Raw genomic sequence first — 72,089 nt, forward strand, 5'->3', positions numbered from 1 at the left:
TAAAGTCGGAACTTAATAAGCTCTTAAAAGCTAAGATTATCTTCCCTGTCCGACACTCAAACTGGGTCTCCAATATGGTACCAGTCAGGAAGAAAAACGGCGACATCCGAATCTGTATTGATTTTAGAAACTTGAATAAGGCAAGCTTGAAAGATAACTTCCCTCTGCCTACCATGGAGCAAATCCTTCAATCGGTAGCAGGATCTGAATTGATGTCTTTTCTTGATGGTTTCTCAGGATATAATCAAGTGTTGGTTCATCCTGATGACCAATTAAAAACTACATTCAGAACAAAATGGGGAACTTACGCATACCAAAAGATGCCTTTTGGACTCATAAATGCAGGAGCAACATTCCAAAGAGCTATGGATACAGCCTTTAGAGGGTTAATTAACCGGACAGTAGTCGTCTACCTCGATGATATTACTGTGTATTCTAAAAAGAGATGTAACCACTTGCATGATTTAAATCAGATTTTTCAACGATGCAAAACATATGGTATCTCTCTTAACCCGAAAAAGTCTTTCTTCGCCCTTAATCAAGGTAAGCTCTTAGGGTTTATTGTTTCTAAAGATGGCATTTATGTAGATCCTGATCGAATTAAAGAAATTTCTGAGATTCCTTTTCCACATAACAAAAAATCGATGCAGTCGTTTTTAGGACAAATTAATTTTGTTAAACGATTTGTTCCAGATTTTTCACAGATTGTATTACCACTGCAAACGATGATTAAAAAGAATTCAACCTTCAGATGGGGATTAGAAGAAAAGCAAGCTTTTCATGATATTAAGCAATCCATAATCAATGTCCCAGCTATGAATACTCCAAATCTTTCTAATCATTTTACATTATATACTATTGCATCCGACTTATCTTACGCAGCAGTACTCACTCAGTTGAATGATGATAATTTGGAAGCGCCCATTTCGTTCTTCAGTTCAAACTTTCAAGGCGCCGAATTGAATTATTCCGAAATTGAGAAACAAGCTTTTGCTGTCTTTAAAGCAGTCAAACATTATCGACCCTTTCTTCTGAAAACCCATACTAAAGTAATAGTTCCTTTCTCAGCAGTTAGGCAATTATTAATCCAAAAGGAATTGGGAGAAAAGAGGGCAAACTGGGTCGCAGCCCTCCAAGAATATGATCTAGAAATAAAGCCAGCAAAGTTTGTTAAAGGTCAAGGTTTTTGCAGGACATTAGCAGGAGCATCAAACATTCCTGAATCAAGTGATACAGAGCAAACCCAAGAAGTTAATCAGCTAAGTATATCGGATTCCGAATCTCAATATTCAGATCTGATCTTTTATTTAATGAATGGTTATGCACCTACCAATTTGTCCTACAAGAACAAAAGAGCCATTAGGTTGAAAGCTAAGAGTTTTTCCTTAATTAATGATGTGCTCTTCAGGAGAAACTATGATTCTGTTCTATTAAGATGCCTTGAGAAACCTGAAGCTCAAAAGGTTTTGCAGGAGCTACACGATGGATCGGCAGGAGGACATTTTGGGGCTAATACAACAGCTCATAAAGTCATCCATGCTGGATACTATTGGCCTACTTTGTTTAAGGACGCTCATGAATATGTTAGGAAATGCATCAAATGCCAAACCGCCAGTGGAAGACAACAAAAGCCAGCTTTCCCTTTGCAACCAATCAACATTGAACAACCTTTTGAACAATGGGGATTGGACATCATTGGAGAAATAAATCCTTCTTCTTCCAAGCAACACAAGTATATCCTTACAGCTACCGATTACTTTACAAAGTGGGTAGAAGCAGTTCCATTAAAGACAACAAACTCTGAGGCTATCATCGAATTTATAGATCAGTTCATCATTACCAGGTTTGGTGTTCCAAACGCTCTTGTCTTTGATAATGCTTCTTATTTCTCAGGCAATGCAATGATTGATTTCGCTATCAAAAGAGGGTTTAAATTAAAGTATTCTGCTAACTACTACCCTCAGGGCAATGGTCTAGCAGAATCAACTAATCAAAATCTAATCAAAATCATTAAGCGAACAATTGAAGAGAATCATAAGAACTGGCATAAATCCTTGGTATTTGCATTATGGGCCGACAGGATAACACAGAAAGCTTCCATAGGGACCTCTCCGTTTAATCTTGTCTACGGAAAAGAAGCAGTCGTACCAACCAATCTTCTTCTTCCATCTCTAGCCTTAGTGCAATTTATCGATGAAACTCCTTCTTCTTCTATACAGTTTAGATATGATCAAATTCTCAAACTTGAAGAAGAAAGGGATAAAGCCAAGGTTACACATGCGAAACATCAACAAGTCATTAAAGCAGCTTTTGATCTAGCCTCATCCAGCCCTAGACAATTTCAAGTCGGAGATCTAGTCCTGAAATGGGACAAAGCCCATGAAGACAAAGGTAAACATTCCAAATTCCAAAAACTGTGGCTAGGACCATTTCAGATCTGTGAAAAAGTAGGCCATTCCACGTTCATACTTCAAAATCTATCAGGGGTGAGAGATTCTCTCCCTGTCAATGGTCTAATCTTGAAGAAATTCTTTAATTGAGGAGGTAACCCCTTCTCTTTGTAGCTTGATAGTTTTTATATAGTTTGTAGGATTTGTAGAAATAAGAATGTGGGACATTTTCCATTGACCTTTCGCTGTAATTAAAAGTTGTCTCGCCATGACAATATTAGTATTTACTTTTGGACAATAGCGTCTTAAACCAAGAGAGATCATTTCTAGGAAATTAGATGTCTTTTTATTCTGAACATCACAGTCTAACCTTTGTAAACTTCACTCTGAACGAAGTTCTATGAGTCATCTTGGGTGTTCGAAATTAGTTCCCAAAGGTTATCTATATGAAAATAGGAGCTAATTCATCTTCAGCATCTTTAACTCTTAAACCTGTCATCCATTTATTCTTAAAAAGATAGTTGTTCATCCCATTCACCAAAAGTTTATGATTACTCAGAGTGTAATTCTAAAATATAAAAGATTAAAGATAAGAGGTCTTATTACAAGCCTGCTTACCATGTTCATAGGAAAATAATTTAACTGACATTACCAAAACTGCATATCAAACAGGGTAATGGCTTGAAAGTTCAAGACAAGGGGTCTCATCACGAGCCAGCTTGTTCAGTTTAAATTACTACCCGTGAATGGCATTGTCATTTATCTGGCCACCAAACCAGGACAATGGCTTTTATCTTAAGCAAAGAAGAAAATGAAATTCAAAAAAAATACGAAGATATTTTTTGAATTCATTCTTTTAGTCACACTCTAAGGTGAATGGAACAATGGACAACAATATGGTTAAAAGGTAACCCTGCCGAGACTATGAATGTTTGCTGGCAGCAGAGGCTCTACCTGTGACAGAGGAGTTTATTTTAAAAGCTGATATGGAAAAGTTTTCTATTTTTACTTTTATAAACCAATAAGGACTTATTTTAATACTCAAAGTGCATTTATAAAAAGAGGAAGTCAAATGAAGAAACCTGTTTTATTCAGAATCAATAGACATCTAGTTATATTAGAAATTTCCTTTCCTTTATAAAGATTCTATTTGAAAAAATGTAAGTATATTTATTAGTCCAGAGATAACTGGTTCTGCCAGCGAATCGCCAATTGTTGTGCCCTACAACAACCCCCCATTTCATAACATTTCTATCACAAACAATTTACATATGAAACGGGTCCCTTTTAAAAATTTTATTGGCATTAATAAACTTGTTCAGATAAGGTGTGATAATCAAATGAATTTGTGCATAAAACCCTTGTTGAACAAATAATGAGCAATTTTTGAGGTTAAGTCCGAAAAAAGCAATCGCAAGGTTGGTTGCCATCTTGGTTTTTCCCGATGCGATATCGCTATCGGCCATCGGCAATAGCCAATGCACACAAAGAAAAAGCACATACCTTTTTCCCGATGCGACACGATATCGGCGATCATCTATCGGCACGGCGCTATGTCTTGTGAAAAGTGTTTTAAAGCTCCGACCCGATGCGATATCGCTATCGGCAGTCGGTAGAATCCTACGTAGTTTCATAAGACGTTTATATCTTTTCCCCGATGCGATATCGCTATCGGCATTCGGTAAATCAATTGGGGATTATGTTCGCGCGCTAATACAATGTCGCAATCGGCGTTCGCTAAAGATCTTTCCCAAATGATAATGTCATTCACACTCCCGATGCGATTCGATGACGCTTAATGATGACCTCAGTTTCCAAAAGGTGATTATTTCAAAGCATTAAAGTTATATTTAAATCCGATTTGACAACAACACATATCTCAAGATACCGTTAAGTAAAGGGATAAGGTAATGCATGCGTACTTAAAGCTTTGCCCCTTCGAATTAACGAGGAATTACGATTAGACCTTTGAAAAAATCTATTGCACGCTTTAAGGGGTCATTCGGTTTAATAACTTAAGTAATTGTCATTTATGGAGCTGCAGGCCGTAAAATCACCATCATTGCATCTACGGTGCCTTCTCAAATCATTAGATCCGCAGCCTCTTTTAGGAATAATCTCGCCACGCTTCAAATCATATATCTATCCCGTTATGGATTGTCATTGTTATTTCTTTGTTACGATTTCTCTTGCACTTGTGTAGAATTCAACTATCGAGAGAAGTCTGAATATGATGGGAAAGAAGTTCAAGAAGGTGGCAGGTTCTACTGCGACACCTGCCTCAGGCCAAGCTGCTACAGTTTCAAGGAAAGGCTTAATCTCAGATACTACATGCACTGGTCTTCCTGGTACTACATGGCAAGGGACATACAATTTGCTAGAAGGAGAACAACCAGAAGCGACAGTAACGAAGGCAAGTGTGGATGAACTAAGAAAGTCTGAGGCAACTCTTAAAGATTTGGCTGACTCCTTTCTGCATAGAATAGTAGCCAGGGAACAAGTCTTGCCTTATACTGATGTGGTACGTTGGGCAATTGAAGAAATTACTCTCACTAATAGAACCTTCCATACTAAGGATGGAAGGATTTTCGGCTCCTTCAAGCCTGACGACTTGAGACGAATGTATAATTTTCCCAATCCCGAGCAAGTCTATAACAGAGCATTTGTGGAGAAATTCGCCAGAGAGAATGAATCACCATCCGAACCTCTCCGAGATTGGAGGAAAAATCCAGCAAAACACAAGCAGGATATGTCGGGTAAGTACTCCAATGCTTCTTTGGCTTCACCTTACTGCTATGCTGGAATTATGATGTGTAGATTGTGGGGATTTCATGATTCTGCAAATATCCATGTTGATATGGTTCCCTTAATGGAAGCGGCCGTCAATAGTATAATTATGGATTGGACCACTATCCTGTTTGATAAGTTGGTCTTAGCTATTCGTGAATTTAGGGCCAAAACCAGAGTCACCGAGAGAAAAATCCCACCTTTCTATTACTCTGCCTACATTATGGATGCCCTTTGTTTTAATTTTGAGTTTCCTGTCCTTGGTTGGAGATGGACAACCCATGACCCAACACCTATTCATTTATATCATCGTAAATTGTGGAAACCCTCTCACAAAGACCATTTGTATCAAATTTGCAATGGCTTTATGGTTCCCGTTCACTATTCTATTTTTGACAGACCTATCCCTAGAATTTCCTATGAAGCCTCTTTTGACCTACCAGCCGTAGCCCATTGGTTCGGCGAAGAATGTTTTTCTTATATCAGAGTCTTTGGAAGCAAGGCCAGGCCACATGTTCTCCCCTTATACATGCTAGACAAATTGTTAGCTCGAGAAATCTCCTATCAGATCATGTCTGAGGGTGTCACACAAACTCTCAAAGAGGAGAAGAAGAGAGGATGGCCATCTTTTCCTTTGAGAATTGGAGTTTATACGCTGCTAAATTATAAGCATGCAGAAAAGGAAGCAGCAAAACTCCAAATGGTATCTCTAGCTTCTATTCCCAACAGACTCTATGACCCGAAAAAGACTGCTTTCATTGCCTTGGAACAGGCTAAGTTGACAAAGGTTGTTCATCAAGAAGACCAGTTTGACGACCTGTTCATGGGTGTTGATTCAATAAGCCAAGTCAAACAACTTGCTGCGATGAGATATGAAGATGTGGAATTAACTGAATTTAATAAACTTAGAAAGCAAAGGTTGCAAACTTTGCCTCTAAATTTATTATCCACAACCCCAACTTCATCCTCAAGCGAGCCTGATCAGCTGGAAATAAATTCACCTCCCGTTACAATTAGAGAACAGGAGGAAAGTCAAAACAAGCTGCAGGCAGAAAGGCATAGAAGAGAACAAATAGAAAGGCAGCAAAAAGCACAAATTGAACAAGAGCAAAGAAGGCAAAGGGAGCAAGAAGAGCAAAGAAGGCAAAGGGAGCTAGAAGAACAGAGTAAAAGAGAGGAAGAAGAAAAAGTAAAGAAAGAACTGGAAGAGAGGCAGAAAAAGGAATTGGAGGAACAGCAACGAAGAGCACAAGAGGAGCAACAGCGGGAGACGTTCGAGGAACAGCAGAGGATTGAAAAAGAGAAAGAACAGAGTAAGAAAATCTTTGTTGATACCGAATTGATTAAAGAATGGAATCAATTCGATTCCATTATAAGTGGTAAGGAAGCCTCCAAGGACTCAGATGCCTTAAAGACTCCCGATACTACTCTTTCTCCGGTTCTTGAAGGAACCAGCGGCCCACCCATGGTACAAAGTGTTGAGGAAATTACTCAAAACCCAGCTGATCAAATTGATCTTCAGGTAGAGGAAATTCCTCCCCTAGACATTTTCTACAGCCCTAAGCATAGAGCCATTGTAAGGCGCTCAAGGAAGAGACGAAGGATTGATCAACCTTCTGTTTCAAATGAGCAAACAGTCACGGGCAATGTCGTCTGGAAGGGAGAATTAGATCCCTCTGAAGATTTGACAAAGCTATCGCAATTTGCGGGAGCTTATTCAGCGGCAACCATTGACAAAGCATCCGAAGTGAGTCTTCTTTTGAAGACTAAAGAGCATGAGGTATACGCATTGCAAGCAAAAGTGATAGAGGCAAGGAATAAGGCAGCACAGGCAGAAGAACAATTGCTGGCCCAACAACAAGAAAATCATTTGTTAACCCAGCAAATTGAAAAACTGAGGATAGACCAAAGTGACATTCAAAAAGCACAAGAATTGTCAGAAGCATTATCCCAGTTGGAGGCAGCGAATGAGCTGTTGTTGAAATCTAAAGAGGAGCAGATAATTCAGCTGTCAGCATAGCTTGAAAGTATCAAAGGTGCCAAGAGTCTTGATGATTTCAGAACAGAGGCAACTCTAATAAACGGCGCATTGATATCTCAGACCAGACTCTTGTGTCAACAACTAGTTGAATCTGAGATACTCTATGACACATCTACAGCAGTATGTGAGCAAATCGAGAAAGCCAAGAGCAACTTGGATCAGGCCGAAGAAGATATAACATAGTATATTGAATGGCAAGACACTCCAGAAGGTAAAGCGTCAAATTTTCCCCGAATCTGTGTAACATATAAAGACATACTTTTCATGGAATGGAACACACAGGTAATGAAGGCGGAAAGGGCAGCATCCAGGTGCAAAACAATTTCCAGAAACATGATCAATCTAGTCAATGATACATTGTATCTGGAAAACATGATTTCACAATGCACACCTGGAAACATAACAACCGCAAATATGCTGGAGCACGGGAATTATCCTGAGCTTGAAAAACAAGGGCGGTTAATTGCTGGAGTGAATACCTTGACCGCCGACACATACTGGCTTTTCCTGATTAAACCGCATTCTCAAAAGTCAGCTCTTAACTGCCTAACCGATGCTCTCCGATACCTGATTGCCGATTTCCAAGATGCCACATACGATGCACAGCTGACTTCACGCCTCAATACTCCACCAGAAGTAGAGCCAATGCTGGCGATATGTCAGCGAAGGGGTAAAGGCAAAGAGACCTCTGCCTGAAGCATCATCGCCGACTGCCGAATCACCCAAATGAACAATGATATTTGTTAATGCCGATTTAGTTGTTTTTCAGTTTTAGATATTTAGATATTTTTAGATTAGTATAGTATTTATAGACCCTTTCATTGTTTTGGAAAGGGTCGTAAAATTTTGTAAAAGACTTAAAGGCTGAAGTTTGCACTATTGTGCTTCAGTCTATATTCTTTTTGAAACTCGACCACTGGTCCTTAATTTTACTTGGAATGCTGTTTTAAGTAAATTGTGCACTATTGTCGTTTGCTTGGGATGCTTTCTGGTTTGAAGGAAGGACCGCGACATAGCGATTAATATATTGGATTGATCAAACAGCTTGCATGGTACTATTATCTGTATCTGTTCTCCTTTCTGTTATATAAATTGCTGTGTTATTACTTTGCTATTATTGATTACATGTATGCGATATAACAACAAATCTGCATTTCATATCACTATTGAATGTTTTGTGATTTGTTATTTCTTTCACTCATGTATGTAACAATGATATAAATGACTGAGTGTAGTAATTCGCTATTATCGCTCTGCATAACTATTTATGCAGAGCAATCTTAAATGGTTTAAACATTTATGCTTACTGTTAGTGACATCTATATGCCTGCCATTAAGCATAGGTTATCAAATGCTGCATTATCTGAATTGATAAGTCCTGGGATTAGCTTATAGTTATTATATTTATTTTATAGTTTAGTTATTAGTTTATTATCACTTCATATCGTAAATCATCCATCCATCCCGTTTACTTATAATCTTTGGGAAACTGGTCCCATTATCCCCAGTCGGAGCCACTATTCCAAACGGAAAAGGAGCTGCACTAAGTTCCGGACCGGGTGGTTTCCCCGATGTTGTTGCAACGAATTTCGGGGCATCAACAGGTTTTCATGCATGGAGTCATGGTATACAGTTGGTATGGTCATGCATGATGGTGTATGTTGTTATGTTTTCATGTTATAACATAGATATGCTTATGATTATACATTTACATGCTAATGTGGATTGATCTTGCAAATGAGATAAGCCTCCTATGAACTTCACTGAAGTATGGATTTGATTTTCAGGTCTATTTGGTTTATTTGACATGGTACACTTACAGGAAGAAGAGAATCTAAGATGAAAAGAAAAATGGTAGACTATAGTTCCTGTGACTCTCCCTATAGATCAATTGTCCAGCAAGGAGAAGAGTATTCTCCTAGTATATAAGATACATTAAAAAGCTTGAAGATAGAGATCAGAAGTTGCAAAGCAAACAATTATAGGTTGGTTGAGGCTCAGGAAAGCCTTGCAAGGGCTTAAGAGAAGAAGGTAGGGGTTAATCCAATGATCCTTTAGAGCTTGCCAGAGTTGTAGAAACATGGATAGATGAGACTCAGTCAAGAGAAGGAAGAGAAAACTAATGGAGCCTATGGTAGCAGATCTCAGTCCAGATACAAGTGGGATAGAAGGGACATAGTTAGAGGTGGAATATCACTAGATACACCTGACAAGAGGAATGTTATGTATGGGAATCATTCTAGTTCCTCATCCAGGAAACATCATCATAGTCATTACCATCATCATCCTTATAGGAGGAGGGAGTATTTACCTAAGGAGTTTAATAAAGTGAAGCCTCCTACATTTTATGGAGAGATAAAGAAGTCAGAAGATGCAAAAACATGGTTAGTTGGAATGAAGAAATTTTTCAGATTGCATAGCTACTCAAAGAACATGAAAGAAAAGATAGCCATATTCAGTCTTGGAAAGCATATATCTGGTCGGAAGATGTGAATAATGTTAAGGGAATTTGGGAGGAAGACTCAATTTGTGATGACTTCGAGAAGATCTTCAAGAAGAAGTACCTATCAAAGAGGTACTATGATGACAAAGCTAAGGAGTTTTATGAGCTAAAGATGGGTTCTATTAAGATGATGAGTATACTTGTAGGTTCTTGGAGTTGTTGAGATATGTGCCATATCTCAAGGAGGAGAAGACTAAGATTCAAAGATAAATGGATTTTTGGTAGCATATAGAGACCAGATTGAGTTTGATGAGCCTAGATCATTAGAGGAAGCCATCCAGAAATTGAAGTATTGTTATGAGTAGTCAAAGCACAAAGTTGAGCCTAAACATGACTTGAAGGGAAATGAGAAAGTTAAAGGGAAGTTGCCACCGAAGCGGGGAAGACCTTAGGATGTAGGTGAGAAATAAAATGTGGTTCCTTACAAGAAGTTCAATACAGTTGAGAAGGGGCATGGGTTGTAGCCTGGAGAGAAGCCACCTAGAGGTGATGGCAGAGTACCGTTGCAGGGGTGGATATGCAGCAAAGATCATTGTAAGAAGGATTGCCCATTGTACCAGGGAGATAGGAATCATATATATAGTGCTCAGGAGGCGTAGGCCATTGGGGATGTTAGTCATAAGATTCCTTCGATTTAAACAACTATGGATAGCAAGCAGGCAGATCACCAGACATTTATTATTGAGATGGACGGTAATCTTTGTGAGCAAGTTATTTCTATTTTGATTATTCATGAATCTCATTATATTTATGTTAATCCTCACTTGTGGATATGTGTGTCTTGAGAAAATAAGTGCATGCAGAGTCTTGGTTGGTGCAGTTGGCTATAGGTACTAAGAAGAGAGTTCATCATTGGGTAAGAGATTTTTCATTTGATTTGAATGGTATGCCTATAGCTGTACATTTGAATGTACTTCCATTGGGATCATATAGTATGATTTTGGGTATGGATTGGCTGTATCTTCATAGGACCAAAGTAGATTACTATGACAAGGATATTAAGTGCCTAGATGATAATGGGGAGAAGAGAATATTGCAGGGAAATAAGAAGCCTACATCAGTGAGGATGGTCACACTTATGCAGTCTAAGTGTAGTTACAGGAAAGGGTGTGTAATGTTTACAGTTCATATATCTAGTGACAAGGGTAAGGATGTTGAGGATGTAGAAATATTCAAGAGGTACCATGTATTGCAGCAATTTCAAGATGTGCTTATAGTAGAGATTCTAGAGTTACCTCCTCACAGGGACGCAAACTTTTCCATTACGTTGGTACTAGGGGTAGCACCAACATCAAAGGCACCTTATAGGATGAGCACACCATAGTTGGTAGAGTTAAAGTTGAAACTGAAGGAAATTCTTAATAAGGGATACATTAGGCCAAGTGTATCACCTTGGGGTGCACCAATATTGTTCATGAAGAAGAAGGATGGTACTATTAGGTTGTGCATTGATTATATGCATCTGAACAAGGTGACGATCAAGAATAGGTACCCATTTCCAAGGATTGATGAATTGTTTGATCATTTGAAGGTAGAAACAATGTTATCAAAGATTGAATTGAGATCAGGATACCATCAAGTACCCATCAAAGAAGAGGACATCTACAAGACTGCCTTTAGGTATGGGCATTATGAGTTTGTTTTAGTTCCATTTGGTTTGAATAATGCTCCATATATTTTTATGTTCTTGATAAATAGTGTGTTTCATCCTTATCTAGACAAGTTTGTCATTATATTCGTTGATTAAATCCTGATATATTCTAAGAATGAGGAAGAGAATGTCAAGCATTTAGCATCAATGTTGAGATTGATAAGAGAGAATTAATTGTATGCTAGGCTTAGCAAGTGCAGTTTATTTCAGACAAAGGTACACTACATGGGACATGTTGTTTCTAAGGATGGCATAGGAGTCGATCCAGAAAAGATAAAATTTATCAAGGAGTGGGCAGCTTCTAGAAATGTGGATGAAGCCAGGTCATTCATGGGGTTGGAAGGTTATTATAGGAGGTTCATCAAGAACTTTTCAAGCATTACTTATCCTATTACATCATTGCAAAGGAAAGGTGAAACATTTGAATGGACATAGGAGTGTGCATCCAGTTTTGAGCAGTTGAAGCAGTTGTTGACAAATGCTCCATTGTTAAAGATTGCAGCTCCAGATAAAGAGTTCATAGTGTGTACAAATTCTTACAAGAGAGGGGTTGGTGGAGTCCTTTTGTAGGAGGGATAGGTGATATGTTATGAGTCCAGGAAACTGAATGAGAACGAGAAGAACTACATGACTCATTATCTTGAGATGGTAGTTATTATTCATGCCTTGAATATGTGGAGACATTATCGTCTTGGAAGGAAGCTTGTGTTGATGAAAAATCACAGTGGGTTGAGATATCTATTTGACCAACAGAATATGAATGTCAGGAAATCTAGATGGTTGGATACCCTTAGTGAGTTTGACATTGAGATCAGATACATTAAGGGAAAGGAGAACATGGTTGCATATGCTCTTAGAAGGAATGTGCACTTCAGCCATGTTGCATTAGTGAGCTCATATGGGATATATTTACAGGATCAGATCTTACAGGCAAGACAACATGATGAAAGGTACAAAGATCTTATGCACATGTTACAATAGGGTAAAGGTGATTAGGATTTGGATTATCATCTCACAGAAGATGGCTTGCTAAGATTAAGGGATAAGATATATGTGTCAGATGACATTGAGCTCAAGAAGCTTATCTTGAGGGAGTTTCATGCCAAACCATATTAAGGTCACCTAGGATATCGGAAGATGTTGATAGCGGTGACGAATTTATACTATTAACTGAATCTGAAGAAGGAAGTGGTAGACTTTATGGCCATATGTTTAGACTGTCAACAGGTGAAAGCATAGTGTAATCATCCAGTTGGGTTGCTTCATCTTATTCCGATTCCAGAATGCAAATGGGAGGCCATTTCCATGGATTTCATTACAGGTCTTCCAAGGACACCAAGGCCGTATGATTCTATCATGGTTGTGGTAGACAGGTTGAGCAAGGTAGCTCACTTCATTCCAGTCAAGACTACTTATTCATCTAGTGAGGTAGCACATGTATTCATCAGGGAGATCGTGAGATTTCATGGGGTTTCGAAGAAGATTGCGTCAGACGGGATGCCAAGTTCACATCCAAGTTTTGGAAGGAGTTATTTGCAATATTGGGGACAAATTTGGCCCTCAACACAACTTATCATCCACAGGCACATGGACAGATAGAGAGGGTCAACAGGATACTAGAGGATGTGTTGAGGGTGTATGTCATGCATCAGCAGAGGAGATGGGAGGAATACCTTCCATTGGTTTGGTTTGCCTATAATAATGGTTATCGGGAGTCACTGAGGATGATTCTGTTTGACACACTCTATGGACGGAGTTGTAACACTCCCATCAACTGGAGTGATCCAGTGAACAAGGTATTTTTGGGGCCAAACATGTTGGCAGACATGGAATAGAAAATGTAGGTAATTAAAATGCAGGAAGATATCATAGCTCATCGTGGTGTATACAATAGTAACCATACATGAATATGTACAAATACCAAAACTCATTTGCCTCCACCCGAAAACAATGAAGGACACATAGCCTACATCTGATTAGCCATCTCCCATGTAGCTTCATCGGGCCAAAGTGCTTCTAATGCACTGTAACCTGCTCAATTGCTCTGTTATGGAGAATGAGATGTTTTTGCTACAATATGCATTGAGGTTCCAACTGGAATTATCCTTCTTGCTCCACCTGCAATACAGACCAATCAATAACATGTTGGGTCCCTATAATACTAGTGAAGCCCACTATTGTTATTGTTACGTAGGCTCTAATTATATTGTGACCTCTTAGACTCCTATATATACAAAGGAGGTCTTGCCATTTGTATCATCCAATAATTTTCATTTATGTAATGTAAAGGATGCTTCCCCCTCGAAGAGGATAATTTTTAAGTCATTTCCCATGTGGAATCTTCAGCGAATAAGTTCTTCCACTTAATGAGATACTCTAAAATTGATTTCTTCTATAGCTGTCAGGTTCTTGTTTATGTGACTGCTTCAAGCTCAAATATGATTTTTCCTTCTTCGTCAAGTGCAACACCTTGTAAGGACCATAGTACTTGGGTGATATTGAAGGATAAATATCAGTATTGGGTTCTAAAATTCCTCCAAAACAAAAGAATTCTACACCCATTAAGTCCTTAGAAAGCTCTAATACCAAATGTTATGCAACCAACTCACAAATAGATAGATCAATGACTTAAAAATTATCCTCTTTGAGGGGGAAACATCCTTTACATTACATAAGTGAAAAATTCTTGGATGATACAAATGAAAAGACCTCCTTTGTATATATAGGAGTCTAAGAGGTCACAATATAATCAGAGCCTACATAACAATAACAATAGTGGACTTCACTAGTATTATAGGGAACCAACATGTTATTGATTGGTTTGTATTGCAGGTGGAGCAAGAAGGATAATTCTATTTGGAACCTCAGTGCATATTGTAGCGGAAACATCTCATGCTCCATAATAGAGAAATTGAGTAGGCTACAGTGCATTGGAAGCACTTTGGGCCCGATGAAGCTACATGGGAGATGGCTGATAAGATGTAGGCTATGTGTCCTTCATTGTTTTCTGGTGGAGGCAAATGAGTTTTGGTATTTGTACATATTTATGTATCATTACTATTGTATACACTAAGATGAGCTATGTTATAAAGCTCAAATAAGCGGTATGGTTGTCATATTGTCATGTTTGTCATGATGGTTTTGCTTTTGAGAAAGATGTTATTGTAAATACTGCAACAAGCTAGGTTATAAAGCTCCATAGGCAGTATGTTTTGTTTTTCAGCGGTTTTGTTGGTTGTAGGTGCCACAAAACATTGAGGATAGTGTTCCCCTAAGGGGGATGGGTTTGTAACAATCTCGGGTTAAAATTTCATGTAACAAAAGTTAATAAAGGAAAAATAAGGCCATGGTTAAGGGACACTTATTCCAAGATGAATGTTGGGAAAAATATCGTAGTGAGCATCACTTGGTGTGTTTATGGATAAGGGGAAATTGACAAAGGAAATAGCTAAGGCTTTGAAAAGGAAACAAGGCATTAATTGGCATTTTATTTATGAAAATAAAGGAAATTAGGAGAAAAGCAAGGCGAAAGGTCACAGGTTGCATGTGAGGAGGAAAATGAAGGAAAATAATGGAAAATTGAAGAAATTAGAGGCCTCATCAATAAAAAGACCTCAGAGCATCAATTGGTATCTTTCTTTCAGTTCATTTTTGGAATTAGTCTCAGAGAGGAGAAGAGCACCAAGAAGAGAAGGAAAGCAAGAAAGCAAAGGAAGGACAAGAAAGGAAAGGAAAGAAAAGGAAAGGAAAGCAAGGATCAAGTGAGGAATTTGAATCAAGCAGCTTCAGTGGGAATACTTGTAGGTAACAGGTTGCATGTATGATTTCCTAGCTGGTTTTGACATGCATGATATGCACAGTTGGTATTTGGTTCTTTTGTTGTCATTGGCATGGATTTTTCCGGGTTTGCAATGGATTTTATCCTAGCCTTGTCTTTTTCAGATAGTCATGGTGTGATGGGTTTGTTCTCGATTTGAGCTTTGGATTACCAGAATATTTTGGATCCAGGTGAGATGGTCTCAGGAAAATTCCCAAAGGCCTAGGAATCCCTTGATCGGTAATGGAGGGATACATCGTAAAGCCTGAGGGTCAAGACGGGAAAATTCCTCAAGGTATTGGAGAAGAAATTATGGGGCATCTAAGCACAATTTGGTTTTGTGATCTCGAAACTATTTTAGGTGAGTTCACATTATGGTGAGGGTGGAGGCGGTTTAACCTCTGGTTTCCATTGGTTGTGTTTGGATTGGTCTATCCCATGAGATCCCACTTTCATGCTTGGAATATGGCATGGGGGTGATTGGCTGAAAGAAAGATTTGGTTCAGCTAATATATGGTCAGGTGGTACGTGGAAGTCTCGAACTTGGTTAGATTTCACCTATGTTTAATTTGAGCTAATTTTCTCTTGATTTTGATATAGAAATGTACTTATTATTATGTGGCTTTATTGGTTGTTCTCTCATTATTATTTATCTGGTTATATGTTGGTTATAAGCATGGTTATATGACAGTTCTCAATCATGGCTCTTTTCATGTTTTATTATTAACTGAATGAATAATGAATGAAAGACCTAATTAGTGTTATGACAACTAATGTGAGAAGGCAATGATCCTTCTTGTTAAACCTCAGATAAGTTTTATGTTCCTTATGTTCAAACTTGCATTCATGACTTGTCAGTTGCATATTTACCAAGCATTTGACGGAATTTTAGTCCCCATTGGGGAACGTCAGGTCAAGTCTTGGTTTCAATTTTTGGTTTACAAGCATTGTTTATTATCATCTCTAGAAGTTTCATTGAGTTCTGGGCAGAGGCCTGAGTCCTGGCCTTGAAAAAGTGGCTCAGAATTCAGACTCACTAGCATAGAAATGAGAAGAAAAGACCATAATCATTGTAAAATAGGCCTATGGGAGCGAATGGAGAACCATTGTCACTTGAAGGCCTTGGAAAAGGAGCGACTAGGGCTCTAGGTCAGGGAAAAGAGAGTTATCTCTGGGGTTGGACACTTGGAGGGGCTCGGTTGCTCCTGGAGGTCTTATGGCACCTGAGGGAAGTTAGTAAGGTCTTAAGTTGTCGACTCCATTTCCTTAAGGTCATATAGGAGGCTGAGTCTTATTTTTTGGTAATTTAATTGATTGTTAAATTACTTACATAAATTGTCAACTAGGGCTAGTATACTAATGAAGTGTATGTGCACTGTATGTACTAGAAGTTCTTATTATTCAAGAAATTCCTAAATTAAATTGAGATGTCGGGATGCACATGTTAACTATGAAAATAAATATGTTATTCTAAAAATCAAAATGATCACACTTGCTTAAAAGAATTAATTGCAAACTAAAATCACCATAAAATTATCACAATTGCTCAAAATACAGATCACATTTTCCACAAATAAATATCGCTCTTGCTAAAAAAAATCACACTTTCTTCATTCTTGTTTGAAATAAATCACACTTGACAATGAAAATAAATTCAAATTGCTAAAAAAAATTAACTCTAAATTAAAATCCTACTCACACAATTATACTACAAATCTATATCAATCTCGCTTCACTCCACAACAAAATGATTAAGCAATCTTAATAAAAAAAATACTAAGAATTCATTCGAAAATCAAAACCAAGCATTTAAACAAACTAATTAAATTTTACAACAAAATAGAGAATTGAAATTGCATCGACAGTTAATGAAAACCTTACAACTCGAGGGGGCCCTCCTCCGAGATGTAGGCAATATCACAACTCCTCTACAAGACTAAATACACATCAATACCATGCATAAAAAAGGAATGGACAAAAACAAAGTCTTTTATTTGCAAGAGTAGAGTTTTTCAAACAATAATCTCCCCCTCATCAAATAGATTACAATGGATTTACATATCTCTAAAGCAACTAGAAATTCATAATTTCATTACATGAATTATACCATGAGATAAAATCAAATATGTTTTAAAGGATTTTAGGATAAAAGATGATCCCAAATATGTTCATAATGATCTTCTTGCCACGAATTTGATAAAGAACAGCTCGTTCTGACATATTTGTTGACCGTGCATTAAATGACAATTTGAAAAATTGTATATCCATGTAATCTGCAAAACAAGGCTCCAAAGATCTTTGAAAATTTCTCAAATCGTAACGAATTTGAGAAACCTATTCATGGGGAACTTAATTGGGCCCATGCTGAACAAAACCCATGTTTTAGTTTTCTAAAATTCGCTTTCATTTGCTCAAAAAACCCGTTTGAAGTTGACTGGTCAAAACTGCTGTGTTTTTTCCCTGATTTAATGTTGGAGGTCCACATGTGCGAGTTGGGTGGTATTTAACCAATAGAAATCCATACTGGAACTTTTAGAGAAAATGTCCATATACCGGATTTATTTCTAGAGTGGTGCTACTACCTCAACCATGGATGTAGCTACAGAAAATTGACAAAACTGCGGAAACTTGAACTTGCTAAACTGTCATTAGTTAAAACCATGCAAAATTCTTCTTAATCTACTAAAAATAAAGGAAAACGATGTTAATTAACCACTTAGACATATAGAGACACATCATGAAATATTATGGTAAATAAGGTGGCAATTGAGAATTTAATTGGCCCCATGCTGAACAAAACCCATGTTTTCGTTTTCTGAAATTCGCTTTCATTTGCTCAGAAAACACGTTTGAAGTTGACTGGTCAAAACTGTTGCGTTTTTCCCTTGATTTGATGTTGGAGTTCCACACGTGCGAGCTGGGTGGTATTTGACCAATAGAAATCCATATTGTAACCTTTAGAAACAATGTCCATGTGCCGAATTTCCTTATATAGTGGTGCTACTACCTCAACCATGGAGGTAGCTACAGAAAATTGACAAAACTGCAGAAACTTGAACTTGATAAAATTTCATTAGTTAAAACCATGCAAAATTCTTCTTAATCTACTAAAAATAAAGGAAAACGATGTTAATTAACCACATAGACATATAGAGGCACATCATGAAGAATTATGGTAAAAATGGTGGCAAGTGAGTGAAATGGTGCAATGGATGGTTGGAAGTAATGGCTTAATGAATGACAAAGACAAGTGAAAATGATGACAAATAAGTGACCCAACATCTCCCCAACACTGATATCTTTGCATGTCCTCATGCAAATTGAGTCCCAAAAATGAACTCATATACCTCTTTTCTTTATCCACATAAGGTTGTCCTATTTCATTCTTGGATAATGCTGCTTTAAAAGATATTGGTTAATCTTATCAATGAATTTATTCTTGTATCACCTATCCTTTCTCCTTGCCAACATCATGAGAGAATGAAACCTTGATAATTACTTGATTTCTTCCATAAAATAACGATATTTTTTAACACTGTATCGATGTACACACCAAGCCTCATCTCCATGGAATAAAGCTAATTTTGAACACCCCCTTCTTTGATGCCTAAATCTAAAAGTTGAATGTTTCAATGGAAAATAAAATATGAATGCACACCATGTAAAATACAACTCCCAAGAAGTAGCTTCTACCAAAATATACTATTTTATATTTTCCTTCTATTGTATTCATCTTAGAATCCATGTCACCCAATTGTGCTGCAATTAGACCATAAAGTGTCCAAGAAATGGAGTTGAACCAATAAAACCATCTCCATCGTACAAGATTTTTCAACCAAAATTAACCCATAGAAGAGATTCTAAGAGGAATAAAATTTTGATGAAATGATTGAAGCAATGTGGTAACTTGGAGTAACAACAACTGACACCATCCCAAAGTAGGTGATCTAGAGGAAAGTGAAAGATATGAATAAGAAGAACCATAAAATTTTCGCAGATATCCACTTAAGAGAAATCATAAAGAAGACTCAAACTGATTTGCATTGATACAAAAGAGTAACAACTTACGATATCCAATGCTTAACTCAATTCTTTGCAATGTGAATCATGTTCATTGCCATACTTTTGGAGGTGTGCCTCAAAGCCTTCCTTATACATGTTGAAATAGGATATTAGTATTGTCTGTCTAATCCTTATTACTGTCCTCTTCTTGGGCCTTGATATCAATGATTTGTGTTGATTATGTAAAGAAAAAGAAACTATTTGTGTTGCTCCTAGTAACTCCTGTTACATCTGCTTTATGATGTCAAAAGAACCTGCTCTCGAATTTCTTCCACTTTTTACTCAAATCTTGTTCTTGTTTGTTGCATATATTCTTGTAAGACAACATCTTTGTGATCTCGTACCCATAGAAGAGAAAAATGTGCAACAATTTATACAAAGGTGCAAAAAACATTATCTTTGATCTTTGGGGATGAACTCATATTTGTTTCTCTCTCTCTCTCTCTCTAGGATACTCCATTTTATAGGCATATTGTTTGTGCATACTTCAAAGTACTTTGAACATCTCTTTTGCTATTAAAAACTTTATGAACTACAATTTCAACACATACCTTACCTAAGTCCATCTCTTGCCTAGTAGAGGAGTCAAAACATATCAGATTTCATTGACCTCTATTTTTTCAACAAATGATCTAAGAAAGGATTGCAAGCATCTATTTTCTTTTTTTAAGAAATAGACAATGGATCAAAACATCACAAAATAAGACATTGAGGTCTATCATTTATGAATAATAAAAGTGATGACCACCAACTAATGCTTTCATTCCTTCACAAACATGTCTTCAATCAACCTTTGCTCCAAACCCTTCAAATTTGTCTTGGACCCAACTCTTAAACACATCATAAGATAGTATATTAACATTTCATCACTGATATCATATTTCAAACTCAGGGAATGTAAGACATTCATGGTGACTTCTACTATGGATCACTACCATGCCAAGCTTTCATACTCATAATATTTGCATGATGACTTTTGAATATATTGCACACTATTTCTTGATGAAAAAACTTGTGGATAAAGCATGAATTTGGTATGAGGCATAGATCAATGATGGAAAAGATGGTTGAGGCTTAAGTCAATGATGAAAAAGATAGTTTGTAAGAATGGTAATTAAAGTGGTTATTTATCACATTTTCCTAAATTTTAAATAAACTAAAAAGCCTTATGCAAGTTTTTACCTCACAGTTACCTTTTGAAGAACTTGAAATTTTGATGTAGGCGTTGTAGATGTTAGAATAAAACCATTCTACCAGTGAATAGATACTTGAATCTTGGGCTTTTGAAAATTCTGAAAATGACTTTTCATGCCACCCAATATTGCACAAAAACATATGACGTGAACTCATTTTAAGGCCAAATTGAGTGCTTCAAAAGGGAAATGGTGTAATTTTACCTTTTTTACCTCCTCATGCCTTCAAAATCCCATTTTGATGAAGAAAATATGTTCATGTGCAAAAATACCAAAATCTAGCCTAATCTGTCCACAATGGTGAAAAATGAAAATTCGCCTTAAAAACCCGCTAAAAAATCCTGGAAAGTTGCACTTTTTGGAATTTTGCCTGCATTTTACTCAATTTACCATATTTTGAGAAAACCCAAAAGCTTAGAATTTTTTATTTCTGCTCCAATCTCTTGAAATATTTGTACCAAAACTGCTTGTGGAACAAGCTGCGACAACAAAAATAGGTTGTTACAACAATAGCTACAGAAACTGCAACCTTCTGTAGCTATTGTAGAAAATGTCAATATTTGCATAAAGTTGTTATCTCCGAGTTTGAATTGCTGATTTGGATTGTGTACTGCATGCTGAAATAGAATCTATGAATCATAATGCATATTGACTGAAATAATGCATATTGACTTAAATAGGCCCAATTTTATAGATTTGCTTTGAAAAGGAAATGAATGAAAAAGAGTTGTAATTGTGCCATCATGTTGCTGTTGAAAAACAAGATGAACATGTTGCTACAAGGAACCAATAAAATGTATTGCTGCAAGTTGTTGTTGATTCCATAAAACCATTAGTCTTCATCAAAACAAAAATTCATGGTACAGTTATTACCATGTGAATGAATGTGCCGAAGCCGAGCATGGAAATAAATCATTGGATTACTGAACACTAATGAAACTCGTTAACCAATGTGAGACAACTCACCGATAATGTAAATGAGTGTCAAGGTACCTGAGTGCATCTTGACAGGGACGAATGAATGTGTTGAATTCGAGTTTCCTGTAAGATCTGACAATCGAGAGACATTGTTGTATTCCCATTGTTTTGAACGAGGAGGCTTGCCATTGATGTATGCAAGTTACAAGGCACTCCAAATAATATCTAATCTTGATCCTAGATAAGGTGTTGAGGTCGATCAGACAAGATTTGTTGGAAAGTGGGCCTTAAGGAATCTCACATCAACCAACTCGAGCATAGAACCAAAAATGATTTGAAGAACCATAATAAAAGATTGAAACAATCATAAAATTGTAGAACTTATTGTGAACTTTGCTCGCCATTTGCCTAGTTTTCAAGAAAAGCTCATGTCCAATTGTGCCAACAAACTGGTTTTCACAATAGGACTTATTTTTCTCTTTACTTTTATTTTTATTTTTTATATGTCCTACTCTACTTGAAAAAGAAATCTTGTTCAAGTATATGAATACTTCCAATGGAACCATGTGTGTAACAAGATGATAGATAAACTCATATGCAGGTTTGAAATATACTCTTTGATATATACTAGTATATGAGAGACCAACTGCCTTGATTGAGATGATGTTAGAAGATACTGAAGAATGGAGTACTAGGCTCCAATGACTGTCTTGAACCATGATTCAATGTAATATTTTCTTCCTTGGCTTCCTGCTATCATGCCATGTAAATATTCAGAGATGTGATCTCCATTCATATAATCTAGTGATAGGCATGCAAGAAACTTTTCAATCTCAGGTTCCAACAACTGCTCTTTATTGACAAGTATCCATGATTCATGGAGCTTATCTGAATATTCTTCTTTTTGTTTTTGTTCTTCAATGGAAGCTAGAGAATCATATTGCAATGCCTCAAAATTGTAAGTGGATTGAGGTGTTTTATTATTGGGGATCTGAAATGGTTGTGCAGGTAGTTGAGTGGGAATGGATCTTTGGGGTGTTTTTATGGGTGGTAATGGGAAAGGTTGAATCGAGGTCAACTGAGGGTGAAACTAATGTTGTGGTGGAGATGAATGGTATGGATAACATTGATGTTGGTATTGAGGATAGTGAGGGAAAGATTGAGGATATGGTGGATTTTCCAATTACTTTGTGATTGTTGTGCATAACGTGAACTAAGATCTTGTATCATAGCGGATTGATGAGTTTGACATGGTCTTCTTGGAGCTACATAATAGGATTGTTCCAATGTTTGATTTGCTCCTTGGTAAACTGCTTTTAACCCTAGTAATGATGGACAATATTTAGTAGTATGTGATCCTACATAGTTTTCACAAATTTTAATGTTATCAAGTGGACATTCATGCAAAGAATGTTTCTTTTTGCATTTAGGGAAAAATATAAATGAAGCAACATTCTCAACTCTTTTGCTTTTTTTGCATTCTTATCATATCAATTTGTTCATTTAAATTACCAAAAATGTCTAGCAAATTGTTAAGTTCAGTTTGACTTACTAATACTAATGTTGACTGACTTACTCTTTCCATAACTAGATCATGAGGGGATCTTCCATTCTTTGTTTTTCCTCTTGATATGTTCTTGCACAGTTCAAAAATATCTTGAAATGACAATTGAGAGACATCTCCTTTTCCCACTAGGTTAAGAAGATCAATCCATTAATCTCTTATAGCATTTAGTATGAGAGTTTTTAATGTGTTTGATCCTAAATTATGCAATTTAGATATTTTGATATAAGTAAATCTCTCCACTAAATCTTCTAGGATTTCATCCTCTTTTTGGTTCATCTTAAAAACTTCATTTCTAAGGTCATGGTGTATGCAATAATCTTTATATTTTTCCAAAAATACTCTTTTCATATCATCCCATGTCCTTATATAATTTGTTCCTAAAGTCATGAACCATCTAAGAGCTCTACCCTTCAATGTTACCAAAAACAAATTCATTTTTTTCATGTGTAATGAGTAGCCATAAGATCTACAAATTATTTGAAATTCAAAAAGAAAGGTTTCTGGGTCTTATGATCTCATACCTTTTAAGTTAGGAAGTACGGATGGAGGTATGTTCTTCATATGAGCATTGACATTAGTTTCTTGAATGGGAAATCCAAAAGGATCTTCCTCATTGTCATCATCTCCCTCCATTTCTTGAACCTGTTTTTTTACCTCTTCTTCTACCTTCAAAAATAAGAATTTATGATGTGGATTTGTGGCTCTTACTGTACCACATGATATAGTGGGGGTGGTAGGTGATTGAAGTTTTTTTTTTTTTTTGGTAATGAAAATAAAAGGACTCCTATATACACTTCCCCAACAACAACGCCAAAATGTTTGGTGATTTAATTGATCTTAAATTACTTACATAAATTGTCAACCAGGGCTAGTATACTGATGAAGTGTATGTGCACTGTATGTGCTAGAAGTTCTTATTATTCAAGAAATTCCTAAATTAAATTGAGATGTTGGGATGCACATGTTAACTATGAAAATAAATATGTTATTCTAGAAATCAAATTGATCACACTTGCTTAAAATAATTAATTGCAAACTAAAATCACCATAAAATTATTACACTGACAAAATAAAGATCACATTTTGCACAAATAAATATCACTCTTGCTCAAAAGAAAATCACACTTTCTTCACTCTTGTTTGAAATAAATCACACTTGAAAATGAAACTAAATTCAAATTGCTTAAAAAATTATTAACTCTAAATTAAAATCCTACTCACACAACTATACTACATATCTATATCAATCTCACTTCACTCTACAGCAAAATGATTAAGCAATCTTAATAAAAAAATCCTAATCATTCATTCGAAAATCAAAACTAAGAATTTAAACAAACTAATGAAATGTTAAAGCAAAACGGAGAATTGAAATGTTATCTACAGTTAATGAAAGCCTTACAACTCGAGGGGGCCCTCATGCGAGATGTAGGCAATAACACAACTCCTCTACATCAACACCATGCAAAAAAAAAGGAATGAAAAAAAAAAGAGTCCTGTATTTGCAAAAACAGAGTCTTTCAAATAATAATCTCTCCCTCATCAAATAGATTACAGTGGTTTTATAGATCTCTTAAGCAACTAGAAATTCAGAATTTGATTGCATGAATTGTGCCATGAGATAAAATCAAATATGTTTTGAAGGATTTTAGGATAAAAGATGATCCAAAATAAGTTCATAATGATCTTCTTGTCATGAATTTTCTGAAGAATAGCTTGTTCTCGCTTATTTTTTGACTGCGCATTAAATGACAATTTGAAAAACCATATATCCACGTAATATGCAAAATAAGGCTCCAAAGATCTTAAAGAATCTCTCAAATGGTAACAAATTTGAGAAAAATACTCATAGAGAACTTAATTGGGCCTGTGCTGAACAAAACCTGTGTTTTCATTTTCCAAAATTCGCTTTCATTTGCTCAGAAAATGCGTTTGAAGTTGACTGGTCAAAACTGCTGCGTTTTCCCCTTGATTTGATGTTGGAGGTCCACACGTGCGAGATGTATGGTATTTGACCAATATAAATCAATATTGGAACCTTTAGAAAAAATTTCCATGTGCCAGATTTCCTTCTAGAGTGGTGCTACTACCTCAACCATGGACGTAGCTATGGAAATTTGACAAAACTGCAGAAACTTGAACTTGCTAAACTGTCATTAGTTAAAACCATGCAAAATTCTTCTTAATCTACTCAAAATAAAGGAAAACGATGTTAATTAACCACTTAGACATATAGAGACACATCATGAAAAAATATGGTAAAAATGGTGGCAAGTGAGTGAAATGGTGCAATGGATAGTTGGAGGTAATGGCTTAATGAATGACAAAGACAAGTGAGAATGATGACAAATTAGTGACCTAACACTTATCATAGTAGCCCCTCAGCTCATGTTTACCTCGGGAAAGCCAGTGAAAGTGGGTATATATGAGAAGAGGTGTGTTACATTAATTCACCTAGTAGATGAGGTTGAATTAGTTGGGGTGGTTTCTTATAGTTGGATGTTCTTCTTAGAGAGGTACATGAAGAAATTCAAAGGTTTTGTTTGACAAAAGGAAAAACCAGAGGGGTCTATGGAAAAGGGGTATATATCATATGAGACTCTCTATTATGTCAGTGAGTACATCAAGAATATCGACAACACACTAGGTGCAATGATTTGGGACGACAATAGGGATGAAAACAAAAAAGAAGCAGAGCTTCTCAAAACGAATGGAAAGATGTGCATGATAAAGAGTAAGTCACTTATCATTTGTCAAAATTTTATGCAGTAACCATTCACACTGAATTTCATATTAATGCATATTTTTATCTCATACATATTATCCTGATCATTTCAAATAAAATAAGCCAATGAAATGCCCTAACAATTGGGTTGTAGATCAAGTCAGAGATAAATATGGTACATCTGGTCATTACTTGCATGATGAAGAGGATGCACCAAACATAGCGATTAGTTGCAACAACTCGGTAATTGTAATCTCTTTCTGTATAGTTTTAACTTCATATTTCACATTTGAATTCTAACATTTGTATATATTTTATATTTTTAATTATGTTTGGGTTATTAGACACATGACACTGTGATTTTTTTCACTTTTTTATAAGTCCATTTGTTCCCATCTATGTGGGCATATGGACATCATTTTTGCATAGAGGATGTTGATGATGGATGCATGACACAACACTGTGTAATGGAATTCGAGTTCAACCAATCTGGTCATGCTAGCCACCATAATCAAATCCTAATGCAAGGGATGTTAGTTTATGTTGGAAAGATATAAGGCATCATTCAAGTGGACTTCTCTTCATTCTAATGTGTTATTTTTAGGTGCAGCTGGTGGTACACCTTTGATCAAAATAATGTAAAGGAATATCTTGCAGTAGTGGGTTGATATCTATCAACTCTAGAAATATGTGGCATGAAGCTAGGGAGCCTTATGCTTTCCAAAAACATTGCAACTAGGTGTTTTTTTACCCAGATGTGTTGTATAGGGATTGGTGGTTTGTATTAAGACATGACCCTAGATCAAAACATATTTTTGAGAACAATAGTGTTATCATGTCAAGCGAGGAAGATAATCATTGTGATGACAATGAGAGTGATATGTACTTGCGTTATTTCATCATTTATACTATTGTTGTATGTTTTTGTTTTCTTTATTTTGCTAATTATTTTAGTTTTTTATTTGTCTTGTTGAATTTTTATAATATAATTGGTAAGATTCATAAACTTTTTTACGCGTTTTTTTTGTAGTGGAAACATTTTTACACTTAAAACTAGGTATTTCCAATTGCGTACAATGTCTATGATAATAAGGATTCAAGGTGACAACCCTTTTCAAATAAGAAAATGATAATTAAATAGTAAATTTAGAAACATTATTGAATATTTAGATACGTATTGGTTTAGTAATCAATTCACATGTTTTTTCTTCTTGTTTAGTTCAAAATCAATATAAAACATCATGTAGTGATAACTCTATGAGGACTTTACCAATGAAAAAATGTGTATTAATATGTAAGATTAAATTCTTGACATGAGAGGTGCAGTCATGTTTACTATATTTAAATTACAGTTCTTGCAACTTTATGCAAACTAAAAGGAGGTCTTATGCATGTATTAAATGTTAATTACATATTTTTATGGACCATAAGAGAAACAAATGGGCTTGCATGGAGGAATGAGAGGTTTTAATTTTTTCTTCATGGATAATGGAACAATTTTTACTTTTCTTTTCAATGGTAATTATAAATAATTTGTTTGAATTTCAAATACACTTGGTGATGCATTTTTCTTTCCTATTTAGATTATGTGAAATAACTATCTATTTTTATGTATTTATAAGTAAATTATTTAAAGTAAACATGTCTTTATCATTGTGAACATGATGTAATATTAGCTAGGAGAAATGTGAAAATATGAATTTTAGTGACTATCTCGTGATAAATATGTGGAAAAAATAATATTTTTTGAGTTGTTCATTAAGAAATAATCAAATATATTATTTGTCAAAAGTTTAAATCTAATATAGTATCATTTTTATATTATTTAACTCATATTTATTATTAAAAGGAATTAAATTTAAACCGGTACAATGGAAAATAGAGAACCAAAATAGCACCAAAATGTTATATCTTTATTACTAGAAAAAAATTCACTTGCCTCTTTAAGGGAGAACTTCCAATAGAACAAATCCCGAACTACAAGTAACTTCACAAGCCTTATTTTACATTTCTTGATTCTCATCTTTAGAGAGAGAAATTTCTACTTTAAACCGGTAAGAGTTACTATAAATATTAAATTTAAATTTCTTGAAAATCTCATAACTTTATTAAAAATTTAATTTTTATAAAAAATAAATTTTTTAGTATATTAAGTCTAGATTAATTATAAAAAATTCGACTTAAGTTTTTTATATTTTACAATAAATTGAATTTAATAAACCACTATTGAATTGGTTAAATTGTATATTTGAATAATTTATTTTTATTATTATTTTATATTAAAATTTAAATCAATTACACATTTTCGTCTTATTAAGAACTAACTAAATTATTTTACTTTTCATTATTTTTTCCTTATGAGTATTGAAATATTTTACTAATTAAGTTAGATTGAATATCATTGAGCTATCTACGCAATAGAAAAATATTTATCGTAAGTTTACAATCATTGTTTCAACCATACTAAACTTTGTAATTTATAAAAATATCTTTGCTTGTTTTTTAAAATTAAGTCATTTTTCATGAAAATTTATATATAAACGTTTGATATAAGTTCACTAATACATAATCTATAATAAATATTATCTCATAAAAATAAACATGATCATGATGATAACCATCTAACAAACATAAACATCATCTAAGATACACATTCAAATTCACTACCATCATCTAATTATATACACCTCTAGCACATATAAATGTCATTAGCTAGCACACAAATCTAATAATCTAACAAAGCATCATCATCGTGATCATATCTAACAAAACACAAACATTGTAATCTAACATCATCACCACGCACATCCTCAAATTAATATACATCTCATGTCAAATAATTGTTATCACATAGACATCTATCTACAAGAACATTAAATGAACATATCTAACATGACCTAACAATATACACATCAACGCCAACATATAAATTAAGTACATAAACATGAAAAAAATGCATCATATATATATATATATATATATATATATATATATATATATACAAGTCATATAATTGCAATTGAATATATAATACAACATACGTAGTAGTGCCAGCGAGGTCTGCAACAAAAGATGATGGATGATAAACCACTGCCTCAACATATGTCGAACTCTAAGGTGGATCGAGAGGAGGTGACTGGTCGGCAGTAGAAGACGATGGATGGTTAACGACTGCCTCAACATTATTGAACCCTGAGATGGAGGAGGAGGTGGCTTATCTACTCTGTCAAGAGAAACATAAGGCACATATTCTAGCTTTGGCATCTGATCATTACGCAACTATGGAGGAGGTGTACTGCCAGAAGGCTCATTAAAATTGTCACCAGGATCTGATTGGGTAGTGCCACCAGAAGCATCATGATCATGATCATCACCCTCATTATCATCATGATCTGACATATCTGCTACTGCATGCCCTACATCCCTCATCGTTGTCAGTAGCCTACTAGCTCTGAAGATATGATGCATAAGAGACATCATCTCGCGCGAACAATCCCTATAAAGATCCGTGAAACTTGGATCTGCATTGATGTCTTGAGCCCTCGTAGGGCAGACTCCCTCCTCAACCAAAACTCTAGACAATTTGTCGCAATAGTCCATCCAAAATCTCAGACTAGCTCTACGGGCCCAGATTTCCACAACCCCTTGACGATGTGCCTCACCGTCTTGGGAATCGCCCATCTCCTCATCTCCTCCATCCGGTGGGGGAGGAGGAATGTCCCCATTGAATGTGTCAATGTCTAGAAAATATATAGTACACAACAATAATTAGGCAAATTTCATTATTAATAAAACAAGTTAAAGAACGCGCTAGAATAAATTTTATTCTAATTAATTAAAAAATAAAATGAAACTATATTAATTTAAAGAAAACACTAATATTATCTCTATCATCTGGAGGCTCAGCTGGTTTGAAGAGGATGTTGGGACACAGCCTCTAATCAATTCCCGCAGAAGGAAATAACAACAAGATAAACACATGGTCAAACTCACTGGCGAGTAGCGCCATTTCCTAGGTGGATATCCTAGTTGAAAATTCCAGTTGGTCCCTCTGAGGCATCATCTAGCCCCACATGCACATCTGAACCTTAGTGATCAGCCTAGGAGGGCCATAGTAAAATGTAGGCCTCCTATCTGGAAACCTCCTAAAAAATAAATAAAAAAGCTTTGAATCGAAAGGGAAGTTTGCCTTCCAATGTATCATTACACAATGTCTATCTAAATCCATACAAAACTGCCTCAAAAAAGTGGCGTGCCATTTGATACAACGTCGTGACTGAATCGAATAATTGACATAATACAAAAGAGGGCAACTAATGAGCTTCCCTCACTACTAAAGTGTGCAATCGTGGTGACTAATAACGGGAGGCACCTAACCTCCTATGGAGCAAAAGAAGAAATTTATAGTTGTCCACCACACACCCAAAAATTTGTTGGACTGACTGCATGAGGTCTAAGATATCTTTGAGAGTAGCAAAGTTGACTCTCTGCTACAACCCCATGGGGAACATCATGGAACTAGGGAAAATCCACTCTCTCTTGGATAGGTCAGTTATAAATTATATGTCTTCCTCAGAGGGTCTATACCACGCCCCAAGACCGACATGGAAACCCTGATCTTGGACACTCCATCCGAAGATCAAATGCGCCAACAAAACAAAGTACGCCTTCAAGGATGTAGTCTCCTCGTATTACTTTACGAGTCCTACATTCCTTAAGATCCCTACATTCCTTAAGATCCCTCCAGTCGTTGCAGTAATAGGGCGAGGGTATAAAACCCTCTCCCTCACTCTAGCCTCCCATGGTTGGACCACATTGTATTGGTTTGCCATTTTCTCCTGCTCATGTTGTTTCTCCCTTTACTAATGTCTCTGCTACATGAATAACATATAAAATTCATCGGCCTCATAAAATACAATTTTTTTTATTAAATGAAAAATGTTATAAATATGGAAACATAAATTTCAGTCAACAAAAAAAAAAAACCCCGGTGCGCCAAAAAGTAGTAATGCATCGGCTCTATTGCACACTGCACTGAGCTTGATGCACAGCTACTTATGACACACCGTTATTGATTCACATATTTAAATTTTCATCGCGGTGCATCACACTTATGTACCGGTGCGCACATATAACCTTTTCGCACCAGTACATAACATTCAAGTTATCGAATGCACCAAGCTATATTTTTAAATATTATTTTTGTGATGTGTTTAGTAAATATAACTGCACCAGGCGTAACCTAAAAATATACGCACCGACGTACAATTTATAGCTTTCTTGGTTTGTTTTCATTTACGAGACGCACCACAACAATATAAGTGTGTTATGTTCACACACCAAATTGCGGCGCACCCTGCAACTTTACAAGTTTCACCACTATCAGCGTGAGCCGAACATATCAAGCACACAACACAGGTTTATTTTTTTCAAAAATAATAGAATTTTTAAGCTAATTTGCAATTTTGATCTACTAAAAAATTAAATCAGAGAGAAACATAGATATTACCTAGACATTTGCTCGTCGGGGAGGCTTTGTTGACATGTAATGGAGAAAAACAAATTTTTCCACAGTCTGAAAAAATTGGAAAGTTAGGCAATGAGCATGGTACAAAAGGATGGTGATCAAGATAAGAATCAACGTCAAGGCGCTTGCATGAGGCATGAGTGGTATTGGTGCTTCAGAGCTCTCTAGCACTATAGATGGTAAAAATGAAATTTACATTCGAGAGTATTTTTTTATTTAACCCTCCTCTAGTGTGTTATTATAATCACATCGGTGTGGAAGATATCAAAGAGTACCATTTTTTTTTTTGTTAATTTAAAAATATATAGCGGTGATTTTGTTAAGATGCCCCAGGGCCTTCTAATACAGGTACCGCACCAGTGCTTTGTTGGACTATAGCACTGCTCTTAAAAAAAAAAAAAAATCACCTTGCGGTGCTCTTTAGAAGACACTTCGATGTGTTTTAATACATTTACAACACTGGTGCATCGTTTGAAAATAACACCACATTTTTTTGAAATTTAAAAACTATAGCGGTGCTCCTTCTTGGTATGCATCGGGGCGTTTTACTGCTAGAAGGGCACCGGTGTTGCTGGTGTATATAAAACTGACAAATTTTAAAAGTTATCCTTTTTCCAGTGCTATTGATTATTCAAGCATCGGTGTGTTGTTTTATTTAGCACACCATGTTTTTTTATTTTATAAAAATAGATTTTCCACAGTGCACCATGTTCTATGTGGCACCTATGCTTATATGGATAGTAAAGCACTAGTGTATTTGTATATTGTATACACATTATGAGAAAATCATTCGCTAAAACATTTGCCCACCCACCTCCACTAGTGACCTCTGCTACAAATGATTTTTTGGGTTATTTTTATAGGGGATTTCACAAAAAAATCTGCTAGGACTTTTTCTTGTAGTGTTTATACATATTTACTTTCCAAGGGGTTGTAGCTATTGGATACAATTCTTTGCCCACTAAGTTTATTTCCTCTTGGGATGAGATGATATTATTCTTTCTTAAAGCCTTCTCCACATCTAAATATAATAAAATTATTTAATTAGATGTGTTAGAAACCTATTTGATGACATAGGTATTTTGAGGGAAAATATTGATGAACATGGAATTCCACATGTTGAACCAAGTCCTTTGGGTAATTTTTCTTGATATGGATTTGATGAGGAAGAGATCTTAACGAAGGAATGGAGAGGGAGTTGGGAATTTCATCCCTAGATTAGGTGGAGTAAGAGGGTTTTATCTTTAGTAGTCTTCTTCTAATATTCACACAGTGTGAAAAAGATGAAGATGATGAAGTGAACATATATATTGGATATTATGTAGGGATCTCAATGTATTATGTGGGATTTATTGGTATGGGTTTGAGTTTAAGACAATATGTTTCAAGAAATATGCAAACATGGTGAATCAATGAGTGGATAACAAAAATGTTATGCATCAACATTCCATAGCTATCACATGAACTAATTTGGTACTTGAAAGTAGTTTTGACTTTGTGTGGTTTCCCAACAATCATCAAATGAGCTATTAACCTAACTTTGTGTGGTTTCCCATGAATCATGACGAGTTATTATCCCATTTTAAGAGACTAGTTGGCATCATGTTTAAAAGAACTACGATTAAGGTTTTACCTAATCAACTTTACATGAATGGTTGCATTGAAACTATATTTAGACATAACTTTTGTATACTTAAGGTAGAAATCTTTGACATTCAATAGACATGCCATTCCTTGTTTCATTGTCATGGTATTAGATTTTGGTTTATTATAAATAAGTTTTATTCTTTTCAAAATTACGTTTAACTGGACTCCTAACCATTTCATGCCCTAAAATAGCTAACTCAAGGATGATATCTAACCCACACAATTGCATCCCCTAAAATTTGGAGCCATCTGATACCCCATTTGGGGCACCCCTCTAAAGAATTTTTGGGAAACTTGCATATAATTTAGGAAGTGGTTGGTTGCAAGTCATCTACTCGTTATGAATGTTTATGACCCTCACAAAAGGTGTTTAAGAATGGTTTAATCTACAATATATTTTTTACAGTGGTTCTTAACTAGTATCTAAATGTAAATTAGAGCTTATGTTGGTTGAATTCGCATTAGATATGAGTCTCTTTGGGGTCACTAAAATTCATTTGGCTATATTGATGGGTGAGTGTGAATAATATACTAACTGTGTTACTTTAATTGCCATGATAACTTGATGGTACTTTACAATGTGCCTTTCTAAAGTGTTGGCCCAAGATAAACCAATGTTGAGGCGTGTAAAGGATATACATTTAACTACACATATCCTAATTCCCTAAGATCTAAATTTTAAGGATACTAACATTATCAACCTACCACATGCACCAATATAACGATTCCACGTTTATATTGTACTTGGAGTCACATTAGTCATAAGTCAATGAAACTTCAACTATCATTAGGGGAATTTTGAGGTCTAAAATGGACCTCCTAAGGAAATTATAAAATAATAGTGGAAATAATAAAATAAGATTAGATCACATCATCAAATTTTAGAGGGAAAAAAGAAAAAAACTATTTTTTCAACTCATATTTTCAACTTATCTCCCTATGAGTTTACTCAAATTTCGAGTGGCAACACTCATTGGATGAAAAATATGGTTCTTCATCTAATGAGTACCCATGTTGCATACTTTTGATGGACCCTACTACACGAAAAATGAGAAATACATGAAAAATATGATTGCAATCACGTTTTTTCACGTATTTCTCATTTTTCGTGTAGTAGGGTCCATCAAAAGTATGAAACATATGTACTCCTTGGATGATGAATTAATTTTTCATCTAACGAGTACTCTTTCTAGAAATTTGAGCAAAACCTTAGGGAGATAAGTTGAAAATACAAGTTGAAAAAGTAGTTTTACTATTTTATTATTTTTAGTCTTTTTACCTTTTTACTCCAAAAATGGTGAATCATCCCCCATGGTTGACATCATCATCTTGAATCCTATTGGTTCTTACAAATTTTATTTGGGTCATACATTTTTCTTAGGAGGCTCATTTTAGACCACAAAAATTCCCCTAATGGATTGTAACTAGATGAACATGTGGACTATTTGCATGTGTACTTGTACCTCATCTAGCAAGTACATGTGTTTTCCTTCTTGTAAGCATCACTTTGTTAGGGTAGTCAATGTTGTAGTCAATGTTGTAGAACTTCAAAGGAAAATGGGTTTCACTTTGATACCCAATGGCTTCAGCACAATTTTTTTTAGTGTTGACCCTCCCATTATGTTAACGGATGCAAGTTAAGACATCATTAAGCTATCCAAGTTCTAATTTTATACCCGATACCATTTTGAAATCTAACCTCAACTAATGAAAACAAGCTATGCATATAGCATATTAAAATAACTCCAATTATAAGAAGAAAAAATGTTAAGCAAATTTGCTCCAATGCCTTAATTAATGACGTTGATCATAACTCCTCCAAAGATCAATCCATGTTCCACATCTTGTAGAAATGGATTAGAGAATAAAATATGTACATATTTGATGGACAGGTTGACATAGGAATTAGAAAATTGGAAAACCAAAGACAACTAGACACCTAATGAAAGTATAAGATTGTGCATGAAACTATGTGGTGAAAAGCATTTTCTTTCTTCTTTGTATTATTGATTCCTTAAATATTCATTGCTAGAATTTCTTGTTATAGTTCCAACTTTATATAGGTGTAATGACATCTTCATGCCAACCCCTTCTTCCATAATTTTCTCACATAAATTGGATTAATATTGGTATAACCATAAAAGCATATGAATCATTGTATGCTTTTGATATTGTATTTCCTTATCTCTATAAAATCTTTACAAAATAATTTTTTCATTTTATTTTTTAAAGTTTTGAAAATATTATATGGGAGAATGCATGAAGATGGGTTACACTTTTAAATGTGGCGATAAGATTTCAAAATTTTACTCTTTTATCAAATTGAAGCCCTCAAAAATCAGATAAGCATTGTGAATTTTGATTTAAAGTAAAAAGACAATTTGTGGAGAATTATGTTGTCGTGCTAATGAAATTTTTTGCAAAAAAAATAGTGTTGTATAATATGTCATTTTCCATTAAATGAAATGATTGTCCTTGCAAGTTATTGCACATCTTAAGAGGTATGTGTAATTTTTAATATGTGTGTGTGTGAACATAATCTACATGGAGAGAACTAAGTTTTTCATATTAATTTTTTTTAATCCAAAATTATATTTTTTTAATTAATTTTCGAAGTTGGCGGAGTAATATTTCAATTGCATTTTGGAGACACATGTATTCGCGTAAGATTTTTTTCAATTGTTTAAATAAATTGAAAAAGCAAGGGTACCCTTTTGAATAGGACTTGTAAACGAAGATAGTGTTATTTTTAAAATTGTTTTGGTTGTTTGTATTTTATGTGATTGATTTTTTATTTAGCCCCTTTGAAATTGTCCAAAAAAAATTCAAGCATGATGTTTAACTAGAAATAGATGAAAAATATCAAATGAATTGGAAAAATTCAAACTTATAAGCCATTGGATAGAGGATTCATTCACGAATCCAACAAGATCAACTCTGACGCCTAAGAAAAATTCTTGCCTTAAGTCCACTAGGATACAAAATAGTGTTGCAGAGAAATCTGTAGAAGGGGAGCTATAACCTTGCTTTTTAAGGCTCTCAGTAGCTCGATCAAGTGTTTAAGGTAAAAATTTAGATAGCTCGATCAAGGGTTTAAGAAACCCTTGATCGAGCCCTTAATGTGGTTAAAAAATGGCTCGATCGAGCTTTAAGGCTCAATCAAGCCACCTTTTTTAATTTCGTGCCCAAAATGTATTGGCGAGAAATTTTTAAAAATTGGCTCAATCGAGCCCATTACTCAATTGAATCCCTAACCTTGGATTACACCAAAGCTCGATTGAGCTTTTTTTTTAATGCTAAATCGGGCAATCTTGAAGCTCTCAAATAGCTCAATCAAGGTCTTAAAGATTGCTCAATTAAACACTTAAAAAGTCTCAATCGAGCTGTTTTTTTTCACCACTCCATGCATAGACCCATATTTAAATTGATGTTATTGTGTTTACAAAAGATTTTTCGGCGAAGATCACATGAAACACCATTTGTCGACGCGTTTCGAACCAACCAGTGTGGTTCATCGTCAGGAACCACACTGGTTGGTTCGAAACGCGTCGACAAATGGTGTTTCATGTGATCTTCGCCAAAAAATCTTTTGTAAACTTGATATGGATCACAAAAGCTTAAACTCTATTGATGTTATTGTGATTTATAGTCTATTTTTTTTAGAATAATAATAATAATTTAATTTGATATTTTAACATAATTCAAATCAAAATAATGTATGAGAATTTATTGTTTGTAAAACAAAAGACTGCTTTTTGCATAACTATTTAGATTACAATGTGCATATATTCTATAGAGGGATTTACAAATGTGTATATATTCTTTGTCACATCTCTCTAGGTTAACACAATAACCAAAAAAAATATTTGTATTTTTTTTAATAGCAACCTTAGTTGTTCGCTTGCGACTTCAAAATTATAAAGAAATTACAACCAGCAATTATTAGGTACAGACATACAAAAATCAGGTTGGTACTTCGACGTGTATATATATAAATATAATGCACTCACCTACCCTCGTAGGCCTTTACCATTATAACCATTACAAGTTTATGAACCATTTGGCTGTATTAATTATATTCATTTAAATTCATACTCTGGGTTTTGCACCAGATGACTTCACAACCCTAGTAGGGTTGGAATGCCATGACGTGGCTGACATGAACAGTCAAGAACCTTCTGGATGTAGAACTGAGTCTGTCCACTTGGCAGATCGATCTCGGGTTTTACTTTTAGATATACGTCTCTCTGGATTTGGAATCATCGGACGGTGGGGATTGATTTAGAGGGCAACTAACTCAGCCTCGCTCTTTTCCTGTTGGGTCTCATTTACTCATTCCCTGCTCTGCATCTTGCTTCCTATTGTTGAAGAGGGTTTACCAGTTCTGAAGGTTATTGCAGTCCAGCCATGGCAATTGTTCATAGTTCTGGAGTCGTGTCAACGCTACACGGTCTGATTGAACCCTCAGGTAAGAAAAATTCTTCAGTTTGCCTATTCCTTCGGGGCTACCACATCTTTAGGTTTTCATTAAATGTTTTCTCTGATTGAACCCTCAGGTAAGAAAAATTCTTCAGTTTGCCTATTCCTTCGAGGCTACCACATCTCTAGATTTTCATTAAATGTTTTCAATCTTCCGGTTACTATTTTTCCCATGCAGTGGCCCAACCTCTTACCACACTATCAAAGATCAAGGGTTTACAGAAGCTTCGTAGTTTTTCCCACTTTATCTTTCTTCTTTTCCTGTTTTACCTATTCAGTACTGCTGCCAGTTAATTTTTTTTTTAATGTGCAGTTATAAAGAGAATTTCCCTTCCGCAGCTTCATCTTGCGTGCTAGATTTTTCTCTATGCCAGTTGCAGGGTTCAGGTTAATTCCTCCTCCTTGTCTATTTCTTCCACCCAGAACCGGTTAAATAATCCTCATTTGATTTTCAGAGTTAAAGACTGTATTTACCCTTCTTCCTTTATCTTTCTTCTTTTCCTATTTTACCTATTCAGTACTGCTGCCAGTTAATTTTTTTTATAATGTGCAGTTATAAAGAGAATTTCACTTCCGCAGCTTCATCTTGCGTGCTATATTTTTCTCTATGCCAGTTGCAAGGTTCAGGTTAATTCCTCCTCCTTGTCTATTTCTTCCACCCAGAACCGGTTAAATAATCCTCATTTGATTTTCAGAGTTAAAGACTGTATTTACCCTTCTTCCTTTTTTGCGTGGTACAGGTACGCTACCATTGGGTTATGCTGGACTGCCTGGAGATTGACTGATGACTTCTTCTTTCCATTTCAGGTGTTCTATTCTTCACAATGTCTCTTAGATGGAGAAAATCTACCACCTCTTCGAATACTGGAAATACTCGAAATCAAACCCTATCTGGGTTAGTTTCTCTGGTTATTCTTCTATGTTCTGGGTTATATTTCAGCGGCATATAATTGTCAGTTCCAGGATATAAATTAAAAGGATCTCTACACACAGTTTGTTGTAACATTGATTCTGGGATCTATTATTTCATTTTTGAATGAACAATGTTAAGGTTAATACATATATACCGTTAATTCAAACCCAAATTAAGGGTTTCCAAATAGATTATTTGGTATTTTGGATTTGCTATCATGCATTTTGGCCGCCGACCTTTTTACAGAATTTTTTGTTAATTGTCATTCACATATTCAACATCTCATCAAGGGCTTTATATCATGTACCTATATTCGAAATATATTTCGAACTGTACTCAGTTTGAGCATAAAGGAAAATCTATAATAACCTATCATGCCACCGGTTTTACCGCTCCTGTTTTTAAGAAATATAATTGTAATTTTTTTTAGTGTGTAGTAACATATAGACTATATTGACTATAAAACAACCTCTATCTATTATATTTTCGCCAAATGTTAATTATTTTCTATTTGTGGATAAATTATTTTCAGTTGGTACTTCGTAGCATTCTTAAACTACTTGTAATCCATGTTGATTTTAAAACGAGTACATATTTTCTTTGGTATCCAGTATACACTCTGTTGGTATATATTATGTTTACTTATCAGTACTTATTTTTTTCTGTAGGTTCTTTAACTACTTATAAACGCATTTGAGTTGGGTTTTTGGGAGATTCTTACTCAAGAACCTGCCATATTTTCCAAATCCATATGTTGGCCTCTGGATTGTTCCCGGACAATAGGCCAAGGCCTGCTTCTGGCCTGGAACTAACCGGTGCCCATACTTATTAACACTGATTATTGTACATATTCACCATAAAAATAATAGTATTACTGTAACTTTTATGTTCAGTCATCCGAATTCCGCTCATTCAAGCTTAAACAGTATAAAATAACAATGACTGTTTCTTGACAGAAATATAATCACAGTGACAAGATACTTATCTAGTTTCCAAAGCAGTTAGGCTGTCACAGGATTACTGAGGCGAAAATCCTCCCGACCAATTCACAGGATTACTGAGGCGAAAATCCTGCTCCTCCCGACCAACAAGAATGGAAATTGCGTCCAATTCTTCCCCGAGCCAGTCCACTTCCACTTCCAGAACAGCCATTAGATAGGAATCAAAACAGTCCCACCTAGAACTTTTAGACCACACCATCAAAACAGTCCCACTTAGAACTTTTAGACCACACCAGTTTTGTCTAGGTTTATCTCAAACCCCACTAGCTCCAACCAGCTCAGGTCTCATAGGGAATTCCACTAGTTCCAACCAGCTCAAGAATCCCAAGAATCCAAGAATCCTCACAGGGAATTCCACTAGCTCCAACCAGTCAAGAATCCAAGAATCCTCACAGGGAATTCCACTAGCTCCAACCAGTAAAGAATCCCAAGAATCCCTTTCTCTAGCAGTGTCTTGTCTTTCCTCTTCCTCCACAACGCGGTACAACGTTTTGTAAGGAATCAGTTCTATATCCTCCCTTGGACCTCTTCCAACCAGGTACCGAGTCTTTCAGTTGCCTCAGATTTTTCTTCCCTCTCGCCACTTTTGGCCCCCTTTTCCCAGATTTAGATGTTTCCTCTCTATGGAGAGGATTGATTGTCTTAACCATTTGGTAAGTGAACTCTCTTCTCACCACTTTTGGCCCCCTTTTCCCAAATTTAGATGTTTCCTCTCTATGGAGAGGATTAATGGTCTTAACCATTTGGTAAGTGAACTCTCTTCTAGCATCTTTTCAGATAAAATTGTAGACACTCAAAATATATTCTATTCAATATTGAATGAGGAAATTACACACATATTTTTACAATCAATAGTCTTAAGATAGGAATCATATCTTAGACGTACAGTAGTGTGGTTGAGAGATTCTCTCAACCACACACTAAACTAGGAGAAACTAAATTCCTATTACATAGGAACAAACTCCTCAAATAGAAAAGTACAACCATAGACAAGTAGGAATTAATTATTTCCAACTCCCCCCCTTAATGACTACTTGTCATGATAGTCAAATCCACCACTATCAGAATTGCATGTACAAAACCTCCAAAAACACAATCTGCCGCCCTCGGACAGATCCACAACTTCTCCGATCCCACGGATCCCCTTGAAGGTGAATTGGCGCGATCCTGAACGAAAAACCCGCACCCATTGGCGCGATTAATGGCCTAACAGACGCGCCAGTTGGCCTTCCTGGCATTGCTGTTAGCGCGAAAAATGCCAATCCCCTTCTACTCAGAAAAAAACATCTGAGTCCGAGCCAGGTGTTCTGCAGTCCACCTGCTCAATTGAGCACAAAGCTCTCGTGTACACACAGCCACAAAGGCACGCTGACTCAAATCAGCCAGAGCTCAACACAGCCACGAAGGCTAGCTTGTCAAACAACGTGTTGACATCCACGATTCCAGCCACAAAGGCACCTCAAGCCACACAGGCGATTCAGCCACAAAGGCAAGCTGGCCACAAAGGCACTTCAGTCACAAAGACTATATAGATAGTTTCTGGCTCACCACCAACCATAAACCATTACAAAGTGGTTTTAAGATCACCACGAACTTTCAGATGCCCTTAAAAATCTTACATCTGATTCCACATTTTGGAGTTTCAGAGTACATACAATGACTATTACAATAACATGCTAGGGAGTCTATTCCACAAACCAAAACATCTACTTTGTTGTCCACCATAAACATTGTTGCTGCTCCTTTACCTCATCTATGAGGGGTCCACTGATAAAGAAACCGGAACATAGGCACTCACAGCCACACGAAGAGAACACAATTTTCCCTTCAAGAACAATAATCCAGGACTCCATGGTCCAATTCTCCGTCGCATTATCACACAAATGCGATCATCATGCAGCTCCAACCACTATTGTTTGATGCCATTTTCATTGTCATGTCATCATTGTATCTGGTAGTAGAACATTCCTGCAAATAAATTTGTCTATTGTTGGGATGGCAAATTCCAACATAGATTTATACTCGTGACAATAGTTTGCCAAGCTAAATGTCACAATAAATAAATTAATTTTTTCAACCAGATTTACTTTACTCACATGACCATTCTTAAAACAATATACAACATGACATCATGTCAGTACTTATTATCTGCACCAACATTTTAAAATCAGCATCAAAGCAGATTCACACACACTGTCACGCTCTGTCCAGCAGATCTTGTTTCCAGGGGAAACGTTTCGCTGGGAATTAACCATCCAAGAGGTCCAAAGCACCAATGTCACTTGTATCCAGTTATGTCCAAAGCACCAATGCTCTGCTTTGCAGCCTCGGTAGCTCAATTCCACTTAAGTCGCCAACAAGTCAGAAGACTACTCTCAAACATGGCTAACCACCAGGGGCTGGGATCCACCACCACTGAGGAAGGACAAGAATCCGACCGTCGGCTCCTGCTCGTCCAAAAACAGATCTTCAGGAAACCTAAATGCACCATGCGCGCAAACGATCCCCAATCCAACCATAAGAGCCGAGATGAGCAACGACCCAACGTTCGTCAGAAACACGACAACAATGGTGAGCACCGTCATGATCCCGAGAACCTCCCTGTCACTGTAGGTCCTATTGAGTAGCACCAGGGGCTCCGTCCTGAGAAGATAAAGGAAGATCCAGCCCCCCACCAGAGCAACAAGAAGGAACAATGATACAGGGTGCGAAATGAGGCTAAAGGCCAACACCCCACAGAGAAGCAGCAGGTAATTGACGCGGAAATACGTCCAGTTCTTGCGGATCCTGCTGCTCGCTTCCGCCAGCGACTTCGGCTTTGTCAAGGCGCTCCGATCCACCATCTCCAGCAAACCACTTAGCCCGCGATCTGCAATCCATCGGCTCTACTGCCACAATCACAACAGCTCCGCAGCGATTCCTCAAAAACCTCCACAGCGCAGGGCACCTTCAAACCTTCTTTCTGCCGGAAGCCATATTCTCACCAATTTCGAGCACCCTTCTTGCTACCTCCTCTGATCTACACTGAGCCTCCACTGTTGTGCCTCCTCACCAATAGTGCCCTCTTCTTTCTGTCCAAACAGCCAATTCGGCCTCCATTGGCGATCAGGCCTTCTGCGTCAGCGATCAGGCCTTCTTCTCGATGCAGGTCCAGCCTCCTCCGCTTCCTAGCAGGATCCAACCTCAGAGATGATGAATATATGCAAGCGCAGTGGGTCGATGTATTAAGCCTTCCCCACACGCACAGGCACCACGAATACCAGCGCTCATCATCTCATTAAACTCCAAATAATTAACCATCCCGTCGCCATCTTTATCAACTTTCTGTATCATCTTCTTGCACTCCTCGATCGCTCGGCCTTCCTTAAGACCCATCGACTTGAGCACGGCCTGGAGCTCTTCCACCGTTATCAAACCGTCGCCATTCTCGTCGAAAACGCCGAACGCCTCCGCCAGATCCGCGTCTTCATGATCCGCCCTTGTGTCGTCTTCTTCTTCACCCCCTCGCTTACCACTAATCGATTCATACAGCGAAACGAACTCCTCAAAATCCACGTACCCGTCGCCATTGACGTCCACGGTTCGAATCGTGGAGGCCAATTCCTCTTCGCCCACGCACAGCCTGAGCTTATCAAAGGACTCTTTCATCTCCTGTTTGCTGATAAGCCCGTCGCCATTCTTGTCGAAGGTCGAGAAAACCCTCCTCAGTTCGTCTCTGCCCACGGCTTTCTCCCACACCAGCTCGGCTCGCTGTCTCGATATCCGCTGAAAATTTCACACAAAGAATTCTTTGATTCCTTCAATTGAATCTGGATCCGGGAATCCCATCGAAACACAGAGTCAATATATAGTATTGCAGAGGCCAGTAACAAACGAACTGCACCACGCAACGTAACGTTGAAACTCTACTGTCATATGCCATGATTTAAAAATAGGGGTGCCTATACAGAATCTTCCTTACGCCACATTCTAGAGATCTTTCGCCATTTCGAATTACCCGATCTGAATACACTCAACGACACAAATCAGCCGATTTCAGAGATAATTGTAACCTGGAACTATTAATTGGACAACGGATGATGGACAAACAAATATACACAAAACTTTTATTCTCTTCCACCCAGGAGCAGCCAAGCCCACGAGGGGCTAGGCCCTCAGGCTCTGATACCAAGATAAAATTGTAGACACTCAAAATATATTCTATTCAATATTGAATGAGGAAATTACACACATATTTATACAATCAATAGTCTTAAGATAGGAATGCTATCTTAGATGTACAGTGGTGTGGTTGAGAGATTCTCTCAACCACACACTAAACTAGGAGAAACTAAATTCCTATTACATAGGAACAAACTCCTCAAATAGAAAAGTACAACCATAGACAAGTAGGAATTAATTATTTCCAACTTTTTCCCCTCAGTAATTCTTTGGCAAGTCAAAAAAGAAATTAAATTAACAAAATTAAAAAATAAATATTCATGTTTATTTTATGTCTTTGTCAGGCAGTCTTCCAATTACTTCAGTAAAATTAAATAAAAGATTATTTACGCTATACCGAAATAAAATTAAATAAAGAACTATTTACACGATACCGAAATAAAATTAAATAAAAAATTATTGACCCTCAATAAAAGATTATTTATGCTATACCGAAATAAAATTAAATAAAGAATTATTTACACGATACCGAAATAAAATTAAATAAAAAATTATTGACCCTAAATAAAAGATTATTTATGCTATACCGAAATAAAATTAAATAAAAAAATTATTTACACGATATTGAAATAAAATTAAATAAAAAATTATTGACCCGATACCAAGGGGTGTTACATCTTTCCCTCCTCCAAGGGGTGTTACATCTTTCCCTCCTCCAGCAAAACACCGTCCCTGGTGTTCATTCTTTCCCTTGAAATAGGTTGGAATATTCTTTCCTTGGAAATAGGTTGGAATATGCTTGTACATATGAACTTCCATTTTCCATGTAGCCTTTTGCTTTTAAGATGCTTCCATTGCACTCTATCCTGAATGATTACTTGTGTTGGTAGCTTAGTTTCTCTCTGCCCTCCCTCCTCTAGCGAAACACTGTCCCTGGTGTTCATTCTTTCCCTTGAAATAGGTTGGAATATTCTTTCCCTTGAAATAGGTTTGAATATTCTTGTACGGATGAACTTCCATTTTCCATGTAGCCTTTTCCTTCTAAGGTGCTTCCATTGCACTCTATCTTGAATGATTAGTTGTGTTGGTAGCTTAGTTTCTCTCTGCCCAACAATGTGCAGAGACTTGGCCAAGAGTATCCTGTCTAATTTAACCAATCTGTGTTGGTAGTTTAGTTTCTCTCTGCCCAACAATGTGCAGAGACTTGGCCAAGAGTATCCTGTCTAATTTAACCAATCTGCACAATTATTGTGGCTTCCATTAGTCTCTATTAGTTACTATCTAAGAACATATAAATTGTATATATATATATTTGAATTTTATTACAAGATCATCAATTATTATTTATGGACCTAGTAGGGGTCGTTAACATACCTCACAACCCAACAAGTGCTAACAACCTACATTCATTATTGTAGGCTTATTACCCATAGCAATTAAAAAAAAATATATGCACTTACCCAATAACTATGCCTATCAGAAAAGATCCCACTGTGTAGTCTTATTATAGATTTCAATTTAGGGGTATCAATTCCATTTGCTCTATTTGTGTAAAGATACTAATATTTCAGAAATCAAATGAGAGGTTGTGCCTATCGGCAAAGATCCCATTGTGTAGTTTTATTATAGATTTCAATTTAGGGGTATCAATTCCATTTGCTCTATTTGTGTAAAGATACTAATATTTCAGAAATCAAATGAAAGGTTGCAGCCAATGCATTATTGTACTCGGTAGCATTATTATGCTTTCATTTCAAATGTTATACACATATTAGTCACGTATGCATAAAATTTAGGATTATTTCTCTTTCTTACCAAGTTCATAGTAGCTACTTGCCCAAGTACACTTAGTTTTTCTTATTCTGAGTTACTTCACGTGTTTCTTTAGTTTCAATTCATCCTATGTCATCTTCTGTCATCCTGCGTTACATGATGTTGATAAAAGTTGTACACAACCTTGCTTCTGTGTATGGCCATGGGAGTTCTCCTTTTTTTTCTATAAGCGTATTATTGTCTCATCCTAATTATAATAGAGTTCTTTTCATATAAAAATATCGTTCTCAATAGGTTACTTCAACACATTCTTTTCATATAAAAATATCGTTCTCAGTAGGTTACTTCAACACATTTGACCTACATGATGTTGATAAAAGTTGTACACAACCTTACTTCTGTGTATGGCCATGGGAGTTCTCCTTTTTTTTCTATAAGCGTATTATTGTTTCATCCTAATTATAATAGAGTTCTTTTCATATAAAAATATCATTCTCAATAGGCTACTTCAACACATTTGACCTACAGGATCCCTATGAAGTGTTAGTACACCACAATCTTATCCCAACACAAGAATAATTATTATTATCATATATATATAAATATATGTCTATATTTTCTCCAGTAATCATACTTGTTATTATTCTCTTTCTTTTCTTTCCTCCTTTTAATATAATTTATCCTTTAGACACTCAAAATTTCCCAACATTAAATGTTACAACCTCTTACTACGTTCATAGTATATATTGTCTTTGTCCTTGCTTAAGTGAATCTAGTTATGTTCACTTTAGTTATCCATAGAAGTCTTGATCAGGGTTTTATAATTCAATGAATTTCCCTGGTTTCATTGTTTTCTATCTGATGTTATTAAGACTTAAAAGCACAAGGAAATATTAAATAAAATCACTATAAGAAATCAAGAGAACACTTGGAATAGTATGGGCATACTTAGAATTATCGATATCACAAGGAATTCATGTCACCAAATCTTGCAACAATAATTTTCCGATGTGCCTCACCCCTGAGTTCCTATGGACTCTTTTCTTGGGGTTTGTGTCCTTTCCTTCTTGTAAAACTGTTGATCTAGGGAATCCTTCTAGCGTTGCATCTTTTGAGCCATTCAAATTTCTCAACACATCAATTTTAATGTAGTTATATTGACATATTGATCTTGTAAGCAAAAATTGCTTCTAATAAATTTATTTGACTAAAATTTCATTGATATCTAAAGAAATCATATTGAAGTTCCTTGTGGTACTTATCCGGGGTAGCGTTGATTGGGACATGTTGGCCTTTCCACGTCAACATGCATTGGTACCACTCCCGCCAATATGCTATCACCATTTGTTCATATCAATTTTTTTTCTTTCTAAGATTAGATGTCACATTTCCCTTTTTACCTTATTTGACTATCTGTTGGTGTCTAATTACATATATATATATATATATATATATATATATATATATATATATATATATATATATTTTTGTTCATCTATTTCCATCATCGCTTCCTCAATTCATTTTAGGACATCAAACCCCTCAGAGGTATTATATATATATATATATATATATATATACTCATTATCATGTATACCTTGTCATGCATATATTTATATATATATATATATATATATATATATATATATATATATATATATATATATATATATATATATATATATATATATATATATATATATATATATATATATATATACTTCCCATGTTACCATCAATTTGGTTAAGAGTTTTTCCTCCGTAATTGATGGTTGCATTGTTTGGTCTTAATTTATAGTTTCCTACTGACATGCTAGATTACTCATGGAACCTAGCTTGTTTCTATTTGTCGTGTTGTACCAACTTATGTTAATCTTCAGTTATTAAATTTACATCTAATAGTCATAACCGAGATTCTCACGCCATCTTAGCTTCGATCAAACTTAGCCTTACCAATAACAAGGGAGTGAATTAGCAAATCATTTCATGATTCGATATTACAAGTATGTACTCAACAATTTTCAGAAGTTGTCTAAATTTCTCTTGGGAGGGCATTGCATTTCCTACCTAGAAGATTCCATATTCTCAGGAATGACTTTAATCTTGATCACTTTATGCTTATTAAATTTGGTGTGAGATGATATACTTTGTTTTTTTTGTATCAGTAGGACAGTAGGACAATTCCAATCCAAAGCCTTGAAATAACCCAATCTAATTACCATATCACTTGATGGTTTTTGCCAATTATTTTAGTATTTTGACAATTATTTTAGTATTTTGATCAGTGTTTCTTTGGTTTCCTTAGTTTTTTTCATCAATTATGAGACCTATACTTGTCGGTTTAACTGTAATGGATTTATTATATCTGAGTTACACTGTTAATTTATCTTTCGTTATTATCACTTTCAATCTCTATCATTTGTTAATGCTTATTTGGTTATAGGTTTCTAACCATTCCCACCAATGACCTGAGATAATTCCATTCAACTCATATTCAGAACTGTGATATATCCCTATTCATCTTTGATAGAAGTTACCTTAAATATCTCAATGATGTCTCAATATACCACATGTATGCCCCTTTTTGAAATTTTATGTTGTGTAAATTCGTATTTAACATAGAATGTATTTATCATCACGAATGTTTTGTAATATAGCTACAACTTCCATCCCTTACAGGGATTATATTTGAAAATTCACTTAACCATTGATGATTTTACTTACTCGTTCTTTCAACAAGGTTCTTGGTTAGAATCTAATATAGGTGTAGAGAAGTATTTTTTATTTTATTTTATTTTTTTATTGACTTATTTATTCGTTTTATTATTATTATTATTTTCACCTAATATAATTGGTGTTACAATGAAATGTTATTTAACTTCAATAGTACTCATTTAACCCTTTTCCTTGCCTACCTCCTTGATAAAATCCTCCTTATAAATGATATTATTATGAATATCAATCTTATAAACTATGTATTAAAATAATCTTTGTGCAAATTAACCAAAAGAGTTCTTCAACTATTAACAGGGAATCATATTACAACAAATCCTAATCTTACATACAACAATCCCACCTTCTTTTTCAACATATCTTCAATCTAGGAAATGTCGCTTTCCTTAAGCTATTCTTGTACTCATATTCTGATTTGTTGGGGCATGACTTGTGCACTATCAATAGTGGCATACTATAATTTGATTAATTACGGTGTTATTGCATAAATCATCCAAACAATTGTTCACCTCCTATGCGCTTAATATGTCAGTGTCAATCATCGCCTATTTTATATCACCATGGTGGGTATGGATCTGGGGTTCTTCACTAGCACTTACGTTTTCGAGATTTAACTTAAGTAAGGGAGTAGAATAGGGTTTCCATATTTTCAATTTCTCTATTTTTGTGGAACATAGCTCAGTTTATTGTTATTATCCCTTTAACAAAGCCTCGATGCTAAACCCTTCAGGGCTCAGCGTTGAACCCTTCAGCGCTGATACCACTTGTCACATCTCTTTAAATTAACACAGTGACAAAAAAATATATTTGTATCTATTATGTTTAATAGCAACCATAGTTGTTTACTTGGCACTTCAAAATTATAAAGAAATTACAACCAACAATTACAGGGGACAGAGATACAGAAATCAAGTTGGTACTTTGAATATATATATATACACAAGTTTATTTTATGTTTTTGTCAAGCGGTTTGCCAATTACATTCTACCACTCCAAATTCAAATCTATATCCTACTAGAAAGAAAGAAATTTTATTAACAAAAAAATTTATTCAAATTATACTTAGAATTTAAAATATATTCACTATTATACAAAATATGAACAAAAATTTCATCCTTTCTATATATATACAATATTAATTAAAATTAATAAATAAAATACCCATTATTTTGAACAAAAATTCCATCTTTTCTACACATATGATATTAATTAAAATTAATAAATGCCTATTAAATTGATGATATTGTGGTTTATAGTATATTTTTTTGGAATAATAATAACTAACAGTTGCATTAGATGTTGCAAAGGAAATGTCGTAAGGCATAAATTTAAGAAGCATTGTGACATATAAAGAATCATTGAATATGAACATTTCATTCTACTAAGGCATAAATTCAAGAGGCGTTGTGACATAGAAAGAATCATTGAATATGAACATTTCATTCTACTAAAACTTACTGGAATTTGATAACCATAGTCACAAAGGAGTTCTTAACTTATTAAGGCACTCACTTTAATAACAAATTAGCATTAATTTATGGAGATATTTTCTCAAAGTTGTCAAAGATCTCAATTTCACCTTCTACAACCACAGAGCAGTTACAGACACACATTCAAAAAAAGTATAACATAGATGACCAACCATAGTCACAAAAGAGTTCTTAATTTATTAAGGCACTCACTTTAATAACAAATTAGCATTAATTTATGGAGATATGTTTGCAAAGTTGTCAAAGATCTCAATTTCACCTTCTACAACCACATACTAGTAACGGACACCTTCAAATAAAGTATAACATAGATGACCAACCATAGTCACAAAGGAGTTCTTAATTTATTAAGGCACTCACTTTAATAATAAATTAGCATTAATTTATGGAGATATTTTCTCAAAGTTGTCAAAGGTCTAAATTTCACCTTCTACAACCACAGACCAGACACCTTCAAATAAAGTATAACATAGATGACCATATTGTGAACCACTCCACAAAAACAAATATTGAAAATACGAAGAATTGTTCAATTCCATTCTACTTGTCTGTGGTTCTCTTGTGGTTACCTCGTGCAGCTTTGATTTATATTTCAACTTATTGAGCCACACTAACCCTGAAAGAGTTCACAATTATGAAATGAGTATGGATATTTTTCTCTCTATGCACACATTGATAGTGATTAATACCATTCACCGTAACAAAACATTTCTCAATGCTATATATGGAGCTTCTTGTGTTTCTTTTAACCAAGCAATCTCCCAAAATATTAACTTAAATTCCCATCAACTAGGCAATTCCAACTTTCCACATTACGAAACTTGTCAATTCGAACACAAAATGTGTTGTCCAACCACTCATTTGAAAGATCTTTGTGTCCTCTACATTGTGCAACAAACAATTTGTAAATCTGAGTTCATGAGAGTGGGTTATGGTTTTATGAAGCCAAAAAATAAGGGAGTTTGTTGGTTTCCATTTCAGTTAATTTAAAATAGTTTGACAACTTTCCTTTTGCTTCATTTTTGAGCCATGGAGACAAGGTTTACATGATTAGTATGAAGCATTTCAGGGAGAGGATTTAACCTTGTTCCAATGTGCAGAGAACCATGTAAATCTCAAAATCTTATTGACATGCAATGATCATCGCTGAATCAAGGAATCCCGGTAATCACCCAACTCCTTTTCATGAAGATTGATTCCCCCTACAAGTGATCAAATCCTCAATGAATAGCAGAGAACTAGTGAATCAAGGTTTAGCAAGGTTTTTATTAAGTTTTTCTTCATGGCACGAGCCAAGGTGCCAACTAATTGAGTTCAAAGGCTTGTAGTTCAAGGCTTGGGGGCTTTAATAAAAGTTCCCTTTGCCAAAAGAGCCAAAATGTCAACTCCCCAAGTTCAAAGGCCTAACAAGGCTGTAATACCGGAAATATCGTTTCAGTTAAATTTGGTGAGCTCAGAGGTGTGTTTGCCTCCCAAAACCAATTATTCACCCTCTAACATTTGAATTGGGAAAAATTTACTGAAAATAGATTGAGAAAGCATCAAAAAAGGTTATTTTCAGTGACATTCATTCTCTAAAAGACAAATCGCTGGGTTGGGAAATTTGCTTTTCTTTGGCATATACCTTAGACAGTGCAATTTTACCTGTAATGAATTAATTGAATTCCAATTAGCAAACAAAATTTGTAGGTCCTCCAAAAATTGAGATTATGATGCCAATAAATCCAACTATAGTAAGTTTTGAAGTTTTTGAAGTAAGGCGATGAGTTTTAATGTGTTTTCCTTCAGTGCATTCGGTGTCCAGATGATCAAAAAATGATCTTAGATGAGTTTTTACTCAAAAATGAAAGTCAAAGGATGCTTTTAAAAATAGTCCCATTGCATAGATCTTTTTATTCTGAATCTACTGCAATTTGAATGGACCAAAACGGACTCCGGATGAAGGAGTTATTGTAAAATGAAAATTGTCCAATGTCCTTAGAAAATGAGGCAATTTCATTACTCTTCAAACTATATTGAAAATGTTGATTTTTGGTATAGGTTCACGGGCCAATCCACAGCTGACACATGGCAAGCTGGGATTGGGCCACGTGGCCCTGTTTGATTGGTCAAAAAGGAAATCAGGGAATATTATATCGCATTGCAAATGTGCCAAAGGGAAGGCCTTAACACAAGCGTGAAGGCTTTCAACGAACCCGAAGGATTATTGAACAAAACAACAAAGGAATTGAGTTCTGTGGTAAACGATATTTCGGGCAGGCTTCAGGGGGTAAGCAGTATTGGAGAGGCTCCACCTGATTCTATACACTCGCTGACACGTAGCACACGCAGGAGAGAGAAAATCGCTTTTTCGGGCGGGTAATCTCTGTGCAAGTGGGCCACCCGAAATCGCTGACAGCCGTTGGATTGGGGATCGTAGATCAATGGTGGAGATTGAGCGCACTGCTTGATGTTTCGGGTTTAGTGCGAACTGTCGGATTAAAAGGCAAATCGACAGACCAGATTAAGTCGCATCGCAATGAACCAAGGGAGAAGAACCGGGACCCATAGCTTAAAGACTTGCGACGAGCGCTTCCATCGTAGCCGTTGGATGGATAAAAGGGATCAACGGTTGTGATTGGATCGACGATCGATGAATCCCAAATATAAAGGGCTGTTGACATATGCGAGACGCGATTGCAATTAGCGATCAAGGCACAGAGTCGATGAGGTTTATGAACGTGATTGAATAATATTTGAAATCTGGATTTGCAGATTTTCTATGTATTCCCGTGTATTGATGTTTTTGACCTCCTACCTGTGCGATTGCGATATTACAACCGAAGGTGGACCCAATGGGATTATAGACGTGATTTCATATAATTTGAAATATGGATTTATGGGATTTTCTTTGTATTCCCGTGTAATTGGGTTTTTGGCATTACGCAATGCAACTTGCGATAGGCGATAAAAGGACGGACCCGAAAGGATTATAGATGTGACTGAATTTTATTTGAGTTCCCGCTGTAACGCTCATGATGGTGTTTTCGTGAGTTTCCTGTGTATTTTCGTTATATGCCTATTTCAGGTTTTCTGCAGGGGGAAGGCTAAACGACTGGGTTGCTCGTGCCCGCCGGTTCATTTCAATTGTGAACTGACTCTTTTGATGAAACAGTTTGTTTTCCATGCTTGAGGTGACTATAAACAAATGTGTTATAAACACACAGAAAGCACAGTTAACGAGGATGCGCGGATGCCAGAGGAGTCAGACTGCTGAGTGAAGAAGAGGCTCGGGGAAGCTCGACATAGCCACCAGAGGTTGGAAGGCAGAGCCAGAGTGCTGATAGAGGCGTAGCCACCAGAGGTTGGAGGCAGAGCCGCAAAGCCAGAGAGCTCAATGGAATTCTATAAGCCATGAAGTTGCAGTGAATTTCAGAACAACAAAGAGATCGAAATGATCAAGCTATCGCTGATGTCTGATGTGTGCTGAAGACAGAAGGAGGAGTTTCAGAGACAGTTAACAAAATTCTGAGGGAGTTGGTGCAAGCTAGAGCTCAAGATAGCTCAAAGCACTAATTGAAGGAGTTTAGTCCAGAGAAGCCTAGATCTGTCTGCAGAGGGAGGACAACCAGGGGTAAGATGGTATTCTAAGCCCACAGGGACAATTGTAAACCTATGGAGTTGAGTGTGGAACTTGCAAAAGAAGCATTATCATAATCCCAAAGAGCCTAGTCGAGTTGATTATAGCTCAAGGAGACGTAGCCCAAGATATCAGGGTGAACTCCATATTATATTGTTGTCTTATGTGTTTGTTTATTTGCTGCATTTTACTGTTATGTGTGTTTATATATCAGTTTAAGCAAATAAACTTAAGGCAATTAAGAAGTTAAAGGCAAACACAAGCATACACCTATTTCAAGTGCTTATCTCTGCAAATTATCAATCATAAGCATAGATCTTGGAAATTGTTTAAGCTTTGGAGTGGGAGAGGTTCTTATAAGCTGACAAAAAGCTTTTAGTGCCCCATTTCAGATCAGGTGGTATCAGAGCATCAGGGTGATTAACCCCACCTTCAAAGAAGGTGATATAAGAGCTTAAGTTATAACAGAGTAGGTGGTAGCATGGAGCAAGTGGTATCAGATCATAATGCTTGATTGACAAAGCAATTTATATGCTTTTTTGACTTGAAAGGTGTTCAAACAGTAGAAAGAATTTCGTTGTTTGATTGTTTGTAAATTGACTGTTGTGTGAGTTTGCCGAGGTGAAAGCTATTGATAGCTAAGTTTAGGAGAGGACAAGAAGGAAGAAGGGTTGAAGGCATACTTCTTATCCCAAAGGACCTCAAGGCAATCCTTGAAGCACAAGAAGTTTGTTGCAAAAGGTCGCTTGAATAAGTTCTTTGTTAATCTTGTTGAAGTTCTTTTGTTCATTTGCATAATGACAACTTCTACAAGTGAATCCTCAAATTCCTCCTTCATCACAAGATTCTTTGATGAAGACATGAAGCAAGACTTGTTCATCATGATGGATATGGTGAGAGAAATGTATGAGGATGGAAGGAAGAGAATCATACTTTGAGAGCAGTTGAATTCCATGAAGGAAGAGAAGCAGTTGCTTTCTGACAAATTGCAGGGAATGGAGAAACAACTTCATATTACAAATATGAACCTGGAAATGATGCGTGAGTTGGAGACACAACTCTTTGTTGCCAAGGAAGCCTTGGTCAAGTATCAACTTGAAGAAGAGGTAAATAATTCCAATTTGTCTTCAATTTCCTCGCAGAATGTTTACATTGGTTTTTTTGAAAAACATACCAGAGGCATAGGTTCCAAGTTAATGTCCAAGATGGGCTATGAAGGAAAAGGCTTGGGCAGACATGCACAAGGTATTGTTGAGCCAATAATGGTTGAGGAAAGACCTAAGTATTTGGGTCTTGGCTATGGACAATCTTATGGAGAAAGTTCCAAAGCTGCCATGAAGACAATTGAAACAGTTCTAAGAAAGAGTTTCATTTCAGGTCTTCTACCTCAGGAGTGTGAAGATTGTATTCTTGGGGAATGCAATAGCTTGAAACATCATTTCCAGGAAGAAGGTGTTAATAAGTATACACTTGAAACAGAGAGTTGTGGAAACTATGAAACCATGGAAGAGGTTTATGGTGTTCCAAAGGAAGCTACTTCTTCATTTGATTCACCTCCTCATGAAGGTAATAAAGGTGAAAAAGAAATGTATAAATCTGGGTCAAGCCATATTCTTTTTGATTAGGTAAAGCATGGTAAATTTCCATATAAGCATGGGAAAAGAATTGCATGTTCCTTTTGTGGTTTGGATAACCATAATGTTTCTAGATGTTGTAAGAGAATGGCCACATACAAGAAACTTTTGAAGAAGAGGAAACAAGAAGCCAAAGGTCCACTGGACAAGGCAAATTATGCTGTCAAGAAGGTGCACATGCATTGCACTTACTGCCATAAGCAAGGACATGTTGCTGCAAAATGTTGGACTTTGAATCCAATAATGCTTCTACAAAAGTTGAAGAAGGTGGAAAGAGAAAATGGCAGAAATGGAAAGGAAGTTTCCATGAATGATGTGTTTCAAGATGATCCACATGTTGATGTTGATGTGCAGAGAAAGGAAGGACATTTGAAACGGATTGGTTAGAAATGGTTAGAGTTTTTATCCAATTAAGGTTGCATGTCTTTTGAAAACGCATCAAATCAATAGAATGCATTTCTTGGTTAATAGAATGCAAGTTGCAAGGTTTTACCAAGAAGGTGAATGGAAAATTTGAGTAAGAGACTCACTTTATTGCCGCAACATTATATTCATTTCAGCTTCGAAAGTACAATGTACTTAAGCGAAAGTTGAAGGATGAAATGCATGCATAAGTTTGATATGCATGAACACAGGGATGTTGATGAATTCCTTGTATTTGAACATGTATGTGTGATTAACTTGAAGGGTTGATTTCTTTATTTTAAACATGCATGTAACATTGAGTTGGGAAAAGTTGATTTGATCTTCAAGATGGAGATGATGATGAAGTGTTTCATGTTTGAAAAAGAACTGTAGAATTCCTTTTTATACATGCTTGAATTGAAGGGTTAACTGTTTTAAAGGCATGTTTTGTTGGCTTGTTATCTAGTCAATCATTTGTATGCAGATGTAAAGACATAAAGGTGTTCACAAGATGTGAAATCTATTTCTTTTGATGAAGCAAGAGTTTAGGCCATCCAGTTGTTGTCTATAATTATGTGGTTTTTAACAGTTGTTGTTGACAATATGTCAAACAGGTACAAATGTAAAATTTTGTGAAGAAGATGTAACTTCACATTTGTTTGAGCCACCTTGGATCAATGATCAAGGCAAGAAGGTTTAAACTACCTTCTGTAACCTTCTCAGCCGGAGTTTTGCATGAAGTCAAGGAGGAAGACAATTCTTCCAAGGGGGACAAGCACATCTAGGAGGGAAGTGTTCAAAGGCTTTGGTTCAGAGGCACTATGCAAGGCAAGTGTATGGACACTGAAAGAAGAGGGTGAGGTACTCTCATTTACTGTTCATATCAGTTTATCAGTGTTTTGGAGTCCAAAAGCTTTTTAGTGGGAAGGCGTGATTAGAAAATGATCCTAGATGACTTTTTACTCAAAAATGAAAGTCAAAGAATGTTTATGAAAATAGTCTCATTGCATAGATCTCTTCATTATGAATCTATTACAATTTGAATGGACCAAAACAGACTTTGGATGAAAGAGTTATTGTAAAATGAAAATTGTCCAATGTCCTTAGAAAAGGAGGCAATTTCATTAATCTTCAAATTATATTGAAAATGTTGATTTTTAGTATAGGTTCACGGGCCAATCCACAGCTGACACATGGCAGGCCGGGATTGGGACACGTGGCCTTGTTTGATTGGTAAAAAAGGAAATCGGGAAATATTATATCCCATCGCAAATGTGCCAAAGGGAAGGCCTTAACACAGGCGTGAAGGCTTTCAGCGGATTCGAAGGATTATTGAACAAAACAACGAAGGAATTGAGTTCTGTGGTAAATGATATTCCGGGCAGGCTTCAGGCGGTAAGCAGTATTGGAGAGGCTCTGCCCGATTCCATACACTGGCTGACACGTAGCACATGCAGGAGAGAGAAAACTGGTTTTTCGGGCAGGTAATCTCCGTGCAAGTGGGCCACCCAAAATGGCTGACAGCCGTTGGATTGGAGATCGCAGATCAATGGTGGAGATTGAGCGGACTGCTTGATGTTTCAGGTTTAGTGCGAACTGTCGGATTAAAAGGTAAATCGACGGACCAGATTAAGTCGCATTGCAATGAACCAAGGGAGAAGAACCAGGACCCATAGCTTAAAGACTTGCGACGAGTGCTTCCATCGTAGCTGTCAGATGGATAAAAGGGATCAACAGTTGTGATTGGATTGGCGATCGATGAATCCCAAATATAAAGGTCCGTTGACATATGCGAGACGGGATTGCGATTAGCGATCAAGGCACGGACCTGATGAGGTTTATGAATGCGATTTAATAATATTTGAAATTCGGATTTGCGAATTTTCTATGTATTCTCGTGTATTGATGTTTTTGACCTCCCGCTTGTGCGATTGTGATTTTACGACCAAAGGCGTACCCGATGGGATTATAGATGCGATTTCATATAATTTGAAATCCAAATTTACAAGATTTTCTTTGTATTCCCGTGTAATTGAGTTTTTGGCCTTATGCAATGCGACTTGCGATAGGGGATAAAGGGACGGACCCAAGAGGACTATAGATGCGACAAAATTCTATTTGAGTTTCGACTGTAACGCTCATGATGGTGTTTTCATGAGTTTCCTGTGTATTTTCGTTATATGCCTATTTCGGGATTTCTACAGGGAGAAGGCCAAACGACCGGGTTGCTCGTGCCCGTCGGTTCATTTCAATTGTGAACTGACTCTTTTGATGAAACAGTTTGTTTCCCATGCTTGAGGTGACTATAAACAAATGTGTTATAAACACACAGAAAGCACAGTTAACGAGGATGCGCGGATGCCAGAGGAGTCAGACTGCCGAGTGAAGAAGAGGCTCGGGGAAACTCGACATAGCCACCAGAGATTGGAAGGCAGAGCTAGAGCGTTGACAAAGGTATAGCCACCAGAGGTTGGAGGCAGAGCTGCAGAGCCAAATGGCTCAATGGACTTCTCCAAGCCATGAAGCTGCAGTGAAGTTCAGAACAGCAAAGAGATTGAAATGATCAAGCTATTGTTGATGTCCGATGTGTGTTGAAGACAAAAGGAGGAGTTTCAGAGACAGTTAACAAAATTCTAAGGGACTTGGTGCAAGCTAAAGCTCAAGATAGCTCAGAGCACTAATTGAAGGAGTCTAGTCTAGAGAAGCCTAGATCTGTTTGCAGAGTAAGGACAGCCAGGGGCAAGATGGTATTCTAAGCCCATAGGTACAATTGTAAACCGATGGAGTTGAGTGTGTAACTTGTAAAATAAGCATTACCATAATTCCAAAGAGCCTAGTCAAGTTGATTAGAGCTCAAAGAGACGTAGCCCAAGATATCAGGGTGAAATCCATATTATATTGTTGTCTTATGTGTTTGTTTATTTACTGCATTTCACTGTTATGTGTGTTTATATATCAATTTAAGCAAATAAACTTAAGGCAATTAAGCAGTTAAAGGCAAACACAAGCATATACCTATTTCAAGTGCTTATCTTTGCAAATTATCATAAGCATAGATCTTGGAAATTATTTAAGCTTTGGAGTGGGAGAGTTTCTTGTAAGCTGACAAAAAGCTTTTAGTGCCCCATTTCAGATCACCAGAGGCCACATTCACTGTTTAAAATTAGTTTCATGTGTGAGGATCTCAGTAACATCAATTACCTAGATTAAAAACCATATAGCATAAAAGGCATTCCCACAAAGACAATTTTGATTCAAGTGAAGCAGCACTCTGACTAAGCACCAAATTTTTTTTTGCACATATTTTGACATCCACTTAAATGAGTTTGGGAATTCTAGAAGAGGTTTTGTAGATGTTTTTGAAGTGTATAAACTTAATGCAACTAACAGAATTCAATTAAAGGCTCGTAGGTACAAAAATGCACATTAAAAAAAAATCCCATCAACTAGGCAATTTCAACATTCCACATTACGAAACTTGTCAATTTGAACACAAAATGTGTTGTCCAACCACTCATTTGAAAGATCTTTGTGTCCTCTACATTGTGCAATAAACAATTTGTAAATCTGAGTTCATGAGAGTGGGTTATGGTTTTATGAAGCCAAAAAACCAAGGGAGTTTATTGGTCTCCAAAACCAAGGGAGTTTTTTGGTCTCCATTTCAGTTAATTTAAAATAGTTTGACAAGTTTCCTTTTGTTTCATTTTTGAGCCATGGAGACAAGGCTTACATGATTAGTATGAAGCATTTTAGGTAGAGGATTTAACCTTTTTCCAATGTGCAGAGAACCATGTATATCTCAAAATCTTACTGACATGAATTGATCATCAGTGAACCAAGGAATCCTAGCAACCAACCAACTCCTCGTGAAGATTGATTCACCCTATAAGTGATCAAATCCTTATTGAATTAGCAGAGAACTAGTGAATCAAAGGTTCGACAAGGTTTTTATTAAGTTTTCCTTCATGATAGGCGCCAAGGTGCCAACTAATTGAGTTCAGAGGCTTGTAGTTCAAGGCTTGGTAGCTTTAATAAAAGTTACCTTTGCCAAAAGAGCTAAAATGCCAACTCCCTAAGTTCAAAGGCCTAACAAGGCTGTAAAAATGGAAATATCTTTTTAGCTAAATTTGGTGAGCTTAGAGGCTTAGAAAATGCATCTTCTTGAGCTGGGATTGGCAGCTTCAAACCCACCCTCGCTTTTCTCTCCCTTGAAGCCATCTTCCCACTGAAACAGAAAGCTTGCCTTTGCCTCTATATACCCTCTTTCTCTCCACAACACTATTTCACACAAGGAGAACCATCTACCTTCATTCTGCAATGCAAGCCCGTTGCAACCATGGTCGTCTACCTTCATTCTACAACGCAAGCGTTGCAAGCCATGGCCTTCTACCTTCACTCTGCAACGCAAGCCATGGTTGTCTACCTTTAGGGTTCGCTGGTCAAAGAAAAAGATGAAGTTTAGACTGTTATTGTTTCAGTTATAACTACATTTTAACAGTAGCAAACAATTTAATCATCTAACATCAGATCAAATGGATCATAGTTTGACAGGTAAGATAAGAGGAGAGTGGATTTCAGAGGGGAACACCTTACGACGTAAAAATAAAATTAGTGCATCTACCCCATTCAACCCATTGGATCTTAAATCCAATCGCGACACGTTTATATCTTCAAAAACCTCAAGGACATGACCTGGGGAGATTGTAATTGTAGTTCAAGGTTGAATGGGTCAGCCACCAAAGCCAAGTCTATGTTGTTTAAGTTCTCTATGTATTATTTATTCCTAAGCCTTTATTCTAACAACCTCTTTGCAATAACCTCTCATAAATTTCTCCCTCAAATTATACCTTCTTTGGTCATCTGTTCATAATGGACAAGATTCGTAATAATTATAATGCCACCAACGAAGAAAAGGTTGTTAAGATGGAAGCATAAAACTAGATGTTATCAAAGCAACTACTCCATTACTACAACTGAAACAAAACTTGGTAATGTTGTAACTGAAGAGGGCAGCATAGACTAAAACTAAAAAGGGTAGATGATTGTCCAAGTAATACTTGAACTCTGTTATAGATAGTTGAGTTCTGCCCACTCTCTTCAAATTTCAATCCTTTCCCTGCCCAAAATGGATCAAGTGGGGCATTTCACTTACAATATAACTAGATTCTTAACCATATATATTCACCCCCATTTTACCATGGTTATTATTAACTTCTAAATAGGTTTTGTTACAACACCATGGACCAATACCATGGCTTATCAATACCACATGCCCATAAAGCATAATTCATTTCAAAATCAAAATATTTTATAAATATTTTATTGCGTTAAGAGGTGCTCTCCAATCTAGTATGGAAGACATGTTGTAATGTCCCGTCCTGTAAACATTTTGACTCTGTCAAATTAAGGGGAAAGACTGTTGTAATGTCCCGTCCTGTAAACATTTCGACTCGGTCAAATTACCAGTGGTTTTTGGACCCTAGGTTTTAACAACCCATGGTATTGACCCATGGTATTTGTGAAGAATATAGTCTATTTAAAGGGGCAATACTCCAAGTAAAATAAATTTGTCCTTCAACGATAATGCCATCCTAACAATTTTAATATTTGATTTGATGATTAGGGTTACCATATGTTAGGTCCCTATAATACTATTGTAGACTCCATATTGTTATGGTTGTGTCCCATGGTTGTGTCCCATGTAGCACCTTCTTTGGTCATCTGTTCGTGATGGACAAGATTCGTAATAACTATAATGCCACCAACAAAGAAAAGGTTGTTAAGATGGAAGCATGAAACTAGATGTTATCAAAGCAACTACTCCATTACTACAACTGAAACAAAACTTGGTAATGTTGTAACTGAAGAGGGCAACATAGACTAAAACTAAAAAGGGTAGATGATTGTCCAAGTAATACTTGAACTCTGTTATAGATAGTTGAGTTCTACCCACTCTCTTCAAATTTCTATCCTTTTCTTGCCCAAAATGGATCATGTGGGGCATTTATGAGAGTATTCCTTGTTATGACAGGGATTAACAATTTAACCTAGAGTCCAATCCAGGCTAACTCTCTTTAGTTGAAACTTGAAACCATTTGAACAACAAGTCTTGTCTAAATTATCATCCGCAAGAGCATCATGAAAGATAGCATCATGAAATACCGCAAGAGCATCATGAAGATTATATAGCCAAAAAGTCCCCTTATTAAAATTGCTAGATCACACTTTCAAAATTTGTTGAAAGATAAGAAATCAACACTGTAATGGTAAGGACCATCAACCATCTCGTCAAACAAATGAAGCAGGCATCATACATTTGGACTACTCATTTACAACATGACTAAAAATTTTTAAGAACAAATAATCCAGTGCATTTTCATTGAAATGAATTGTTAGCTTTTGCAAAGATGAGGTGTTTACTTTTGCAAACTACAACTGAAGCAAAACTTGGTAAACTGCAGAGAGCAGCATAGCCTAAAACTTAAAAAGGCAGATGATTGTCCAAGTAATACTTGAACTCTGTTATAGATAGTAGAGTTCTACCCAATCTCTTCAAATTTCTATCTTTTCCCCGCCCAAAATGGATCATGTGGGACATTTCTGAAAGCACTCCTTGTTATGACAAGATATGACAAATTTAAGCTAGAGTCCCATCCAAGCTAACTCTCTTTAGTTGAAACCATTTGAACAACAAGCCTCAACACTTTTTTTTAAATTACCAATCATATTGAAATACCGCAAGAGCAATCATAAAGATTATATAGCCAAAATGTCCCCTTATTAAAATTGCCAGAAGTGGAGCGTTCCTAGAGTTCTTTGATGAAAAAAGAAAAACTATGAATAGGAAAAATCATATTAAAGATCTATCTCTCATAATCTTTGCAAATGTTTTTACTCACAAATTCAATGCATGTCTCATTTTAATAGGGATTTTGTTCAGATCAGATACAACTTACAATGATGAGATTTTTATCTAACCCCAAATTTTCTCATGAATTTCAGAGACCAAGAATTGCAGAATCTAGCAGTTCTCTGCCGAGCTATTCTCATACATCTGTACAAAAAGACAAAAAAAAAGTAATCCACCAATATCATCTGTACAAAAAGAAAAAAGTAATCCACCAAAACCTAACATCGCACTTGGTTCTGAAACACTCATAGATCTTTGCAAATGTTTTTATTGAAAAATTCAATGCATGTCTCATTTTAATAAGGATTTTGTTCAGGCCAGATACAACTTACAATGATGAGCTTTTTATCTACCCCAAATTTTCTCATGAATTTCAGAGACCAAGAATTACAGAATCTGGCAGTTATCTGCCGAGCTATTCTCATACTAAATGCTATTCTCATACTAGACATAATATTTCCCAGCTGCAATGTCATCTGTACAAAAAAGAAGAAGTAATCCACCAAAACCTGGCATCGCACTTGGTTCTGAAACACTTAGACATAGATTACAAAATTTGCTTCTCTATAATAGAGCTTATCTGTAGCCATAGCCATATTTGTCCTCTGGTCACTAAACAGTAGCCATATTATCCCTTGTTCATTCTAAACTATATGCTGACATGTGTAGACAAGCTTGATCTCCATGTTGCTGATGTACCATTGAATCTGAGGAAAGTGTGAGGATCTCACCATTCGTTCATTGAAACAGCCTACCACAGATTTTTAAATTTTTTTCATTCAGGATGACTCTCTCCATGACCTAGCCTTATCCCTACATGTGATTTAATAAGCATTTCCTTCTCCACGCTCAACTTTCCAGCTTTCATGCCTTGGCGCGTGGCGCATATCCCTGGCCCTATATATGATTCACTAGATGTCTCCTTGTCAATGTTGAACACTCCACCCTTCACATGGTGGTAAATATCTCACAGAACTGAGGATTCTGCATTCGAATCCACATATATCTCCAAGAAATGTTTTTCTGTCAAATAAAGAATCGATATAAAATGCATTTTTGTTTTCAACACTTGCATAGATTTCAATGCCTCCATTACTCAGCTATGCCGAGGAATCACCCTCATCTCCAAACTAAGTGCAGTTTTGATGAGAAGATCTACATGACGCTTCAAATTTTCGTTTGAAAGCCACAGAATAGACGGATCCCGATCTATCATTTGCGAAATTTCTTTCTTTGAGAAACCTAAACTACTCAAACACTGTAATCTTTCTTCTAAGGTTTCTTTCGCTAGATTAAACATTCCATGTACTGCAAATACAAACTTCTTTGATCCCGACTTGAAACCCAAATCCTCAGCAAGTCTAAATGGTTTCATTACCTTTTCCTCTGAAGCCAGAGCATACGAGGATGTTTAGCGACTAACTCTAATAATACCCAACCCTCAACACCCAATATTTTCAAAAGTGAAATTGCAGATTTAAGCTTCTTCTCACTAGCTCCAAATGCGCTTCCATACGTAATAATTAGTTTAGAGATATCCTCTTACTCCATGAAGGTCCTAAGGAAAGTCAGCTTAAACGTTAGGTTCATTTCGGATCTATAAAAGAAAAACCTAGGGTTGAGACAAACCACTCTTCGAAACTGAGTAGGGGTGGTCAAATGACAGCCCTTTAACAACTCCAAAACTTCTTCCAAATTTTGAGTCGATTTTTCCCTAAGAAAACTGTTGTGATGTCTAAAGTATTTTGCAAAACAAAAATAAAGAATCTGTAAAATTAATTGGTAGACAGATAATCCCGTTGAAGAATTTCAATCTGACCGACAGTGCATCATTCATGGAGGAGAAACTATATCAAAGGAAGAAATGGAATCAATTTTGAATAGCGTTTCAATTGTGTTTCAAAATTACTCCACCTCATCCAATTCCATACTTCCTGCTCCAAGAAACAATAATTTGAAGTAAGCCAAGCACAATTAGAGTAATCCGCAATCTAGACGTCATGGATACATTGAATAGATTTAATTTGCACGTTTTATGATATTAAAAGAAAGAAATACATGAAATTAAATTCTAGACATTGAACAATTTTCTTTTGGTAACCTTTACCCACCAAACTAAAACCAAAGAAAATGCCGATAATTATGTTCACAAATACATAACTAAATAATAACCAGTAACTATGTTCTTCACTACATAACTCAATAACATCCAACAAACTGAAAGTTGTTGGGTGCAAACTCCACTTCAATTTTTGCCCTATGAATCGTGGAGATAACACCTATAACAATCTGACCCATTTCAATGCTTTTATTTGCAAATACAAAAACCATGAACGTCTGATTGTTCATGTATCCTCAGTTCAAAACAATTTTTTACAAGAGCTTAGTTGTCTGTAAATTTCAAAATTTGTACTCAACTCAGATGCATTGTCCCCTCCATAATGGAATGCATCATGGATTCAAATGGCTTCATCCTTGGAGGGATTAGTTGTTTTCCAGAAAATATTATTCAAAGAAATCATAAATGCATCCTGGAAAACCTTAAATCTTGAATCTGTGTCACCATAGACCAGAGCAGACATAATTTCCTGGATTATGGTCTTTCTCATTTCCTTCCTCTGTTCCTCTGGGATTTTCTGAAGAGCCTCTATCACATTTATATTCTTTTCTTCAACTGTCTCTTCTTCTATGTAAACTGAATAGGAGCTCCCATTAGCAGGGAGATGCCATGGATACTGATAATATGTTGTAAAGGGATTCAACAACACAGGAATGCACCCAACTATAAGAGAATCAAACAGGGATCTCCAAGGCTATCACCAAGAGGCTGAAGGCAGAATTCAGATTACATGAAGAGCTTCACTGTGTTTTTGGGACCTAGGAAAACGCAGGAATTGCAGTTCAAAAAATTGCAACTCTCTGGTCTGCCTATGTTCCGTGAGGATGGAACGAATGGCTTTTGTACTGTTGGGTCTTGGGACACCTACAAAGCTTATTAGATGGGGTCTCTGGGTTGTCCTGATCTGCCATTGCCATTGCCAAATATATTCATTAGAACCAGGATGGAAGAAAATACAAGCATCCAAGTATTTAAAGTGTAGTCGAGATTCAATAGTCCCCTATACATGAATGAGAACTCTTACATTGCCAACTGGTTAGCAAAGTAAATGTGAAATACCATCGTGGTTTTTTGGGTTTGTCACGGATGATCGGAGTTCAACCCACTAGAGCTTTCTCCAGACCGAGTTCAACCCACTAGAGCTTTCTCCAGATCGATGGTCGCATACAGTGTGTTAGCTCTTTTCCCAGACTCTATAGTCTCTTCAATGCCCTGAACGAACTGTAACCACAGACACAAACAATAATCAAAAAATAAAAACAGACAAAATGAATCACAGAGGATTCGATCGTTCTATATCTTAAAACTCAAATTACACCATTTTTTACCTTTCTGAAGAACTTGGAAGTTCCTCCCGTTACTCGACCGGGATCACTCAGTGAATCTGCCTCAAAGACAGTTACATGGAGAGTTCCATGAATCAGTATCTGAGCCATTACTGATCTAGTGATCACAACCAATTAGAGAGATTTCTGAGCCAATCTAAAGATAATCCTTGCAAAAATAGAGCCTTTGTTCGATACACATGAAAAGGAGCTTCCATAGTTATTAGCAAGTCGGTTACAAAGTCCTCCTCTATCACTGCCATCGCTGATCTACTGAAACCCTCCTGCCCTTCTCCTTTACTTATTGTGTGCTTTATTTACCATTACAGCTGCTTGGAAGTTATTAACCTCATGGATATGCCGGGAGTTAATAACCGCATGGATATGCCACTTATCCCTGGATATGCGTGATGGAGTTATCAATCTGACCGTATAAAATAGTTTTATGGTCTAACATAAAGATTAAAGGGTGCATAATCGCACAGAGTGGCAGTTGGAGAGTTGATTTCACAAAGGAACACAAATAAATAAATTTTGATATTTCAATATATTTCAACATCAAATTAATATATAAAACTTTATTGTTTGTAAAACAAAAGTTTTTTTTTTTTTGAATAACTATTCAAATTACATATGTGTGTATATCCCATCCCTCCAAATTTAAATCTGTATGTTACCATAAAAAAAAATTATTAACAAAAAAAATTATCCAAATTATATTTCAAATTTAAAAAATATTCACTATTATACAAAATATGAACAAAAATTCCATCCTTTCTACACATAAGATATTAATTAAAATAATAAATAAAATGCCCATTATTCCAAAGCTTTAATCTTTTTGAGTAGCCCAATGTTGTCAACCCCATTTATGGAATTCCGTGCTCAACAAATCTCATTAGTTCTTTAGTGGCGAGAAGCGAGAATTACCGCTGTCAAATATATAATCAAATAATAAGAGGCCCGACGTTTAATATTTTCATTGCCTTCATTTAAAAAAAACTCTAAACATAATTAAAATTCCCAAATGAATTGAGAGGTATCCATAACAATCTGAAGAATGGTAGAACAAAATGTCACTCTATAGTACAAAAATAATTGTTCACCCAGAAATATGAAACTAAGCAATAAAGTACATGATGAATGGTACATGACATGTTGGCATGACAGAGCCAGAAAATAATACAATGTGTCCCACATACATAATGCACCTAGTAAAAACATGAGCCATGACTGAATACAATAATATATGAGTACATGAGATACAAAGCCCCTTCCCTAAAAAATGGATGGGAGGGAGGCTATAACAAGCGGAGAAACCCTGCTAAACAAGGGCGGGCTCTGCAAAATTGAATGGATCGTCTGGAGGAGACGTGCATGCTATGAACACTGCAATCAGTAGGGATCGAACCCATCAACTCTGCAGAACTGCATTTGAGGCTGTAGCATGGTAGGTATGCATTCGGGCATGTGGTGGGCTACTTGAAGGGCCAACCCCTCATGAGGTCTGAAACATCTCACACACACCCGGGAATCACTGGACCATCACGTGTATGGATCACGAACATGAAACGACCAAGGAAAAGGGTAATAATGAGACCCTTTGCTCGATCCAAGGCACCAAACAAGAATGGAAGCTGGAACCGAGATACACCACCCTCTAGGCCATTCTTATGGAATAAATGAGATGATGTCGATAGAATAGGGCTTGTGATAGATGAGGCAATGAGGATCCTCAACTAAATCACGAGGGAAAATAGCAATGTGACTGATGCACTGACACCAGGGATAATGGGGAAAATGGGAATGAGGGATAAACATATGACTACCCTTGTTAGAGCATAAAGTTCATGGTTGACTTGGCAGCAACTAATTCAACTCCGGAGGGGATGGGGACAATATGACTAGAGGCCAAAAATGGGCAACACAGGATGAACAGTATGCAAATATGGATGGAATAATGTGACATGATATGATGGGACATGAAATAGACTCCAAGAATGCAAGGGTGACTCATCATAGATGCTCTGAAAAAGGGTGACTTGATGACACTGCCACACAAAATAGGCCCAGTGGGGACCATGAAAGCATGAGTAAATGATGGTTACTCATGACGAAAATCATATGGTACGACAAGTATTAAGAGGAGGTGGACCTAAAAGTACAAGTGTCGCTTTATGATGAAATTCAATTTTGAGAGGTGACGAAGTGACCTTTTGTGGAATAAAGGCTTCCTAGTGAGGTGTCAAATCATTAAAAAATGAGGAAGACCCATTATAGAGTTCAATGAGATCTTTCCAACGGCACCGATGATTCGTCAAACTGAGCTACGGTCTAGTCGCAATGGGCGACAAAGAAATTGTGGATTTTTCTATGAAAAGACGTTTTCCGTCCAATTTGGATTCATTTGCTAAGTGAGCTGTGGTGAATTTAGAGAGGAAGAAAAGGCCCTAAATCTTGTGGAGATCATAGCGGACCAACCGACCATCGGAATCAGGATCTGCGTCTTTCAGGTAGGTGGCCTTACTCATCCCTTAAATTTCAGTGGTTTATTTCCTGATTTTTGGCACCTAAAAGCTCCCTTAGAGACCCTTGCCCTTGCTCACAGTTGCATCACACTTTATGGGTCCAGAAATGTGATCTGGCTCGCAGGAAACAATTGGAAACCTCCGAGATTGCACTTTCTAGGCTGAAAACTACAATTTGTGGCCGAAGGAAGGGTTGGTCTGTTGGCCTGGTGGGGGTTGCAGGTTGATCAGTGTAGCCAGTTGTTTTATTTTTTGAACTGACAAGACGTGGTGTTTTGCAGATATGGTAGAGCTGAAAAGCAACTAGCGTGAATGAGACTTGGATACTCTTCGATCCGAGATCTAGGGGGATGAAGCGGTTCGAGGGGCATTGGCTCGTTATGGGGTTCTCAAGTTGGTAGAGAACCCACTGATGAGGGCAGGTGAGCCCTTGCTATCAAGAATTGTGAGCTATTGGGATCCAGACCATGAGGTCTTTATTGTGCAGGGGCACAAGATCGAGCTCACATTATAGGATATTTACTTTTTGACCGAACTACCTCCCCTCAGAATGGTGGGGGATATTCATCATGTGTTACCTCATGGGAGGAACATTACTGAGTTCGTGGAGTGCCATTGTCAACGGGGTGTTTGTGTCAGGGGCACGACTATCCCGCTTGTTGATCTAGAGAGGCTAGAGGCACAAGATGTTGCCACAGCTATGCTACAGGTCTTGGGTAGCCAGGCGTTCCACCACATTAATGGAGGGCAGATGGTGTTAGTTGAGAGTTTTTTGGTTGGGACCTACAATGGGTGGGCCCAAATGATGATGTCGTCAGTGAAACGATAGTTGAGTATTTGCAAGAGACAAGTGAATCGTGATTGCACTTTTGGTACAGTACTATGTGCATTCTTCTTTGAGAAGATACCCACTATCCGTCCTCATGTAAAAATTTGAGATGGGGGCCCAAGGGAGCCTAGGATGCACCGCTGGGGGCAGCTACTGCGGAGGGGGGGAGGAGGGGGAGTTGGATGGGTGTTCCGAGCTGATTTTTTCACACATTGCAATCAGATGCCTCTTTACATTGATGATTACCCTTATAGCGGGATGAACTATCAGGGGAACTTGACTTGCCACTTCCGCCTGGGAGAGCATGGGGACTTGACAGTAAGTGTTAAGTTGCTATGTTTTATGGTGCATTTTATATTTCTGTCACATGTATGTGGTACTAAGTGTGAAATATGTTGTATGCAGAAATAGCACCACTGAAACCGGCAAGATATGCAGACTGAGTCATAGTGCTGGGCGCTGCAGATCGGGGTACATCACAGCAGGGTCCAGAGGATACTGCGCTACTTGCTGATTTGCATCGTAGGTTTGATGTACTCTTGACCGGGGTTTCAGAGTGTGGATGGCACGACTTAGAGGATTGGTACACAGATGAGTGCACCAGTCTTCCCTCAGAGTGGCGAGGTATCATGCGGCGCGTGGCGATGGCAGGTCAGGTAGTATGTGATCTACGTGTAGGTTGAGTAGAGCCTTTGGCACGAGATCCGCCGGACAGTGACTAGATGCAGGGACATGTGGGTCCCTTTGATTGTGATTTTTGTAACATGCTATGGGCATGTCGGATGTATTTAGAGCTATGGCTCCAAACACTTTTATGATACATAATATGATTATGCATTTTATATGACGATGATGGTTCACCATTTGTTTTGTTTATGGTTGTCTTCTGTGGTATACATGTGATAAATGCCAATCTAGAATGTTGTTTGCAATGGTATCTACATAGTGATTTTGGGCTCTAGGCACATGACTGAAAGTAATGGTTTCAAATTCACATACCAATAGCTTCACTCATAGATATTTTCTAAATAGGACTTGGTTATGCACATGATACACCATTCAATTGCATGACAAATAGCGAGGAATCTAAATGAACATGAAGGTGAAGGATGCAATGAGCGAGGGCATCAACTAACAAACCTATCACTGCATCATATTCGGCTTGATTATTGGTGGAAAATCCAATGCACATGTTGTTTGAAAGGACTAACGTATGCAAGGAGGTAAAAATGGCCAAGGCTAGATTCCGGGATAAGTGACTTGCACCGTCGGCATGACCGATATATGGTGTGGATGATGGATCCATATGAAAGGTGCAAAAGGCAATGGATGAGATGATGCAATCTACCTAACTACATGGCAGAAATAAAGACACACAAATCAAAGGGATGTTCTGTGAGCAACATTTCTGGACGTAGAGCGCATTGGGAGAATTAGGAAGGAAATTGCCTTCGAATGCCCCCTTACTTAAGTGTAGGGGTAATCAGGGGTAAACATAGCTTCCATTGTGTCCTCATCAGGATGGGAGATGGGCGGACGAGAGAAGTACTGAATACATGATGTGGCAGCATTACCTGGTGCATTAACCCGAGAAATAAGGTTCACATACGCATCGTCTGGAATGGTAGATGACAGACTAGTAGATGGAGGATCTACGGATGTTGAGACTTGGGATTCTATCGAACAAATGCGCGCAACAACCTCAAAAAGGTTTTCCGGCGAGGACCTCAAGGATGACGACAGGTAAAGAATGGGGCCTACGGTGTCCGTCATCTCGACATTGGGGGGAGGGATCACAATAGTAGGGTCAGAGTTTCCCTATTCTGGTTGATTGGTGGTACCAGAATCCATAGGTAGAGGAGCATAGGCTCCACTATGAGTGGCCTCGTATTCACGAATCGCCCCAAGGAAATCATGGAACTCATCGAGACGAGGGAAACAATGGGAATAGTGACCATGAATATCACACAGGGCATAAGGGTGGTTTCTGCAAAGCGTTTTGAGTTTCTTAGGTTGGACCAGTATATTAACATGGACTTCCAGAATATTCGACTCAGGGAAAGGTTCACGAACAAACAGTTTAAGTTGAGGAATTTCAGGACAATTGTTGGTGGCGTGCCCAACGACTTCGCATAAAGCGCACGGGGGTGTCGGCTTTAGGGCCTTAGGGGTTGGAGGAGCTTGGGGAGCCTTGTCCTTTGAATCCTTCCTTTTGGATTTCCCCCTCTGGCCAAATGCTTTCGCAACAGGAACTGGTTCCTGTTGAGGTTATGATGGAATTGAAGCAGCGATAGGGGTCATGGGGATCGGTTGAACTGGGGTCAAAGCGTGATATGGTCTTGGCTAACCATGCAGATTGTTTGAAGGGGGCTCGATGTACCATACAGGGATCCCTAGAGTTATGTTAGGAAGGACTAGCGAAGCCATGATAGGTATAGAAAAAAATCTTGGAGGGGGGAATAAGAAAGGTATCTGGCTAGCAGGATAATGTCCCGGCGGAATATCTCCTGGATGGTTAAGACTTGGATGAACAGTTCTTGGAGGGAACATAGGAGAGGCACCAAAAAATGGAGGAGGTCCTGGGGGAGTAGGTCAAGAGGGTTCAGCTAGAATAGTAATGGTAGGATGCTGAGGAGCTAGCTGTTGATCAGATGTACCAAACTTCTTAAGGGTAAACCGTGACGCTTGTAACATGAAAATACTCATGGAAGTAGGTTAAGAAATGGGAGGGGGAGGACCAGGGAAGGCACCCAATAATGAGGAATCCTTATAGACTCTGAGTGAGACACTGGTGCAAGGAGTTGAACACTGGTTGTCGGACATCGATGAGATAATGGACTCATGGGAGGTCACGGATGTCGGCTCGTAGTAAGTCAACTGATCAATGGTAACGATCTTCCCTTCATGGGGGAAGCACATCTTACGGAACACCGCAGACGTGACAAATTACATGGCATATGTGTAACTACGACCTAAGAGAATGTTGTAATCCAAAGGGGCATCAATGACTTCGATATCGACATGGACAGTCTTACCCGCAAGGGTCACTGGACAATTGCATTACATGTCGATGGGCTGGGAGGAGTGTCCATCCCAAGCACGCAAAGTGATGGTGGAGGGGGACAACTCAGGTGAATTTAACTGTTTCCAAACAGCAGCAGACATCACACAGGTGGATGTGCCTTCGTCAATAATGCATCTGGAGATGATGGCATTACAAAATCTAACTGGTATCTGGAAAGAAACAAATGAAGGAAATGGGGGATGCTCTGATGTATCTACCGGGAAGATAATCAAACGATCGTCTGAAGGATCCACTGCACCTAAGGCAGTTAGTAGAGA

The 72,089-nt window shown here is 36.8% G+C and overlaps 1 protein-coding gene, 1 long non-coding RNA gene and 2 pseudogenes across 14 annotated transcripts; 1 reads left to right on the top strand and 3 right to left on the bottom strand.

The window, feature by feature from the left end:
* The first annotated feature begins 36,840 nt into the window (after positions 1-36,840).
* On the top strand, positions 36,841-38,409 carry LOC149208417 (uncharacterized). 13 transcript variants are annotated; one of them, XR_016252747.1, is made up of 4 exons: positions 36,883-37,384; positions 37,621-37,694; positions 37,861-37,934; positions 38,115-38,409. It is a non-coding gene; the product is annotated as an uncharacterized LOC149208417 (long non-coding RNA). The 13 variants fall into 13 exon arrangements; XR_016252748.1 differs by having other exon boundaries at positions 36,883-37,296; positions 37,861-37,928; XR_016252756.1 differs by having other exon boundaries at positions 36,892-37,296; positions 37,861-37,928; positions 38,048-38,409.
* Positions 38,410-41,507: 3,098 nt separating this feature from the next.
* Positions 41,508-42,064, bottom strand: LOC149208418 (PRA1 family protein B3 pseudogene; annotated as a pseudogene).
* Positions 42,065-42,404: 340 nt separating this feature from the next.
* On the bottom strand, positions 42,405-43,143 carry LOC149208419 (calmodulin-like protein 3 pseudogene; annotated as a pseudogene).
* Positions 43,144-64,236: 21,093 nt separating this feature from the next.
* Positions 64,237-65,825, bottom strand: LOC149208420 (phospholipase D alpha 1-like). The gene is made up of 2 exons (XM_089394067.1): positions 65,394-65,825; positions 64,237-65,286 (listed from the first exon to the last, which is right to left on the bottom strand). Exons 1-2 carry the CDS (start codon positions 65,499-65,501, stop codon positions 65,194-65,196), a joined length of 201 nt encoding a protein of 66 aa, XP_089250193.1. The 5' UTR covers positions 65,502-65,825; the 3' UTR covers positions 64,237-65,193.
* Positions 65,826-72,089: the final 6,264 nt, after the last annotated feature.

This window comes from Pinus tabuliformis, chromosome 1_2 (assembly GCF_031772625.1).
Source record: "Pinus tabuliformis cultivar Carrire ecotype Pingquan chromosome 1_2, CPIR1, whole genome shotgun sequence".
In the NCBI taxonomy this organism is placed as follows: Eukaryota; Viridiplantae; Streptophyta; class Pinopsida; order Pinales; family Pinaceae; genus Pinus; species Pinus tabuliformis.

Excerpts from the sequence above, each read along its gene's own strand:
- LOC149208420 (XM_089394067.1), bottom strand. The coding sequence starts at position 65,501 with ATGGCTCAGATACTGATTCATGGAACTCTCCATGTAACTGTCTTTGAG. Across the intron at positions 65,287-65,393 it reads CTTCCAAGTTCTTCAGAAAG|TTCGTTCAGGGCATTGAAGA; the intron begins GTAAAAAATGGT and ends CTGTGGTTACAG.